The 60,948-nt window shown below is 38.5% G+C and overlaps 9 protein-coding genes across 10 annotated transcripts in view; 4 read left to right on the plus strand and 5 right to left on the minus strand.

The window, feature by feature from the left end:
• The window catches only part of LOC103979624 (nuclear pore complex protein NUP54), an 8,629-nt gene extending 1,919 nt beyond the window's left edge, over window positions 1-6,710 (minus strand). Inside the window, exons 1-4 of the mRNA XM_065100132.1 lie at window positions 6,247-6,710; window positions 6,058-6,111; window positions 5,883-5,942; window positions 5,662-5,772 (exon numbers count right to left, since the gene is read on the minus strand). Of these exons, the coding sequence (XP_064956204.1) occupies window positions 5,662-5,772; window positions 5,883-5,942; window positions 6,058-6,111; window positions 6,247-6,642 (621 nt within the window). The 5' untranslated portion in view covers window positions 6,643-6,710. The remainder of the gene's footprint in view (window positions 1-5,661; window positions 5,773-5,882; window positions 5,943-6,057; window positions 6,112-6,246) is intronic.
• Window positions 6,711-8,866: 2,156 nt separating this feature from the next.
• On the plus strand, window positions 8,867-10,585 carry LOC135606538 (cytochrome P450 94B3-like). Its single transcript, XM_065097568.1, has one exon. It carries the CDS (start codon window positions 8,959-8,961, stop codon window positions 10,489-10,491), a length of 1,533 nt encoding a protein of 510 aa, XP_064953640.1. The 5' UTR covers window positions 8,867-8,958; the 3' UTR covers window positions 10,492-10,585.
• Window positions 10,586-10,919: 334 nt separating this feature from the next.
• LOC135607911 (SNF1-related protein kinase regulatory subunit gamma-1-like) lies at window positions 10,920-18,827 on the minus strand. Its single transcript, XM_065100133.1, has 6 exons — window positions 18,561-18,827; window positions 16,537-16,709; window positions 14,223-14,318; window positions 13,867-14,142; window positions 11,999-12,162; window positions 10,920-11,454 (listed from the first exon to the last, which is right to left on the minus strand). The coding sequence occupies exons 1-6, from the start codon at window positions 18,739-18,741 to the stop codon at window positions 11,157-11,159; spliced, it is 1,188 nt and encodes a 395-aa protein (XP_064956205.1). The 5' UTR covers window positions 18,742-18,827; the 3' UTR covers window positions 10,920-11,156.
• Window positions 18,828-20,395: 1,568 nt separating this feature from the next.
• Window positions 20,396-21,913, minus strand: LOC103979359 (F-box protein At1g67340). The gene is made up of 3 exons (XM_009395477.3): window positions 21,587-21,913; window positions 21,336-21,498; window positions 20,396-21,206 (listed from the first exon to the last, which is right to left on the minus strand). Exons 1-3 carry the CDS (start codon window positions 21,853-21,855, stop codon window positions 20,511-20,513), a joined length of 1,128 nt encoding a protein of 375 aa, XP_009393752.3. The 5' UTR covers window positions 21,856-21,913; the 3' UTR covers window positions 20,396-20,510.
• Window positions 21,914-29,544: 7,631 nt separating this feature from the next.
• Window positions 29,545-30,918, plus strand: LOC135606539 (arabinogalactan O-methyltransferase 2-like). Its single transcript, XM_065097569.1, has one exon. The coding sequence runs from the start codon at window positions 29,755-29,757 to the stop codon at window positions 30,616-30,618; it is 864 nt and encodes a 287-aa protein (XP_064953641.1). The 5' UTR covers window positions 29,545-29,754; the 3' UTR covers window positions 30,619-30,918.
• A 1,258-nt stretch (window positions 30,919-32,176) lies between these two features.
• On the minus strand, window positions 32,177-36,056 carry LOC135607912 (uncharacterized). Its single transcript, XM_065100134.1, has 7 exons — window positions 35,872-36,056; window positions 35,745-35,785; window positions 34,686-34,743; window positions 33,981-34,074; window positions 32,965-33,049; window positions 32,809-32,874; window positions 32,177-32,501 (listed from the first exon to the last, which is right to left on the minus strand). The coding sequence occupies exons 1-7, from the start codon at window positions 35,981-35,983 to the stop codon at window positions 32,388-32,390; spliced, it is 570 nt and encodes a 189-aa protein (XP_064956206.1). The 5' UTR covers window positions 35,984-36,056; the 3' UTR covers window positions 32,177-32,387.
• A 536-nt stretch (window positions 36,057-36,592) lies between these two features.
• Window positions 36,593-42,689, plus strand: LOC135607913 (uncharacterized). Its single transcript, XM_065100135.1, has 2 exons — window positions 36,593-37,128; window positions 41,439-42,689. Exons 1-2 carry the CDS (start codon window positions 36,739-36,741, stop codon window positions 42,369-42,371), a joined length of 1,323 nt encoding a protein of 440 aa, XP_064956207.1. The 5' UTR covers window positions 36,593-36,738; the 3' UTR covers window positions 42,372-42,689.
• Window positions 42,690-44,194: 1,505 nt separating this feature from the next.
• Window positions 44,195-54,355, plus strand: LOC135607914 (cytochrome b-c1 complex subunit Rieske-4, mitochondrial-like). Its single transcript, XM_065100136.1, has 2 exons — window positions 44,195-44,480; window positions 53,478-54,355. The coding sequence occupies exons 1-2, from the start codon at window positions 44,297-44,299 to the stop codon at window positions 54,116-54,118; spliced, it is 825 nt and encodes a 274-aa protein (XP_064956208.1). The 5' UTR covers window positions 44,195-44,296; the 3' UTR covers window positions 54,119-54,355.
• Window positions 54,356-55,471: 1,116 nt separating this feature from the next.
• LOC103979355 (LRR receptor-like serine/threonine-protein kinase RPK2) lies at window positions 55,472-60,233 on the minus strand. Of its 2 annotated transcripts, XM_065100139.1 has the most exons (4): window positions 58,617-60,233; window positions 56,576-58,523; window positions 56,035-56,134; window positions 55,472-55,927 (listed from the first exon to the last, which is right to left on the minus strand). In XM_065100139.1, the coding sequence occupies exons 1-2, from the start codon at window positions 60,079-60,081 to the stop codon at window positions 56,938-56,940; spliced, it is 3,051 nt and encodes a 1,016-aa protein (XP_064956211.1). In that variant the 5' UTR covers window positions 60,082-60,233; the 3' UTR covers window positions 55,472-55,927; window positions 56,035-56,134; window positions 56,576-56,937. The 2 variants fall into 2 exon arrangements, with proteins under 2 accessions (XP_064956211.1, XP_064956209.1); XM_065100137.1 differs by having other exon boundaries at window positions 56,576-60,232.
• Between the last annotated feature and the right edge of the window lie 715 nt (window positions 60,234-60,948).

Raw genomic sequence — 60,948 nt, forward strand, 5'->3', positions numbered from 1 at the left:
CATCGCAAATAGCAAGAAAGCCATAACACAAGGATTTTTTAGCAACATCAACACCCAATAAACTAAGAAACCATGATAGCATTAGCATTGGTATTAACACTAGAACTATAGTGAGCTGTACAAGTAGAATAGTCATTAAACCTTAGTACGACTAAATCATCCTGTAATCAATAGGAATAGGACTCCGTAACTCTTGGGAACAATTATAATCTTGGTATAGTTGATTATCTGCTTGTCATTGACTGCTACATCTGCATTCTTATAACATCCAAACTTCTACCGACATCCATCCACAATGGATCAGCCAAGAAAGTCTTTGGAATCAACCATAGCACTCTCCAATGAAGCCTTTCAGCACTAAAGCATTCAGCACGAGCAAGTCCTCTGACATGATTACGGGGACAACCTCGTTTTGTCAAGCAACTATCCACCATTGAGCAAGGCATACCTCACTCTCAGCTTGGTCGACCAACTGGTCTGATTTGAAGCACAAGAATATCCAGCATGGAGAAGCCAAGGTGTGTCCGAGCACATAACACAAATTTAAGTCATTGTCCTTCCATTTTAATACGAAACACTTAATCACGGAATTTTAACCACAATTTCTGTATGTTTCTTTCTTTTCCTCTTTCTGATTATGACAAAAATACTTCTTATTCATCTTCTGTATATATTCTAATAACTCCGCATATTTATTCTAAAATTAAAATCCTTCGAATTATTAGCAAATTAATTTTGAAAGTCAACATATCATGATCTTAAGCATCCTAGATAAAACTGTCTCATTTTAAGAAAAAAAACCTCATATTTTAGATGCATCATGTAGGACATTCACATAAAAGTGTTGTTAATAGAAGGTGTGTCAAGTGTGGTTCACGCCTATTTGCTCTTTTCAATTTATAGGTGTAGATTTTGAAGAAAATTGTGTCAAAGTACTGGATATGCTCAAGCAAGATATTGTTTTCCAGCAAATACCTTATATATTGATATATGCAGGTATATACTAATAACATACTGAAGAAATATTTCAAACAGGTAACAGTACACTAACCAGCCTCTATAAAGATGAGTAACAATGCCATGGAAGATTTTACATCTCAAACTAATGCTAGATGAACAAAATAATGTGCAATTTTAAAGTCATCAGAACTAGGAATGACATTACAGAGAAGGATTGAAACTTCGTGTAATTTTTCAGAGCAATCATTCACCAAATATAAGAACACTATATCATGAGTTCCTTTCATTAAGCTCAATAAGTATATTCTGACTCATAAGTTAAAAGCGTAGGAAGCTTGTTCATCTAATTGTATCCACTAAAAAATGGTTAGACATTATCTACAAGGAACAAGAATATTCTGTATCTACGTACACCTAAATGAACACACCACAAAACAATACAAATACGGAACCTTGAGGATCTGAAAAAGGAAATCAAGATAAATGGTCCTTATCAAAGCTTATAACATATTTGATATTTGTCAACTAAAATTCCCAATGGACATTCAATGAATTTACTTATAACATATTTTGCAATAATCAAGGAGTTGAACCGTTTGACTAATGAATAAGCCAGTGTTGTCAAAAGGTGCTAGGCCATGTGCTTAGGCACTAAAGCAAAGCAAGGCAAGTCTTAAGCGCCTCAACAAAGTCCAATCAAGGCGCATTCAACTGAGTGCCACCTAAGCAAGAGCCTCAATTGGAGTGCTGTATGTCCCAGTAGCTCACCTGAGCCAACCCAACCCTCGGCCGAACCATACCCGTACTTACCTCGCCAAGTTCGCAAGCTAGGCATGGTTCGAACCAGAACCGAACCAGATCGAAATCAAACAGGCCTGACGGTTTGCCAGTTTCAAACTGAACTGGAACCAGGCCTAGGTGGTTTGATTTTGGTTCCAAGTTCCAACTACGTAGAATTGAAACCTAAACCAGAACCAGCAATTCTGATTTGTTTCCGATTCCGCTTCGAACTGACCAAATAAAAAAAAAACAAAATTAAATAGCCAACGATCAAAATTGATCATTGACCATTGGACAAAAGGTGGGAAATGACTAATTGCCTCAGTCAACAATTAGACAGTATTTTTGGGGCATTTTGGTCATTTCACAACTCAAAATAAATAAATAAATTTGCAAAAATTTTACATATTCATTTTTATGTTATTACATGTATGGAAATACATCCACTTGTCAAAGTGGAACTTTGATCAAAATTTTGAAATAAAATATGAATTTTTTTCTGCTTTAAATTATTTTGTATTAAAATTTAAAATTTAGAAAAAAAAATATAAATGGAACTTGAACCGCCAAAATCAAATCTGAACCGAACCCGGAACTGCTCGGATACAGTTCTAATCCCCAAAAACCTGGACCCGAAACCGTCGGTTCAAGAACAGGGGTCATCCCTATGCACAGCAGGAGCCAAACTCACGTGCGCCCAACTTGGCACCACCCGACCTGGTTTGATGCCTAGTCCAAGTGCATGAATCTGTAAACAACGCCCCCACCATGCAAGAACGAGACATTGTGTTGGCCCAATTCGCATGGCCCCATGCAGCAAGTGCCTAGCTCACGAGAGCCTAACCTCGTGCCCACATGATTGACTCTAGTGTCCGTCCCTGCATGGCCTGAGATTGCACGTGACATTGTCTAATCTACTGTTGTCAATAGACTCAATACATAAAATGCTTATTTTCAACCTATGGCACCTCACATATATCATCAAAGACTATTATATTGGTGCTTAAGTTGATTTTTAGGCAGAAAACATGCCCTAAAATATCTAGGATATGCTCATCTGCATCTTACATAATACATATACAATTACCTAAATAACCATATCCAAACATACGCAATAATGTATATTAATATTTGTAAATGCATATATTCGATGTAGGAAAATATCAAATATTATGCATAATTTTACATAGTGTGGATTGAGATCAAGATTTGAACATGGACCATTACCTACCAACTGATATTTATAGGTCCAATCAATTACCAATAATGGTGTTTTGTCATTTTTTATTTGATTACTTTACTGAATGATAGTGGGTGGCAAAGAATTGTATATCATATAGTAGTCCAGTAGGTTGCCAAAACCAACATCAGAGTGATATTTAAAAACCTTAGTTGACATGACAATGTCATGATATTTCTGTAATCATGTTCTTAGCATATAAATGCTTTGACAAACTGCAGTGCCATAATCAAATTCTTTTCTATCTGAATGATATTAGGGTGCATTAGAAAGTTATTCTAAAATTAGTAGGCAACTCTCATTACTATTTATGTATTAGATAATAAAATGGTAAATTCTTCTTGAGATTGTGGTGTTTTCACTTGATATATGATATGTCCAACCCTGAGGGTCACCTAGGTTATCCAACAACAAAGACTTATTTTATTTAGAAATGTAATACTTAGTAAAATCTTGGTTCTAACTATAAATGCAAAAAAAGCTAGTACAGAATCTGAAAGCTAAGTAACAACAACTAACACAAATGGTATTGAGAAGCTGGTGATAGCCATATATTGATCCACTATAACTTGAAATTTTGGAACTTGTGGGCATAGTTCAGTCAAATATAATAAAAAAAACTCAATTAATCATTATACCTGATTAACCAGAACTTGAATCAGATCCAACTAAAACTGATAACAGCTAAGACCTAACCTAAACAACAGACACACAAGTTAAAGCCAACTGATTATACCTATTGATTTGATTGAAGCTGACATATGTCTCAATTAACTAAATTTTGGAGACCCTTTTGCCACATAAATAGTCTTTTAGGGCTATAACAGCCAAGGATCGCTAAGTTACATTTCAGGGAAGTGCCACCTCATATCAGTTGCAAGCCAGCCTGTTAGCAATAGAAGCAAGGCTATGTTGGCTTGCATCTCTTCTTTTTCCATCCCACATCACAGTGGTATGCTTCACGACTCAACATGATTCATCAGCACATACACATGGTCGCATTATGTTTAGTGTATGTAGCAACATACATCAACAGAATCTTATCAGGTAACCGACAGAATAGAGTACAGGCAAAGTCCAATCTCAATTGGATCTTGATTCTAAGGCCTTTAGGTCAATTTGATTCACATCAAAATGATTTTAAAAGGTTTCAGTCTCTCTATACGTAAGAACTACAATAAACCAGAAGGTGAGAAGAAACTGAAGTCAAATTCAGATTTGATTTAGTCTGGTTTGCTGATGCTAACATAAAGAGAACAGAAAGAAAAACAAAAATTTAACTTAGTCCAATGGTGGCTTTCATACCACCAATGGAGATGTGCTCAATAACCACCTTGAGGCAATGGTGACAAGAAGACACAATTCTCAACAACAACAACAAAAAGGTGATGGGATGCTACGAACGAGAGACAATAGACCACCTCATTGAGAAGTGTAGCAGTGCTATAACCTACAACATGAGGTCAGCCAATGAAATGATGAATTACATCATTAGGGAGCTCTTGTGAGTTGTGACAAGTTCATTGATAAGCTTGACATGATATATGGCCTCCTCAGGCAGAGAGCATTGACCCTAACGTGGAGAGATGAAGGGGGAAAATGAGGAAATAACGAGAGAGTGAGGAAGGAGCTTTAAGTCATCATGATAGAAATGTGTGCAGCAAAGAAATTGATGGTGAGGACTGTTTATCAGAGAAAAGGGAGAATGAGAATGGAAACAAAAGAAGGACTAGAAGAAGAGAAAGTAGGAGAGAAAGGAGAGGAGGGACAAAGGAGTGAATGGAAGGAGAGTGAAATTGATGGTCAGGAATTTGCCAAGGTGGGTCTTTTACGAGTCATCTGAGCCACCCCGACCCTGATAACATCGCTTCAAGGTCAAGGAAAAACTGCCCAAATAGTTGACATCCATGAGTTTGGGGTCCCATTCCCATCCTTGATGCATGCATGAATTTCTGGTTGATCACATTTAAAAATAACCAGACAAGCCTATCAGTTCAACATATCTTGTGATTCCTTGACCTCCTCATGTCAATAAGCCAAACAAGTGTATCACTTGAAAATGTCCAACTATCATTTTATCAATGACATAAAGAAATCCTTGAAGCACCTATCACTGGGCTGCGATTTAAGAAATATGGCAGCTCTATCGTATCATCTCAATAAAGTCAAATTACTGAAATTAACCTAAAACTATAATAGCTTTTCTCACATAGCCACCATAGCATCACCTATTATGATCTGTTCTTCCAAGTAAACAGAGCCTTAAAAAACAAATGATGCTATTAAAGAAATCAATTGTCCAACACCATAAGGAGAACTCCTACCTTGGATATTTTAATGTGTCCTTCACCTAAAAATAAATGTGCACATTTACTTACTCCCAAACCACCACACAATTCTAACACAACAACATCAAGGTTCATACCTATTCATGTAGCGTGTTTCCCAATTTGTTGGGACGCAAAGCAATTAACAATTTACAGTCTCTCAAAGAAATGGGATGTGATCTCAATTTAGTAACAACTTGTCATCAGAATAAAAGAAGAAATGGAAATTAAGACTCAATAATGAAGTGAAATAGTCCTAACTTCGTACAAGTATCACAAATTTCATGTATGAGGTGGATGATGGATCGTATGATAATCAAAAGAAGAAAAAAACAAAAAGTAAGAAAACAGAACCTTGAGTCGATTGGAGAGATCTTTGAAGCCCTGCACAAGCTGAGGCCATAATCGATCTCTGTCTGAACTATCCATTCCCTCCAGCTTTGCCATTGCCTCTGCCCACATGATCTGCAACTCCAAATTGAGCATTTGTATCAATATCAAAATCAACAAACCTAAGGATTTTCCAAGAACTTAAGACAAAAAAATCAAAGAATTGGACAAAAGCAAGAACTTACATCAGATGCGCCGACAGGCTTCACACGTAATGCAGGATCTGTCACGCTTAACAGCAAATGCTGAAAATAATAAATTAAGAAAAAGGAACTCATTAAACACAAAACCCAAAAAATGAAGGGCAAGCCTCATAATTAAATCTTTCAACTGGAAAAAGAAAGGAAAGAAAAATCAGACCCTGAAGGAGTACTTAGGGTTCCCAGGCTCCTCTTTGTAAGCATCAAGAATGGCCTAAATACACCAAAATCCAATCCTTTTAGTAGAATCCCATCACCAACATTCAATATTTATACGCATTTGATAAAGCCCTATTCGCTCTATTAGAAAATAAAGGAGTTCTCGGAGAAAATTCACGAAAGCACTGACATGAATGTCACGATCGGCGAGGGGAAGCTGGAGGGCAGCGACGGGGGCCATCTGGGTGGTGATCTGAGCATTTCCGAAAGGCGATGGGGTCGGCTGGAACCCAAACGGTTGCAACTGCTGCTGCTGCTGCGGCTGCTGTGAGAAGAAAGGCGAAGGGGATGGCATGGCAAACGATGGAGTCAACGAAGGCGCTCCGAATTGCGGCGTCAAGGAAGGGGTGCCGAAGGGCGGAGTGGACGAAGGGGTGCCGAAGGCCGGGGTGGCGGAAGGGGTGCCGAAAGCAGGGGATGAAGAAGGGGTGCCGAAAGCCGGCGTGGGAGAAGGGGTGCCGAAGGCCGGCGTGGAAGACAGGGCGCCGAAGCCCGGAGCGGAGGACGCCGACGGGGTCCCGAACATTCTTGCTGCTCCGAGGAGTAGCCTAGACCTTCCTTCGTGGGGGGTGACGCTTCGCAAGGGGTTGCGACAGCTCGATAGATGGTTTTTGAGCGGGGCTTTTCTTTTTTTAGGGTTATTATTATTATTATTATTATTAACATTATGATAATTTTTTTAGTTATTTAAAATACGATAAAATTTACATTTTTTATTTTTATTTTCTAATATATTAATTTTAAGATTAAAAAAAATATTTTGAGTTTTCCTTATGTAAAAACTGAGTTTTTAGTTCTCATTAAAGTATTTCAATTTAAGCCTCTAACACATTTGATGTTGGAAGTCGACAAAGGTTCCTACGAAAATTACAAGTATATCTAATAAAATTTCATTTGAGTTAATATTGATATTTATAATAAATTATTATAAGCTTAGTGTTGAGGGTTGATTGAGTTCTATAGAAGATTCTACAAAAATTATGTTTAAATTAGTAATTTAAAAATAATAATGATGTATGATTTGTAGGGTCTTTATAGAGACTTTTGGTAATCATCAAAATTAAATTAGGAGTTATTTTACAGAAATAATTTCATTTTTTTATTTTTCATATTTTATCAAAATATTTTTTTAATAGTATCCATGAGTTTTATATCTTTAACCTAACATACAAAATATATATATATATATATATACTTTCATTTTTTATTCCTAAACTTTAATAGGAACTCAGTTGATTTTGATGCACTGAGGTTTTATCCAAATAGCAAACTAATTACAAAACCTAATTATAAAGTAAAATTAAATAAAATATCCAAAGCAAACTTTTTATGACATTGTGGACTTCCACCCTTCATGTACTTAAGCTTATCTTTCTACATCATCTATTCTCTCTCTCTCTCTCTCTCTCCTGGGTGAAATTTGCTTACAGTAAGTATTGAGTATCACAGAATTGGAACCCATATTTTGTGGCTTTAGTGTCAGCCAGAGATGCTGGTGATCTTTCAGCAAACAAAGAGAGTGTGCTATGAATGCATATATTGTAGCCAAAATAAGTTCTCCCAAACATTTGGTTCCTCTTCTGAAAGCAAAGTCCTTCAAATGCCTTCCATGACTGCATTATTTGCACTTCCTTTTCCCTATGCATGAAAGGTGTTTCTGCGTTTGCACTCTCCCATCCCTTTCTCACTCAAGTCACTGATCTGAATCAATCATTGAGCCAAAACAAGAAAGAACATTACATGTTTTAGTCCAAGTTCTCCTTGGTCGCCCAAATCTAACAAGATTGATGGATTGTCTCATCACATTCATTGATCACACTTTTCTTATGTACATATGTATATATATATATATTTTTTAGATGAGACAAATTTCTTCTTTTTCTTCCCTTCCACACATTGAAGTCTAAGAGGAAGGCAAGCTTCCAAATCCTCCTTCTCAGTTCAGACTATCGAATCACTTTAGACAGTGATTGAAGTGATCTTTAAGCTGCTTGCCAGTCTATATACATCATATGTTCGTGGCAATTAAACATTAAAAAAAGGAAGAGAGGATGCAATATTTGCCACTAATTATTTTGAAGGTGACTTAATTAGCAAACCAAAAAATTGTGTATTTTATCACCAAAAGGAATCATGGTTTTCAAAAATATTAAAAGGTAAAAGAAAATGTTTTTGATTTTATTTTTTAGGATCAGATAGAGGTATGTATCCTTCTAATTGAATTGAATTGGCCATTCCAATCATAGATTACAAACATTGTTTTAGTTGATTTAGGATTAATCATGTAAAATTTCAAGGGTTCCATCTTTCTCTTTCTAGCATTTGTTTGTTGATTTTTTGTTTCCTTGATTTATGACCCTGAAGAAACAAAAACATATTGAAAGGCCTGCGTCTCCCCCACTGTAATTATCCAATGCCCGTTGCCTAAGTCGTGTATGGAGTCGGGGTTTCAAGTAGCCGACCTTTGACTGAGGTTGGATTTGGGTACTCATGGATTGTCTTAATCAAGTAGAAATCGTAAGTCTCATACGGTGAGACTTGTCTTAGTCTCACCGTAATTTCGATCTCACACGTCGGCTGCCTTCGTCCCCAAGCAACAGTGAAGCGTCGAGCTTTTCCCACACGTGTGGGCGCCGCAACTCTTGCGCCCTACTCCCACGTGCAGAAAGAGTGCCACTTGGAAATCCCCCCATGTCATATATGGCAAAAAAGTCTTTACCCCGCCGACACAAACCGAGCCATATCAGCCCGCGTGCGATAACAACTCGTTTCCACGTGCCGCGTGTTCGATTGGTACTCGCCTATATAAACCGCGTGTTCGATTGTGTCGACGTGCATCTCGATGGCCGTGATCTCCGTCTCCTTCCTCAACTCTCTTCCTCTGTCATCTCTTCTTCTGCTGCTGTTGTTCTGTGTTGTACTTTGGCTGCGGTCTTTCGCTGGTTCTTCTTCCTCCTATGGCCCCAAGATGCACCCTGTCATCGGATGCTTGGTCCCGTTCTACAGGAACAGGCACCGGCTACTGGATTGGTACACCGAGCTGCTCGCGTCCTCCCCGACGCAGACCATCGTGATCGGGCGCTTCGGGGCTCGCCGCACAGTGGTCACCGCCAACCCCAACAACGTGGAGCACGTGCTCAGGACCAACTTCCCCAACTACCCCAAGGGGGAGGCCTTCACCGACATCCTCGGAGACTTGCTGGGCTGCGGCATCTTCAACGCCGACGGCCAGCTCTGGCACACCCAGCGCAAGCTGGCCAGCCACGAGTTCACCACCAAGTCGCTCCGGGAATTTGTGGTCGAGACTCTTGAGTCGGAGGCTGAGGAAAGGCTGCTTCCGATCCTAGCGTCGGCGTGCGCCGACCGCAGAGCCGTGGACGTCCAAGACTTGCTCCGCAGGTTCGCCTTCGACACCATATGCAAGGTCTCGCTCGGGACGGACCCCTGCTACCTCGACGCGTCGTTGCCCGAGTCGGAGCTAGCGAACGCTTTCGAGGTCGCCTCGGGAATCAGCGCGAGGCGCGGGGCAGCGCCGATGGCCGCGGTTTGGAAGCTCAAGCGGGCGTTCGACGTAGGGTCGGAACGGAGGCTCCGGGGCGCGGTGAAGCTAATCCATGAATCGATAATGGAACTGATCCGGACGAGGAAGACGGAGATGGAGAAAGGCACGGAGCACAACGATCTCCTGACGAGGCTCATATCCGGCGGCCATAGCGAGGAGGTGATCCGCGACATGGTAATCAGCTTCGTGATGGCCGGGAGGGACACGACGTCCGCCGCACTGACATGGTTCTTCTGGCTCATATCCCGCCGTCCGGACGTCGAAGCGGAGATCGTCGACGAAGTGAAGCGATTCAAGGGACGACTGAGCTACCAAGAGCTGAAGGACATGAAGGTGCTCGAAGCATGCCTCTGCGAGAGCATGAGGATGTATCCGCCGGTGGCGTGGGACTCGAAGCACGCGGCCGGCAGCGACGAGCTCCCGGACGGGACCAGGATCAAGAAAGGCGACCGGGTGACCTACTTCCCGTACGGGATGGGGAGGATGGAGAGGCTGTGGGGAAAGAACTGCAGGGAGTTCGATCACAGGCGGTGGTTGTCGGAGCACGGGGAGGTCGTGAGGGCGTCGCCCTACAAGTTCCCGGTGTTCCAAGCGGGTCCGAGGGTGTGCTTGGGGAAGGAGATGGCCTTCGCTCAGATGAAGTATATTGCGGCCGCGGTACTCGGCCGCTTTGAGTTGAGGAGGGATCACAGGCACAGTCGGCCGCCGGTGTTTGTGCCGCTGCTGACCGCTCACATGGCGGGCGGGCTGCAAATGGTGGTGGAGAAGAGGAAGGGTGAAGGTGCGCAAAGCTCTGAGTCATACTGGTTGTAGTACATGATGATATGTGGAGGAAGCGGTGTCTTTTAGCTGCTGCAGTCTATGAAGGATTAGCTAATTTCGTCTTCTCCCTCTCTCTCTCTCTCTCTCTCTCTCTCTCTTTCTCTCTCTCTCTCTCTCTCTCTCTCTCTCTCTCTCTCTCTCTCTAAAGATTGTTTTACAAATAATAAATCATAAAAGTAAAATTCAAGTTCAAGGTTTATGGTTATCTAACAGTAAATTTTAAATATCACTGAATTAGAATCAATTATTAGAGCTGGGAACAGGAAATAACCTGCAACATGAATCAAGGAGTAGCTTTTGGAGATTAATATTGAAGCAGAGCATAGAAGCATTCGACAATTAGGAGCAGTTTTCTGAGATCGATCACCATTGAATCTGTCCATTTGGGCCAATACTCCCAAACTAAGTACAACAAATGATGAGCTAAGCAGAAGAGTGGCTTTTGTACAAGGAGATGGAATTACAAAATAAGGTAAGCGATACAAACAGTAGTGTGCCAAAGTTGCAATAAGACCAACTTACAATCTACAAACAACAGATTCTATTAGGCAATAGAATGAGTTGATACAACATGCATATGCGTGAAACAGAAGAAAGCAGGTTTAAACGACAGAACGACATGGTCAATCTCAGAGTGTCGAGTTCGGAGTTATCTTTCACACCCTACTACTCTCCGGCAGCGGAACCACTCCGTAAAAGAAATCACCGAAATAACCATGTGGTTCATGGACTAGTTTGGAGATTATGTCCCGAAGTGTGATTACTCCCTGCAGATTCTCCTCCTTGTCGACGACATAGATTCGATGAATCTTCTCATGGTCTAATCTCAAAATGATATCTTCTAGTGTATCATCCCTTTTGCATGTAACTAGATCTCGTAACATGGGTGAAGCTTCGTGGTGTTCCTCCAAGTAACTTCGTACAGCAGTTAGGAAGTTTTTAACTGTGATTGACCTGCAGAAGAAGCTTGCAGATGTTAAGTCTCCATTCCCATAGCTTTCATTGAATCAAATAGCAATAATATTTTCTCCACAAAAGAATAGTATTGGAAATGCTAAATAAAAAGATTGATGTAAAATAAGTTCAATAGAAAAGATGAAGACATATTTCATTCTCATTGTGAAGCAAAATAACAAGAGCATAGGGTGACCAGGTAAGTTTACATTTGATTGCGTCGGCTCAAGATGTTTGTTTGGACTCTTCTGAGTTTTTCTGTTTTTGTTCGTTTCCTTTCTGTTTCATCCTTTGTCTGTATGTTTGTTACATAAATCTAACTTTTGAAAAGAATGACATCAATGTTTATTTAAGCAATCGATTTACGTGGTTTCAAGCTTATTCTTTTGGACGGATATAAACCAATTTCAAGAAATGGATTAAACAAGCACAAGTTTAGGGTGAAGATCTGAGACATATTAATGGAAGTAATTAAATTATAAATGTAAAAAAAAAATTAAACCTAACCAATTGCAACAAAAAAAAAAAAAGCTGCTAGGGGCACCTGTAATCTTTGTATATCTCAGGGGCAGTTAAAAGATACTGGACATCTCTGATGCTTATGTTTCCTATAGCCCTCTCCCCACTTTCGTTGACTACTGGGAGCCCGCCGATTCCTTTTTTTCGCATCAATTTGAAAGCCTTTAGAACTGGCTCCTCCTCATTTACCTGCAGATGATCAAAAACGAATTGCAGGAATCATAACAGCAGGTAGGAATAAATTTCACTATGGTTAAACTTCGATACACACCATACAAACAACATTAAGGTCATTATGGATAACTTTCAGTCGCCAGTCATATTTTATCTCTGCTTTTGGACCATGTATGGAGAAACATTTATCCTTAAGTAAACAGAGGATCAAACTATAAACTGCTATTGCCATTTGTAACTTGCAATAGATAAATGAAGATAAAGATCCATGGGAGACAATAAATAAAAATACTAATATTATATAAAATACGAAAGAGTTGTTCCATGAATGCTAGTAAAAGCCTCAACAAGAATACAAACAACTAATTCAATCTCTTTAGAAAATATTTCTAGTAAAGCAAAATCTACAAGGAAAGACGAAGACAGATAATATATAGTCTGCAAGATGTCAGAAACAGCCCAACTATTTAGAAGATCCAGACTCATCATTCTTGCAAACTTGAGAAGACATGACATGAGGAATTTTCAAAATAGATGTCCAACTAATCTAATGCATCACAATCAGTACAAACAATTGGTTCTAAAATGACTAAACCAAGCACTCTTAAGTTCTAAACAACTTTATGAAAAAGAATCTATGAAGTGCAACGAAGGTTTTGACCTCATGGAATAATAGCAGAATGAAAACACCAAGCTTAACAGACAAGGAGACTCCCAAATAAATGACACCACAGGTGCTCCTACTTTGTTAAATGAGCAGACAAGCATGAAAAAGAAGGAATGTCAGTGATAAAGACAAGGCTTGATCAGAAGGGTGGTCAGGACACGATAAATATAGTGCAAACGAGAATGCAGAAAATGTAAAGATGGAAATGATAAGGTAATTAATTGCCCACAAGCAATCATAGAAAGAATTCCAATTTACAGCAAAACCAGAGAAACTGATATCCTAGTCGTGCTCCACAAACTTATGAGAAACCCCTATATGACGCAGAGGATTCTCCTTGACTCAAGTATAATACAAATAATGCTAGAATTTATTAATACAACCTACTTACCACACCTTTTAGGTCGATGTAAACTTCAGAGATATCTAATTCTTGGGACTGCCTCATTGTACCAGACTACAACAATATTTTTTTGTTTTAAAAAATTGGGATTAGCTTAGATTTAAAACCACTAAGCTATATGAAGTGAATGCCATTTAATATTTCCAAGTCCAATAAATTTTAATTAATAACTACCCATGTCTTTTATGGTCTTCATCCCCTGCCTAGAAACTTTAAATAACACTGACTCATCTCCTTATTGTTAGTTATGATAGAGTTCCTCGAGGCAGATTAATCAATACATATATTGGTTAATTAAAGGCATAAATGTGATTAGTTACTGGTGTCAGAATAACAAGCAGTAACACAAGTGAATCTTTGGTCATGATAGGGTTGATCCAAGGGCCACATTCCAATCCTTACCATAGCCAAGAAAATCACCATTATTTATATCCAAATTCTCCAATGATGCATGAATATTGTAAAAATATTTATATATAATCATGTTTGTCCTCAATTCTTCAAGAACTAGTTCTCTCATGATTCTTTCTGACATGTTGGCAGGCACTGGAAGGTTATTTTTCATTCTAGCATGGTTGGATAATCAAAATGTGGTGCAAGAAATATTTTTGAAAAATGATAAATAAATAAATAAATAGCAGATAATCACCTTAAGAAGTCTATTAGGCTTCATGATTGGAAGGCCCAACTCATATAATTTTTTAGATCCCCAGTTCTCGAACCAATGAAGCCCTACACATTCTGCCAACATGTGAACCACGGCAGACTGTGTAATGACATTTTCAATCTTCCCTTCACCAAGATCAACTACAGGAAGGCTCTTCATTCTATACTTCGATAGCAGTAGCAACATGGTTAGGAAAGAGTCAGAATTCTGCAAGGCGAGAAATGGGGCCCAGCGAAAGGACCCTGCAATATCTTCAACCTATGGAGACGTCAAGTATTATATCAACATTAGACAAACATAAGACAAAACACGTTTATCAAGAATCAAGCAAACACAACCTTTGTATTTTTGTAAAATTCTGATGATGTGAGAGTTTCAAAGAAGCAACCGCCCATTGAGGCAGCAGCTTCCGGGTTTGAATTTGCAATTTCAAACTGCAAAACAAATAATACAAAAGGTTAGAACCCTATCGGGTTTCAAAATATTTTGTTACTGTAACTAGAATGTGTTGAGCAAAAAAGTTCTCTTGAACTAAATGTGCTAATGCAATTGTGTTATAAATAACCATATTCTAGCAAGTTCAAACAACAAGCACCAGTGCAGCATCAAGAAACTCATTGAGCACACTTAATGTCAGGTATAAAGGAAGGACCATTTGCAAATTAACTGTAAGGGAATCGCTTGAAAAATTGTCTCACAACAACAACAAGCTATGATGTCCCAATTACTCGAGTTTGGCAGTTCTGTAGCAGATTAGTAAGCATAAAACCATTGAGAAAAAGAGATGGCAAAATACCTGCATAACAAGTTAAATTACACTTATAAAGCTGTTGGATTTATAAGTGTAATTCTTTATTGGCTCAAAAAGCATAGTATCAAGGAGTAGGTAGGTTAAATGTTGAGGAGAAAACCTCAGTTGGTGGAAACTTGATTTGTTTCTTTAAGCACCTGGAAGTCCCAAGGCTCTGACAAGTTTGAAGATGGGATGATTCACAAATTTTCCAACTATACTAGGAGCTGACTTATATCAGAGTATATGACACAATTCTGCAAGAATCACACTTAGTGATATATTTTCTTATATCGAGACAAGACGATGTCATGGAATTATATGGAAGAATTACATAACCTGGTGGGCGGTAGAGGCAGACAGGTGATCAGTGATGAACAAACAACAGTGGTACGAGGCAGAAGGAGCCATAGACTGTGCCTTTAAAAAACCTATACTGTAAGATTGACTGTCTTAGAAAGGGATGGTCCGCAACCCAGTTTATGCCCGAACCAGTATACAATGGCCAGCACAAATCAATCAAGGCAAAATGGCAAACCTTTAGATTCATTTATGTCCTTGTTGTTTGGATAGACGAAGCTGGAGCACTTAATTCCCTCTTAGTATTCCCACGATGGCAATAATGATTATCAGCAGTATTTGATGTGCAATAATAGTTTTCAATATTGAGATAGTATACTGTTGTTCCTCAACTCATGTCTTTCTGTCTTTTTCTATACTTAGTCAAGTCCTATTGAATCAACAAACATGCATTGTGATATCTTATGACTACTATTTATGTTTTTACAGTATGTTGATAATTTGTGATATTTAGGTATCTAGTATGCCTCTGTTTTGGACAAAACCACGCACCATATATGTTTTATTGATTTTACAGTTAACTTCAGCATCAATTATGTTGTTTTATTATATTTTTAATTTTTAGTTTTTGTAATTTTCTGAATTATATTAGTGTTTTATTGATTTTACAGTTATCTTCAGCATCAGTTATGTTGTTTTATTAACTTTTATTTTTTTTAAATTTTTTTCTGAATTCTATTAGTTTCCTATTTCTATTTTCAATTCAGTTTTTGTTGAAACATCAATATGCCAATCTATCACTCACACCAACCCAATTCCACTAAATGATTAACCCAAATCTAAATAATGATCTTTTAAGCCCTAAATCTGGATAACTATAAATAATAAGGCATTTATTATGATAATTTCGCTTCTCTCTCTCCTGAGAGGGCAGGTGTGCCTAATGATGACCTGACGTAGAAACTTGAACTTAATATGGCCAAACTATAATTTAGAAGAGTTGAGGGAATTTTTTAAGAGAAACGTTACCTGTTCCCACCTGTCTATCTCAATTCTTTATCTATTGAGAAAAGTGCCAAGGCCTACTTTATCCTTGAGATAAAAAATATGTTTGCATACCATAACATAACTTAATAAATAAGGAAGCAGACAAGTATGCCTCTGAATATTTAAAGGCTAAATGTTGGTGAAGTTTCATATTCAATCATTAGCCACAATACTCAATGAACTAATTCTCATTAGTAGCACTACTTGGACTATAGGCACTGATTTCTTAAGGAGTTTAAAGAATTTACTCAAAATTCCAGAATAGGAGATAAATTTCAGTACTATTCCTCAACAATTAATATTATTTTTTTATCAAATAGTAAGATTGATATAACAAAATGATGCTCTAAATAGCAATTTTTTTTACTTATTAATATAAAAGCTTGTTTTCTCTTTAGACCAAAAAAAGAAAATTGAGGATTACATTCCAACTAAGTGAGAAGTTTGCACAAAAGAATTTTGGTATTTCAGTATGACCAATAAAGACAGCAGAAAGAAGAGCACTTTATTCAAACCTGATGTAGAAGCCATACAGCAATTCCAGGAAACTCTACAATGCCAATGTACTTATCTATCCAGCTAGCATCTTCCGGTGCATTCACATTCCTGACAGGTGCGCTTAATATCTTGTGTTTGGATAAAGTTTCAACAGCATCAGCTAGACTTGCATCTGAAGGTATATCAATTACTGAAAAGAAAAACCTCCAAGGAAATCAAAATCAATGTTATCCTAACCATCTAATTCCGGACTTGCGCTTAAACCATAACATGCTAGATGATCAATGCTACTTAACATGATGGGTTTTTTCATCAAATGACCAGAAAATTTAGTAAGGCCACTACATCTCTTAACAAGATTTCACATATCAGATGCAAGTAAATTAAGATCTACTGTAAAAAAGATGAAGACAAGTTCCTTTAGCAGAAGTGCCTAATGATATGAAATATGATTTTGGTAGAAAAGCTTCAAAATATTGCTGTCTCATCTTATTCATTTGCAAGAGATGCAAGAGAACCAGAACAGAGAAGAATTGCATGAATCTTCTCTCACCATTGAGTTCCATGTAGCACATTTTACCTAATTAAATTCGAGCAATTAAATTTGCTTTTATTCTTTTTAGTAAAGTCTTATCAGATCTTCCTCTATCTCTCCTTATATCACTAATCCTAATCAACTCAATGAATCTAACGAGTTTCTATAATTCTCCTTTGAACATGTTCATATCATCTTACATGATTTTTCCTCAATTTATCTTGTATCAAGGCTGTACCTACTTGTTTGTCAATGAGAACATTTCTAATTCTACATTATTTTGGTAACTTTACAATTTATGGCAATATTCACATCTTGATGACATTAGCTTGTACATGTTGTTTGATTCATAATTGACTATAATATAATTCAGATCAAGAGATCTGAAGTTGGATTCAGTTAGTAGTAATCATGCAACTACTTGAATAAAACTTACTTTCGCTTCATCTTCTGGAATTAATTATTATATCATTTATTAGTTAAAAAAATATGGCAATGATTTAAACTTAATTTATGTAAAAGTCTTTTAAGATCAATAGAGGCAATTATTATATACTATTTCACAATTATCATATTTACTAAAGCCACCATAATAATTTAACAAACTCCGAAACTTCCAAGTCCATCATAAGCCTATTATAAAGAGTAATTAACAGCTACAGGATGGCCCATGTTCCATTGTAACAAGCTATAACAATTATAATGGGCAATAAAAATAGTAGAACTTGGTGTTAAACACATATATCACCATCTATTTCATGAACACTTGCGAACTTGAAGGAAAATGATTGAACAAAGTGAAATCTGTTAGATATACGAACATGGAAGTAAATAACGAACTTCTGTCAAGAATTCTCCTTTGTTAGAAGTCCCAAACAACTTTCAACAAGTTCAATAGGGTCCTAGCCTACTCCCCAAGTAACTGTTAATGTTACGACCAAGACCATCTAGCCTCACAACCAATTGACTTTACCAGATTAATAATCCAATACAGCGAAGTTATGCATATTTGGGTCAAGAATAGGAAAACAATAACTCCTGATCAAGAGGTTCCAGTTATGCCAAACTTCTGGACACACAAGGATGTATCAGCTCCTCTCACCAATCGCATCAAATTCCCCAATCACACATCGATCAGTAATCTAGAACGTCAGAACAAGTTCAGAAATCACACAGAACTTCAAACACATCCGGGAAAGTTCCGCCCATCTGCGTATTAATAACTGCCACCATTTGTAATCAAATATATGGGTCAAACGCCTGCATCCTAAGCCCAGCTACTCCAAGGAGGCATTTTGATTTCACTCATCAACTAAATCGACCCAGAAATCCAGCATTCTTAGCTAATCTGACGCTTAACTGCAAATTATTGGTACCAAATCAAGCTTGTTAACTAAGAGAAGAAAAACGAATAAGAACGATCGAAAGAGCTGCTGTGGAAACTAAAGAATTAGGACTAGGATAAGACAAGAAGCGAAGATGGAAGAAGGGGGACAAGAAAGGGACCTTGGGAAGGCGGGGCGGCAGGGAAGGAGGAGACGGGGAGGTCCTCGAAGCAAGAGTTGAGCTTCTGGGAGGGACTGAGCTGCGGCTGCTGTACGTCCCATAGATCCTCCAGTCGGTGCCCGATTTCCGCCTCCGGGGTTCGCGGTGATCTCCCCACCGGGCTCTCCATGCCTCCATCCATGGCTTTCGCGCGTCGATCGCGGGCAGATACAGAGAACCAACCGGCAGCGCCCTGGCCGGCGATCGCGACGCTCTTATCCGATATCGACCAAGACAACAATAATTTTCGTACCCATGCACCTATCACCCGTCGGACGTACCTGATAATGGACCCCAGCGATGGACACACGGGCTGGGCCCTCCCTGCACGGGACAGATTCTCGATCAGAGGCAACTGTTTCTGCCCACTACTTACGGTTGTTAGGCGACCAAAACCTTTACATCATAATAATAACAATAATTTCTCTATGATTAATTTTGATCGTCAATTACATATTAATTTTAAAAATAATAATAAATAGTGAAAATATAACTATCAGAGCCAGGTTTCGATCCTGGGACCTGTGGGTTATGGGCCCACCACGCTTCCGCTGCGCCACTCTGATGGTTGTGATAGTTAACCAAATTTAATATATAAATATAAGACATTTATGAAATCGGATTCATTTTCATGGCAACTATTGGATCAAATCATGAATCGGGTCAACCCGAAGACTATCCATTCGAAACCTACTTTGCTTGACTAATATACGTACGTAGGTCAACAGATCCCAGGACTACGGATCGCTGTTTGCTTCACGTCGTCTGCTTCTCATGCACGTAAGCCTCCCCGCTTGCCTCCCTCCCCAAGCAATATGCATGCACGTGCCATCACGCAGCTCTCGAAGAAGCAAGCAGGCGAAGTCCGTCAAGCAACATCCAAATCTGAGACCGAGACAGCTTCTCCCTCTACTTGATTCCCACATCTCCCCATGCATACTACTGCTGCTACGTCAAGCAACTGCACCGCTCAAAGCTTCAGCAACTCTACGAGTTAATTTGGGCACGAATGTCTTATGAATCACAGCGATCACTAAATTGCTATTCACCGAAACGTCAACAGTAGAAAATTGTCCACTTGCGTTCGACTTCGAACGCTTTCGGTCCGTCCCATCTGCCACCTTTCGAGAACAAACAAATCGACCAATTAAGTCCCGGCCATTCTCCCTGAGATGTCCACACGTGTGTCTCGGCACGGCACGTGTAGCGACGCAGGGAGGACACCCCAACCTGAGTCGACGACGCCGGCGTTCTTCTTCACAGGAAGCCAACACGAGAACAAAAAGCCAGACGGACAATAATACTGACGTGAGTTCATCCAACGCTCAGGATTCTTCATGGCGCTCATCGCTTACGTAGAACACCAGTCCTTGACGTCCTTCAAGTGTGGGTGCAGCTGCCTTGTCCAGTTGGTATATGGCAAGAGTGCGTCAAAGTTCGAAATGGTTTGATCATCTTCGCTACCCTCTGGTAAATTATGGAGAGGGAGAGAGAGAGGAGAGCACTTTATTCTAGCCAGCCGCAGAGTACCACAAGCTTAACCCCAACGCAAAGGTGACTTAATCTGGTCCACCGCGTGTGACCATAAAAGGGTTGGTCACGGGAAACATTACACGAAGCATCATCATCAATAATACCAAAACAAAAGCTGCTCTCGAGTCACGCACGCACGCGTCCTTCTCTCGACACGCATATTTTACGTGTGCATTCATACCTAACCACATCCCATTAAACTTTAATTGAATATGATCGATATTGCATTATGTTATTTTTCTCTTTTTAATAAAGAATTGTGTATTTTGAAAATTATTATTATTATTTTGTTTTGGCCTAATGTACAAAAACGGAGAGGAAAACAGTAACGAGAGACCCAACAAAAAAAGACCGGACCTTTGAAGCGCCGGATGGCACTCAATCCATCACGACCGCCTCCCCAGCACCGCCAGCGTCAAGCCACCGCTCCGTGGGAGCGCACTCCGCCTTGTGGGCCAGCTTCCAGTGGAGCGCCTGGCACGCCCTGGAGCAGTAGTTGACCGCGCCGCATACGGAGCAGCGGCGGAACTCCTGCCGTCGCGTCTCCGGTCGGCCGCATCCGCGGTGGGAACAGAGCCTCAGCCCTTCGTCCCCCGAGCCGCCCCCTGTCCCATTTGAGGCGAACCACTGCACCATGAACCGGTTGGCCGGGTGCGCCTCCGGGGCCGGTAAGCTGCAGCCGAAGTCGCTGAGGAGGGAGCAGCCCGACGCCAGCAAGTGGCGGTGGTGGTGGTGCCACGCGGAGGGTGGGGCGGAGGAGGCGCTGAGGACGGCGGCGAGCTCTCGCGCGTTGGCCTGGACGAGGAAGCGGCGGCCCTCGGCGACGTTGCGGCGGACGCCGTAGCCGTCCTGGAGGCAGTGGCCGAGCTCCCGCAGCGCGTCGATGTGGCCGAGGAAGGCCGCCCGGGCGCACAGGGCGACCCCCGCGCGCAGGTCCTTGTCCCCCTTGGATCCGCCGCTGCCATTGAACTGGATCACTGCAAGGGAGTACAGAGCCGCCGCGTGGGAGCCCATCGCCGCTTGCGCCATCAGTGACGCACCGCTCGCGCGGTCCTGCAGGCAGTAGAAACGGATCTGCACGAAACCAAGTACCCACAAATCAAAACAAAGATCGAATCTTTACACTCGGATCTGTTCAAAATCTCTCCTTTAGCCCCCCGCCCCCCCCAAAACAAAAGATGAAACAGGGGAGACGAGGCTTACCATGCCCAGGATATAGCGAGCTTCAAGGTTTCCGGCGTCGGCGCACCGCTTGAAGAACCTGTCCGTGGATTCCGACCAGTTCTTGGCTCTGATTGCAAGCGATTTCGCCGAGGCCTTGGACAGAACCAGCGGATTCGTTCCCAATCCGTGCAGTCTCTTGCATCTATCACATCCAATTCGACTTTATCACGAAAGCCGAAGTAAATGAGTGGAAGATCTAGCCGACACAGGAAAAAGAGGAGGAGTAGTACGTTATGAGCACGCTGACGAGATCGGAAGGGGAGGCGGCCGAAGCGCTTAGTTTACAGAGGATGGAAACGACGAGGTCGTCGGGGAGGCCGTCGAAGAAGTCGGTCCTGTCTCCGGCGGGGTTCTCCGCCGCCATCCCCGGCACGGAGTCGTCTCCTCCGACCGGGAGCCACCGCCTCCTCTTCCTACTCCTGCCCTCCTCCTCCTCCTCCTCCTCCTCCTCTACCGCCCACTGCGGCCTGGGGTAGCAGAGGCCTCTCCTCGTCCGCATGCCTCTCTCTCTCTCCCCCTCCAATCAAGCAGCCTTCCACGCGAAGGCCAAGTATGCGTCTCAGGGCAAAGCGAGGTAGACGCACTTGCCATTCACATTTATAGCAATAGGGAGCCGAAATGACGGTTCGACCATCACGTAATTACGGAAATGTCCGCGTAACGCACGGTCAACGATGCGTTGACCGGTCGCTTCCCGCGGGAGCACGCTTCAACCAAAAGGCTTCAAAGCTCCCAAAGCCTCACGTCACATGTAACCACAATATCATATGCCTTTGGCATCCCACCACCACTGTTCTCCCTCTCCTTTTTCCTTCATTTAGTCTCTCCACATCATAATCATAGTTATTGTAAGCTTGAGAGAGAGAGAGAGGCTTCGTTTTAGGAGGAAGAGGTTGTTAGACATCAGGTTTTGGGCTACAACAGCGGTAGGACTTCCAAACTGGGGTGGTTCTGTAGCTGTTCGATCTAAAATAGAAGGAAAAATAGAAGAAAAGGAAGGCATGCATGCATGCAGGAGGGAATGGTTGCGACGTGGAGTTTGTGAGCACAGATCATTAATGGCAGTCTAATTTGGGCTCAGGTGCATTGCTACCTCCTACCAAGTGCACTTTTATTAGGGTGTCTCTCTCTCTATCTGTGGCTGCTCTATTTTGTAGACCATGACAGCTCCATTGTAGCAGGAGAATTGCAGAAGAAAACCATGGAAGGAATAGACAATGGCTTCTCATAAGCTGGCTAAGTTTGTGTTGTGCTTTTAGGGTTTCATAGCTTCACGAGATTGGCAAGTGTGGAAACTCTTCATCATGTTTTCCCAACACAAGATATAGCAACAAGCATGTCTAGTTGTTCTTACTGATCTTGATTTTGTTCTATAGATCGATTATATCAAGAAATCCTTTCAAGTAAAATCTTCATTCATAGACACTTCCATATCATTAATATTTACTTATTATATCGAAGAGATACGATTATCTTTTGTGTCAAAGCAAATCAAAACATCCTATTTATGATATCACGTCATATGAATTTAATATTTTACTATGTGGTAAGATAAAACTTATAATCCAAAAAAATTTAAACTCTCAATCCGTAGAAATACGACTGATTGATCGAATATTAACTTAAATTTTACGATAAGTAAAATCCATATACTCGATCACATTTGGTTTATCTTCTTCGAATGAGAAGAGGTAATTTGAGCATAGGAAGTCATCTAACACACGTCAATCACATCAGATGTGATGACCTCCATTTTTGACCCCAAAAAAATAATGATAACGTGCACGTCACATCAAAAAAACAATGTTTAATTCGTATACGTCTTCCATGGTAGGAAGATTTCACCCAATATGTGTTCATTCCACCCCCTACTAGCTAATAAAAACCTCAAATTAATTACTATTGTTGGTGTTGCATGTCATATAGCCTCTCTCTCTCTCTCTCTCTCTCTCTCTCTCTCTCTCTCTCTCTCTCTCTCTCTTCTTACATGACGGCTAGTTTTCGTGTCACCTCAAGCTTCCTATGAACACTAGAAGAGATACATGGTCGAGAAACAACATTAAATAATCAAGGATTAGATTGCATTATTACATCCTCTAGAAAGTGTGTCGTAGATGAAGAGACGTGGAATCCTTCATGAGCGTTAGTGGGAAGAACTAAGCAAGAGAACGTAAGAAACATTATTATAGGGGACATCAATTCTAGTGAGATGTGGATGGTGGGTAGTGTCCTAATGAACCAAGTTATCGCCATCTATATGTTATTGCAAGGCAGATAGAACAATCTCGTGTATTGACATGTCGTTAGGCGCCGGCATTGTGTCACGTCGGCCTAAACAAACAAAAGGGTCATGTCATGATGTGATATAATGTATGGAGTTCGTCAAACATGTCACATCGAGGGAATAATTCAGCCAAAACAAGTAATCTTGTGAGAATAATATCGTGATTGGTACGTAAAATTCTCCTCGCATAAATCTAGAATCTGTATAAAATAATATTTTAAAAGTATAATACTTTTTGTAAATATAATTTATATTTAAAAACATTTGTTTGATGCCGATACACTATTATCAAATTACATATTAGTAACATATAGGTTGTGTAACTTAAAATTTAAATTATTAGTAATTATATGCCTATAAAATGTGAATATATAACTCTAGAAAACCTAAAGAAACAAATGTCGGATAAGTATGGATTAGATAGAGGACCGAGTAAAGGTTTAGATGTCTCATAAGATAGGGATTATGGGGTGGCAATTTAGATGGCTGAATAGTACCCACCACGTAGGCTATACTCCTCTTGGTTTGTCACGGGACTCTTTATGACCATAGCCATGTCATCATTTTTGTAATATCTAACTACTCCATGGTGTTTGATAATCAATTATAATTTTTTCAAAAAACAAAAAAATAATGGATAAAGATCTAACGATACAAGTGTTAATCACTGACATGTTTTAATAGTGAAAATAGACTCTCTACTTATTGATCGTTCTTAGATCTTACGACCAACATAAGTTATATTTGGACTTGTTCTCGTGTGGGGATATAAGGTATGCTTTCTTGGATAATTTTAATGTTAGTAGCTAATACATTTAACTTTGATCCAATTTAATAAGATTAACTTTACCTAACCTATTTTTCAAGTATTATCATATCTGAATGAGAAAAATTTCCTTTTGAGACAACTCTATATGAGAATCACTTTCTCTCTACGACAAAGGATACTCATATACCATATCTTCTATTTTATTTTAGCTTATTCCTATAAAAAAGTCAAGATTGCATTTGAAAAGATGATCTTATTAATTTTAGTTATTTGTGATCTATAAGAAGTTCGAGAATTTCGATTTAACTCGATGAGTTTATAGTGAAAATATGCCTGGAAGAGCCATTTTATATAGTGTTTGTTTTCTAAGATTGATTGTGTTAACAAATACCTAAACGTATTATCATATTCGGACCGATTAGATTTTACGTGTCGAACTCCAACTGATCAAAAATATCGATGGTATCAATAACATAGTTACTCGATTGGCATTGACATTAATCATGATTAGAGCTCCATTTTACCATCATCTCTCTTGAAGTTGATTTCTTGATACCTTCAATGATGCCTGTCCTCTTATGCATCCACACTGTGAATGCTAAAGTTCTCGAGCAACCCAAATGCAAATCTTAGGGATGGGGATAAAATTGTCGCATCTCATTATAGTCAATAATAGATAACACATGTTTTGAGGAGAGTCATAATCTAATACAATACACTTTCCCTATTGTAGGCAAACCATATATTTTAACATGCTATGGGATCTCGTGGCACCTTATCACCACTTTGCTGTCTTCCTTGACAACTACATGCTACTAATTCAATCATACATATAGAAACCATTTGCCATTACATCAAACCAAGGTTGACCAAGCTATCCTATCTCTTAGTTGAAACACCTCTTTCAATTGGGAGATTGGAGTAGTTGGCCTCTTTAATTACAAGTGGTTTAATCCCATCTCAGTGACATTAAACAAATGCTATCATTAATGCTTAATTGAGTCAAATGTTCTCCATCTGTCCAAGATATACCCAAGATTTTGTCCCACCTTTCTTCTCACCTTGATTGAGACTTGCATGTATAGGCCTTGCCTATTCTCTCAGTTCATCTTTATTTTTCTCAGCTATGGGACAAGAAAGCCAATCCCACTTACACTTTTATAAGTCCATTCCATGTACATGGAAATATATAGACATCTTTTGGATAGTGGGGTTAGGATAATTTTCCTTTTATTATATTTGTAAGTGGAAGAGTTTTCATTCCACCATGGCATGAGTATCTCTTGCATTATTCAATATTAAGTTGGTTTTAATATTATTTATTATAATTCAATCCAGTGCGAGAAATGATTCATTAAATCTAAATCATCGATCAAAAATATTTAGGTCATAGTTAATGATATATTATGTTCACCGAGTGTTCGTAAATCAATTCAAATCTTTTTCTAATATTCGATGTCGGATTAAACATGTGTTACATTAAAAGAAATCTTTATATTTTCGCATCTTAAAAATGATGTCTTGGGATGGAATATTCCTGTAATGGCTTGTTTGAACTCGATGTAAGATAAGTAATATTTCTTTATACTGTTGTGCATGTCAACTTCATCTATGTTAGGTCATTTGAATTCAAGCATTACACATTTCTTATCAGCATGATAACAATGACTTATATTAGATGTTCTTTTAGTAATGCTAAGTAACAAAATAAAGTTGTAGATAAGATGAATAAATAATAAATTCTAGTAAGCAAAAGTTTTATAATCAATTATTTAGTATAATGAAGAGATTGATGACTACATCATTGATAGAGAGAGGCATCCAATGTTTTTATGTGATCATTAGGTAACTTTTTTACTTTTAGAGATTATTATAGGATAGTTGTCAATTTATGAATCTTAATTTAGGCACCTAAAAGGCAAAATGTATATAAAAAAAAATCTTAGTTAGATATTCCAGTGGATATGTGAAGTTAACTGAGAAACATAAAAAAAAAATATTTTTATTCGGGAACAATCATAATAAAAGAAGTGAGAATCAACTAAAATGGTATTAATATATTTTGAGGAGATATATAATCCTTGTAATTAAGATGAGGTGAAATTACTAATGAATCAAGAATTCATGTAACTAAAACCCATTTAATGCCACACAAACTATACAAGATGGAAGAACATATTGTTGCTTTTTGTTAACCACTTGAAGGTTTATTATGGTCCTAATCCAAAATTACAAGATGAAGGAACAAAATATTGTTTTGATTAACATCTTTGAAGTTCTTTTATTTTCTTAACACAGGCTAGCTTGGTGATGGTGTACCAAATACACTTATCAAATATTTAAGATTCAAAACCTCATCCGATAAACTTTTACAAGATGCTAACCAATTTAACCGATAAAGACGATAAAATCACTACATGATACTAAGATCAAGACTTGCTTTTCGTACTATTTGGAGGAAAAGAAAGAAAAGTTCACGATCAAAGATCAAGCGATTAATCTCTATTGAGACATTTGGCCTTAGGTTCGAGTTCATATGTGAGCATCAACATTATTTGATGTAATATAATTTGTTTTTAGATTACCTACAAGGGGTCAAAAAAGAACTATTGCAAATACGATTATTTCTTCTAGTTAAGTAATATCGAAAAAATTCTTGATCCCTCTTCATCCTAATATGAATGAGGCTCGATATGATCATCAATCGATTGTTTTATGCACGTAACAAAATGAAACAATTCTAACATGTCATTATTTTTACTTAATAAGATGAATTAAGTGAAACTAAATGGTGACAACAGCTTCGATGTACATTGATTTTGATGCCATTAAGAAATCAATGCATGCATGCAAACTTGTAATCTCGTCATCATGCACGCGAGAGTGCAAGTTAAGTAAAGGTTCGCCTCGAGATTCCACATCAGTAGCAGTAGTAATGGTAATCCTTATTCCTTCATTCCTTCAATCTCATTCTACATTCTACCTACTGACAAGATTCAATAGTTAAACATGTTCATGAAGACTTTTACTCTCTCTCTCTCTCTCTCTCTCTTTCGATGCATGTTGCTTAACGCATTTGGCCTGTCAATACTTTGCATGGGAGTGAGTGCATGCACGTGATTTCATGTACTTCTCGGTGCCTTCGATTCCAAGCCACCATTCATTCTCTTCTTATACAGTCGTCGTGTTTCTAAGTAGCCAACAAAAGAATGAGAAGAAAAGAAGACTGCATCGATCGAGTCAACCCTTTTCTATTTGGTACGCTTCAGGAGTTCGTATTTCTTCGAGAAAACGCTTCACTAATTTGTTGCGTAAAGATTTGAACTACATTTAGTTTTTATGTTTCGCTAATATTTTGTTGGGATATCTCATTAGAACCAATAAAGGTAAACAATATATAACATGATACAATAAAAAATTAAGGAGCAAAAAAGAAGGAGAATAATGTAAGCATAAAAATCATAATATATTATTATTATTATACAAAAAAAAATTAATATCAAAACTAAAATCAAATAATAATATATCTTTAATTTATAATCTGTACCTTTTTGATGTTTCTTAGAAAGTGTCTATACGATTTGTAAGCATATCGTCGTCGAATCCGAGATCTATAGTAAACTGATTTGTAAGCTTGAGCCCCCCCCTCCCCCTCGAAATGAGACATTCTTCGCCTTCCACCTAAGTTACACAAGAAAGGCCCAAAGCCAATCCTAGGGAATAGTAAAGCTTCGTAGGATCTTTTTATCCAAGTGCGGGAAGTATGAATCTTCACATATATGTCTATTTCACTAAGTCTTTCTTCGAGATAGTACTTAGATCGTTACATCTTTTGTATAGGTCAAAACTTACCAAACAAAGAATTTCGTTACCATAGGACCATTATAATTACGATCGCTATTCATCGAGGCTTCCGTCATTAGTTCTCCAATCATCAAGTCACTAACTTCCTGAACCTTTCGACACTTGGTAGGCGTCAACCCCCATACATGGTCTTATAACTTTGCGAAGACATATGTTTTTGGTAACCAGTCGCCTGGCCCTTGTCATTACGACCCCCTTTGTGAGGAAGCACCCCTTCTCCCAAAGTTACAAGGCTATTTTGTCGAGTTCCTTAGAGAGAGTCATCTCATGCCCTTATATATTCTCTACCTACTCACCTGTGTGTCGATTTTGAGTATAGGTACCATTTTGCTAAAGGTCATTCGAGCTTTTCCTAACCGTATCTGCAAGGAGAACTAAACTTATATTCTCCTTTTATTTCTTATCATTTACATATATGTAATATCTCATTGATTGGTTCACGTGACTCATAAATAAGATGATAGAATATGTTATCACTCAATTATTAATTATTTCACTAATATTTTGATGGGATATCCCATTTGAACCAATAGAGATAAATAATATATAATATGATATAATAAAAAATAAGAAAAAAAGGACTATCATGTTGGACAAAAGAAAAAAATATTATCTCTACATCTTTATTCTTTAAAAAGACTAAACACGATTCCAATTCAAAATCTTACGATAAATTATTACAGACTTGATATATTTGATTATTTTTTACTTAAATAAATATTATTATTTTAGAGAATATTCTGTCAAATGTCATACATGACAACTTCTCTAATATTTCTACTTCAATTTCCTATATTATCCAAGGAGGAAAAAAAGAAAATCAATAAAAAAAGATAAATTAAAGCTTTTCTCTATCTCTAACACTATCCCGATTATATACAAAATTACGATGATGATGTCACATCAGCATCAATGACGATCCGACCATTAATGATCTCGTAGCCACCTAAATCCCTATCTATTAATAACGTATCCCAATTGACCCACCCATATGAGATGCCAAGCCACATTTCCTTTGCTAATCCATCCGTATGCTGTTCGTATGGCATCTTATCATTGTACATTTGGTCATATTGACCGAGAGGAATTTGGCTACGAAATATATCCAATTTAATGAGATCATAAGAAGCGGTATTATTACTAATATGCAATGCATCGATTTTTTTTTCCTTATTAGCGGACGTTAAAATCGGTAGGGAATTATGGGGACCGGTGATTGGCATCAATCACGAGATCGAAGGGAACCACGTGTCCTGATCTCACTCGTCCGTTCAAGGCCCCACCGGCTTTTCGCATCCAGGCGCGGTGACCCGATCCTCCCGGTGAACGAGGTGCGTTCTCCGTTTGCGGCCGGGAAAAGCTGATCTCGTAGACTTGACTTCCGCTGCAGTAGATGAGCACATAAAAGGGCGTAGCAGCGGCAGCAGAAGAAGAAGAAGAAGAAGAAGAGGAAGCATATCCCTCTTCGTTGTTGTAGTTGCATGGGTAAAAGATCGATCAGGGAGGCGATGCGGGCGTTGCCGGAGAAGCCACTGTTCGCCGCGGCCGCGGGGGCTACCCTCGTCGCCAGCGCGCTCCTCGTCTCCAGCTTCCTCGACCGCGGCCTCCACTGCTCGCTCAATCCCGGGTTCTCCCGCTCGGCCGACGCCACGTCCGAGCTCGCCAAGGCCCTCCTCTACTACGCCACCACCACGGTGGTGCCGCAGCAGTCCAGAGACGAGATCCGGCTGTCCTTCGACGTGCTCCGACGGCGCTCCCCCTGCAACTTCCTGGTATTCGGCCTGGGACGGGACTCCCAGATGTGGGCGGCCCTGAACCCCGGAGGCACCACCATCTTCCTCGAGGAGGATCCGCAGTGGTACGCGGCGGTAAAGAAGGACTCGCCCGAGCTGCGGGCGCACCACGTCAAGTATCGCACCCAGCTGTCGCAAGCGGAGCAGCTTCTGCGGGGTTACCGCAAGAACGCGGAGTGCCGGCCGGGCCGGGTGGACGGGGTGGAGGGCCTGCAACACAACGGCGGGTGCCCGCTGGCGCTGGTGGGGCTGCCGGGGGAGGTGTACGAGCGGGAATGGGACGTGCTGATGATCGACGCGCCCAAGGGGTACTTCCCTGAGGCACCGGGGCGGATGGCGGCGATCTACTCGGCGGCTGTTATGGCACGGGGGCGGCGCGGGGAGGGGGAGACGGACGTGTTCCTCCACGACGTGGACCGTCGGGTGGAGAAGTCGTTCGCCATGGAGTTCCTCTGCGAGAAGTACCGGGTGGGCGGCACGGGGCGGCTGTGGCACTTCAAGATCCCGCCGGCCAACGACACGTCCGCCATTGCTGCCGACACCTTCTGTTGATCTCTCTTTCTCCTCATCTTTCGCCTTCTTCTATATTAATGTTGCCGTTGTAGTAGTAGTACCGCGTGCGCCTTTCTTGAAGCCGGAAGGGGATGATTGCTTGCTTTAAGATTCACAAACTTTCTCCGATCGGACGGACGGGTATCGTTGGCAGGCGACTTCTTACAGTGTTGGATGATGAATTAGGAGGTTGAATAGGTCATTTAGTGGCATTATTTTTCTTTATTTTTTCCCCTTAATTTGTCTTGAACATGGTTTAATCTGATGAATAATATATTTATAAATTTAATTTAGTAAACAACATTAATTAAACTTTGGATTCTTAATGTCTTTATGGTTACATACACTCACGGAGACGTATTTTTACATAAAAATGTATAATAATATGTATTTATAAAACAATGTAATTGATAAAATCTATATCAATTCTCAAAAATTTATGAATGAGCCGAATTTATAAAATAAACAAATTTTAAATTTTAAATTAAAATCCTATTTTGTATCTTAATTATAAAAGTTACAAGCATTATATATTAAGGGAAAATAAAATAAAATCACTTTACATTATTTATTAGCCCTTTTCAGTCAACTCATTAAGTTTGAGATACTAAAGATCATTAAAAATCATTACAAAGGTAAATAAACTATTTTTTTAAAAAGTAAATAACTAGTCAACGCATAAAAAAAGCCAAATGGAAGTTGTCCGCATAAAATCTCCCAATTGTGATGCATTTGAGTATCATTTTGAAAAACTTACACTTTTCCATAAGATTAAGCATGAAAACCTAATATGTCAATATATATGATTCAAAGTTGTTGAAACTTTAAGGATTGCTACTGTATATCAACTAAGATCACCTCAGTAAATTTTAGATTCTAAAGGTCATTCATTATACTCGAAGGATCCTCAAAATAGTGATGCTCTTTGGTCCAAAGCCAAAACCTATGATTTTTTTAGGTAATTAGCCTAAAAAGTAATATGGATAAAACTAATTACTTTATTAAATTCTTTCATAATATTAATAATATAAAAAATGCCAGAGCCAAGTCTAAGTTAGATACTTTGAAGAGACCTAATATAAGATTCCTACCTAACTCTATTACAGGCAACCAACATCTCAATACGACTCACCACAAAATAAAATAGATCATCATTATTATTTTTTTTTTCAAAGGATAAATATGAAGACGAGATTCGATTCTAAGGCCTCTAATACACTATCATCAAACCAATGTTTAAGATGTAAAAATATATTGTACGATCTACCCTAAGGAAAATGTTGGAAAGGTTATCAATCATGAGACATGCAGTTAGGATAACACCTTAGCTGCGTTTGGTCCAATTGTCTTGGCTAGTCATACATTGTACCCGTACACACACTTCAATTAACACAATCTAACAAATGTTTTTTTAAAATATTATGATATCTAAAATATTGATTCGATGTGGCATCCAAAACTCACTTCTCAAAGATTGAAAGTTCAACATGATAATGACATTGTTAGAATGTCGCAAAGTCCTGGATCAATTCTCGCTTCCCATTTATAAAAAAAAAAAAAAACATAAACATGAAGATATTATTATTTTCTGCAGTTTAGTCATCGTCATGCTATAACATAAATTTTAATAAAGACACAAGTAAATTCTGTATTCAATCTTCAAGCAGCAAATAACAAGTATGGGATTGACCAACAGATTTCTAAGAAATAAACATGATTTTGGTACTTCACAAAACCATAAAGGCTAGAAAATATAAAAGCTGGAAGACCTACGTGGATGTCTTGGCAGCCATTTGTCTTCTGCTAACAATCTCTTCAATTTGATCCGATGTCAGAATTGCAGCACTGCTGTCAAAGTTAGCCTTATCCAACTGTTCATGGAGCTGCACCAAAACGAAATACATGAAATATACAAAAAATGACCAATATATTGAGTGGCAGCATATTAGATGCACAAACTTCCTGTAATATGTTGGTATGAAGTTGACATGTTCAATATCAACATGCGAGTAGTGAAGCAGGCAACCAGTGCAGTCCAACTGGCCTTATGAAAGTATGATTGCAGAGAATCGTCTGACTGTCCAAACATCTATCACTACATACGTATTTGCAGATGTGCACACAGGCATACTAACATGCACATGAATACTGCAGAGAGAGAGAAAGAGAGAGAGATCAGTATTCACATACAGCTTCAAGAAGTGCAGATTGAGCATCTGGATGATACTTCCTCATTTGTTTCAGCATGTCGAGTTGCTGAGAAGGAATCATTAGCATGCTGTCAGTATGCTAATGATATGCATACTTTAATTGATATACATAGATGAACAGAATTGATATACGTACCTGCTCTTGCATTGACTGCTGAGTCAGCATTTTTTCTTCAAACTCACTACACTCAAGTTCAGCCTCATCATTGGCTATCTCTTCCCTGTTGTATTTTGGTTACACCAAATATTACTAATCAGCAAGTTATTAAAATTATTATCCGATGTCTGCTGCATAAATCAAGTTATCATGCTTGCATGTCCATCATTGAGTTTCCAACAATTATTTCAATAATTACATATCCGATTTGACGATGGACAAATATGCAAATATACTTTTCGTGCTTGTTTGAGTTATAGCAAATCAGAGATACTCGAACCAATTAATGAAAAATTCAACCAGAGGAACAGGATGTTTGAAACAAATTGACCATAGGCTCGCAATGTAATCTAGCATTGTGTATGGAAAGAATTAATTTATGACAAAATGTGGAAGCTTATTTGTTGAATTACTTTTACCTATGGAGTCTATTTGTTGACAAAATGAGGATTAATTTACTTTTGCTTTTTGTAAGAAGGAAAGATGATGTGACATGGGTGGTTGAAACCCTACACCTTTCACTAACCACACCACTTTCCAATTATGAACAAAAATGATATGTAATATGTAAGATATATGATGCTGCCAAATTATTCATGCCTCAAGCTTGCATAAAGGTTACTGAGAAATATACTTCTTAAGCCTTATCTCAATTAAATCAGAGCCATATGCAGCATTAAACCTTTGTTTACTTAGTTTTCTAGACACCAATGTAGAAAGCCAGGAAAATAAGAGCAGAAAAAAGTTGATGATTTTCCTGCAATATGACATGATGTATCTAAAAGCCTCTGTTGTAGAAGTGATATGAGCTTTCTCTAACATGTCAGTTGCAACATTTTAGTGCTTAATTGTTGCCAATGTCAACTAAGTAAAACAAGTGAAGCAAAAAAAAATACCATTTCACCAAATGAATACTTGGAACCAAAGAATCTAAAATTCATGAAGAGAAATCTGGCTTTCAAATAGTAAGAGAATGTATTTATGAGAATTCATACTTTGCAACAAATCGATAAAATTGAATCATCAAATCCATGTCATTCTCATACATGGCATTCACCTTCCCTAAGCAAGTGATTCCAAATCGTGGATCTGCATCATGTTAAGCTGGTATGTCAAAACCTTGTGGTTGTGGAAGAATTAATTGTGCAAAACATGGAAGTAACAACTACGAAAAAAAACCACAAACCAGATAAACTCATTTCTTCATAACAAAAGATATAGGCTAAACTTTTACATAAATGAAAACATTACGACAAATAATTCTAGCTAAACACCAAATTCTGGGAAGACAATGTATTGCAGAGAATCCATATCAACTACTGCACCTTCTCATAACTCATTGGTTTAACTGAAGTTGGATCAGAAAATGTACAAAATTATAGGACTGGTATGCATGACAGCAGACTATATGATCGAGTTAGTTATACGAAGTACTAGCTATTGGAGAAGTATATGCAATCAGTACTATTTCAAAGACTAATGTGCATATAGCCTAAAAGGACAATGAAGCATGAACAACATACATACACAAGTGCATTTGCAGAAGTGAAAAATGACAAAAAGAAGAAAAAATCATACATGTGCTATGAATTAATTTTCCATGGACCCAAAATTAGATACCTATGAAGGTTCCAGTCCATCATACTATAATAATAACTTTTCAAAGGTTGCCATACTGATATAAAAGGGCAGTATCTAACCAATTCCCATTTCAAGAAGTATTTCCTCTTGGATTGCGGTCGTCACAGCAACTGCCTCCTGAGAAAATAATCATGCTTGTTATTTCCTAGTTCTGCCTAAGTGATGAGATACGTCGGACAATAAAGATAAAGTCACTACATTATTCAAACTCATAAAGAGCATAATAAGAAAAAACCATACATGATCCTCTATCTTAGAGAGTGTGCACAGGCTAATAGTATGAATTGCATGTTGATGTCTAATTAAGTATAAGAAAGAAAATCTTGTGCAATATAGTTTTCCCAAAATGACACAACTTCAAACATAAAGAGGTTAATCAAACATTGTTCTAATATAGCGATTTAACTTGGCCATCATAAGGTTCACTAGATCTAAATTACTTAGCTTACAATATGAAAGTCCATAGGTCTAGCACATTCTCATGGACTGTTTCCACTGATGGACCATAAGCAGTTCATCCATCGGAAACAAAGGGAGAAAAGGGATGTCAATGCGAGGGTAAAACAACAAGATTTGGAGACAAATAAGCTATTTCTCTTCAGTAATGTGAAAAAATCTACAATTATTAATACCTTTTAAACTGCATATTTCCAGAAGTTCAATGTGCTACTTCAAAAAATGACAATTAGTAGCTTTTTTTTTTTGCAAGGGAAAAAGTAGTCGTGAGCAATTAGGAATTCCATTCTCTCCACAAACGAAAATACTATTAGTCCTAAACATAACATATGATCTCTGATGCCCTCAAGCACATCAATAAGCTTTCACATATGATTGGGCACCAAATAGACCGAGAGTACGAAACTGCAGATGTTAATGACGTGCAGGAAAAGAGAAAGAAATTGGTCCTCGAATCAATGATGATGGGATCAATCTAAAACAAGAGAGAGAAAAATATATACATAATTTTGGCATCCACCATGACGAGTTTTAGCTTAGAATAGCAATTGGATCAGTGTTGGAAGAAATAGGTTTCTATTCTGAACAAAATGGTACAGAATTTAAAAGATGGGTCGAAAAATTAACAGGGAAGGAAGCAAATGGCTGCGACAAATTAGCACCTGCTTGTCCTTCACGGCATCTGCGATCCGTCTCTTGACATCTGAAGAGCCAAATCGAACAGGAAAAAGAAATTAAACGGGCGATGGGAAGGGCACGAAAGCGGTACGAGTAAGAGGCGAGACGCACCAGGTTGGGAGGTGAGGGAGTCAAAGCGGGCGAAGAGGTGGAGAAGCTGATCTCTCGAGAGCATTTCTGAGCTCTGCAGCGCCATCGCTGGAGGGCCGGAAGCGCTCGCCATGGCGACGAGCCCACAGCAGACCCGGCAGAAGAAATCGCAGGATTCTGGTTGTACAAAATTAGAGGGAGAAATGAGCCCAAGCGAGATAATATTATTTATTTTCGGTGTATTTTTCTTGTTTTCAAAAATTGTTTTAAGTGTGTTGCACTTTCCTGACCAATAAATCATATTTATTGACATTTTAAATAGCTCAAAATTTTCCATTTGCCGCATTATATGAGATAATGTAAATATTAAATAGGATGAGATGCAAAATAATTCTTTAGATTAATTTAATATTTTTAAGACTTAAAGACGTCAGGCTAACTTCGAAGATATTCCTGACAATTATGAATGTTATTTTCTAGGTCAATTTTATATGAATATAGAAAATATTATATTTTGGGCAATCGAGGGGTGTGAGAAATAAAGAGTATGAGTAATAATTAAGGATTTATATTTAATAAATTATAAAAAGTGCCCACAGTAATCTCCTAAAAATATTCATTATGATTTTACTAAGATAGGTTGTGAGCCCTCCAAAGCCCAACCCAAGCCATGGGCCGACACGCTCTGTCTGAACCGGGCTCCGGTTCATGGCACATTAAAGACCGGCGTTTTCCCACCACATCCTCGAACCGAGCCGACCCGGGACGACCAATCTCTCGATGTGAACGAAGCATCGGACGAGGTCGTAGACGCAATAGATAGGGAACAAGACGGCGGTGCCCGTCTTCGTGTAACACCGCCGATAGTGGATCGTTGGGGGTCTCGCCATGGACGACAGCTTCGACGCCCGGGTGAAGCGGCTCTTTGGGTCTCGCCTCTTCGAGACCGTGCCGGATAGCAACTTCCCGGAGTCGTCTTGGTCGGTGGTCGGCGGGGAGGTCGAGCGGCAGCGCTGGAACAGGGAGAGCGGCGATGGCCGCGACCGAGAGGGCGATCCCTGCGCCTCCGCCTTCGAGGAAGGCGGGTGCTTCGCCAAGAAGATGAAGAGCGCCAGGAGGGACCGCGAGAGGAGGTTCGAGGACGATCTCGACGAGGTCGATGATGACGAGGAGGACGAAGAAGGTGGCGGTGGAGAATACGATCTTGAGGATGATGGAGATCGAGAGGAACGGGAGATTAGGGCTTCCGTTGGGCTCGATCCAACCCTAGACTACGAGGTATCCTCTCTTTTCACTTATCCCCCCCCCTTTTTTTGTCCCGTTTCGTGTTTACCGCCCAACTCAGCTTGCTTCTGTTGGTAATCATTCTGGAGTTTCTATAGCTATGCTGCTGGTTAATCTTAAACTATTACTGTAGTTTAAGGTTAATTGTCATATCCATATTTTGTTTTGGTTAGGAAGATATACGATTAAGGTTATGTTGGATGTTTTGCTTCCTTCTTGCTTCGAGCATTTCTTTTCCCCACTGCTGTTTGGATTTTAGCTGGTTAGTTAATGGTAACTGTAAGAGATTATTCCATTTTGACGCTCAGGTTTGAAGTGGTACCATCACGCAGAGCATTTATATATTGCCTGTTAATATTTTCTATATTCAAAACCTTTTTTACCCCATGTTAAATTTTCATGCACATTAATTCGAGTATGCGATGGACAATGATGCAATGATCCTTAGCGGACATCCTTACTTGAAAATCCTTGCACCTGATGCTCCTACTATATCACCCCATGCCAAATTTTCATTGTTGAAACCAATCTATCTTCTGCATTTGACATGTTAGCAACCATTTGTCTCAACACTCATTCATTTAAATCATTGATATCATCGAAGTCAATGGGATCAATGTTATCCCGCAAAATACAGTGATCCTTGATTGAACCAAACCAACTGGGCTCAGTCAGATTGGCTTGTCAGATCAGGCTCGATTCACCTGAGCCGACCAGTAGCAGGCCCAAGCGCATGCCTAAATAAATAAAACTCTAGCTTTGCACATGCAAGAAAGAGGATTGAAAAGATATGGAGCTAGATTCATAACAATTAAAGCCTAAGTGACCCATTAGAACAGAAACGTTGAATTATATAAGTTTAGCTAAGTATGAAGTTGCCTTGGCAAATTTGTTCATATAGTTGACAACAAAGAAAGGTGTAATGCATGCTTGTGTAAAAATAGCACTCGCAAGAAGATATATAACAAAAGCAAAGAAGTCCAAGTAATGTTATAAAAACAGATTAAAGCAGCTACAATTGATCCAGGTCTTACCAATCTTAGTTAACAACTGATGATGTATCACATATTTATAAGTTCTAACTGTCTACTTAATACATAGTACCATTTTATGTTTTGGCAACCAGCTTTAGTAGGGTGACTCCAGAAATTTCATGTGGGCCCAAAAACATATTATTTAAAAATGTTGTGTATAGAGATAAAAAATTGAATTTTTTCGATAATGAAGCATTGTAAACCATGATAACCATCATATATCTGTAACTGACAGAGAATTTTGAACTGAGCTTGACTTCATAATTTGTGATTACGTAAAAAGAAATGATCCTTTTTCAGTAACCAAAAAAGTCATGACAAATGAAGATAAGATAAAGAGGGACTAAGGAGATATTGTAATTATGAAACCAATCCAACATTGCGAAGGGAGCTTATCCTTAAAGATGACAAACAAGGAGCAGTCTTTAGATTTAAATGAGCTGCACATGATGATGTGAATTTTGTGGAGGATTAAAATGCCCTAATGTTGGGTTACTTATTATGTTTTGAATACATTATTGTTGATATCTCAAAGAGCTTGATAACTGGTGATGATTCACCACACATTTATAAGAAGGCTTGAAATAAAAAATATGTATGAATCAAGTCAGAGGGGGTCATTAGTCAAACATCATGTTTGTGCCAAGCAAACATACTAGGACTGAAAAAAGCAAGATAGAGAGGATAAATACACACATTTGGTGAATTATTGCGATTGTCTAACAAGCTTATGTGCATTCACTTCAACAGATTTATTTGTGTTATTTCCCGAGTCTGGTGTACCATATAAAATGCTTTGTGCTTATTGACACTTGATACCTGTTTAGGTGTCTTACCTGCTAGTTTGATGAGCTCTTAATGCATTTAACCTTTACAGAAACAAGTGAATGTTAACAATGCCAGCAACCTTGTCATACTTCTCATGGTGCAATGATGTGCTATAAATTTTTATTTAAGACAAGTATCGGCTCTAATGATGATTGAAGATTTGAAGTTTGAGAACATGGTCCTTTAACTAACATCTAATTTGTTGATTGTTGAGCATTGTCATTGAGACTATGAACATGAAGTACCATTGCAAAACTATTTCCTCCACAAAATTCAAGTGCAATTAGAGAACTTTGTGTTCTGCATGAGAATCATCTTTGTTATAATATTTATACTTAAGTTATCAGACTGATAATTGACAAATTCCGACTTTGATTATATTTTTATATATTTTCATATTATTTCAGGCAATTTTGGAGGTTCTGTAGAGTTTAGCTTAGAATTTTTCTTAAAAAACTGAATATATATAGTATGCATTAGAATGGCTATCTTCCTAACAGGATGTGTATTCTGAGGGTTATAGAATTTTATAGTAGATGCATTTTGTGGTGTGACAAGATCAGATTTTCCTCAACAATTCTTTCAAGTGTATGAGTATGTAAAACCTAAATCATATAGTTAGAATTAATTTTCCGCTTCAGCTCTCTCTGTCTATGTGCTCTACTTATCTATCTGATCTCTCTTTTTTTTCTCACTTGTTTTATTCTCTATTGGAGGTTACTACTTTCTTCAAAGTAAGATGACACCCAAAGGTGACACACATACTGTTAATTTATGAACTTCATTAAGACCTGATGTGAGAGTTTACCACTGGCTTAACCTAGACCCACTAGTTCAACATCATCACAATTGTAAGTGGCATCACAAGTAAACACAGATTAATGTTATTGGTGATAGTAGCTTTGCTCTGAAGTCTTTCATGTCTTGGACCTTATAACTTTTAGCTGACTATGCTACCTAACAAACTGTTTATGATCAAACTTGGAGAAATGGATAAATATGGGCTTTATATTGATTTTGTAGAGTCTTCTCTGTATGAATACTGTTGTTTTGGCATAAGCACTTTTAAAGGTCCTAAGATATTATTATCCTGTTCAACATGAAACATTTTTTTGTTCTTCCTATTAAGCATGTGAACTCTCTGTAAGAAGAATAGGGGAGAGTCTATAAGAGGGTTAATCTATTGTTTCTTAATGATTAAGAATTTGCATGTGCTTAAAACATGAGAAGGCAGAGGGAAGTACAAAGAGGTATGTCTCACAAAGGAAGTAAATAAGAAAAAAGAGATTGGTTTCAAAGATGACCTGGGCCATGCATGGTTTCAGCAACAGAAACATTTGATATAGTCTCCATATCCTGTTTTTTTCCCCTGTAGCTAATTGGTTTTTTTGGGTTGCTTTTAAACTTCTAGATGAATGTCACCTTTTTCTCTTTCCCTCTCGTTTGAGTCGTTTCTCAGGAAGTACTTTAAGTGGTCATTTGGTTGTAGAGTGATGGAATAAGGATTGGACCCATAATAACTTGCCAAACAATCTTATTCTATTGGATTCCCCTTGACAAGTCAATGACAATAAGGATTTGTCCCTTAATAACCTGCCAAACAACTTATTTTATTGGACTCATCTAGACTAGTTAAATGCATATAATTATTGGTCTAGTAGGATAACAGACAAAAGAGTATATTCAAACATATGATAGATAGTGGCTATCGATTTATTTGTTCTGCTTGCCTTGTCAGAGACAAAAAAGGTAATACTTTCTTGTACGTTATTCTTGTTAAAATTTTGATCATTTATCATTATTTTTGACTAAAACCAAATAAGAAGACTACTGCTAATTACCTTGCACTATATTATGGAGTAATATTCTCTTATCTGTTGTTATTTAACCAAAATATACTCCAGCCGAAATATCATCTTTTAGAGTAGCTATAAACCAAAATATAACTGGTGCTTTTCTAAGAACACTATTGGCTCTATGAGAGTAACATACGAATGGGTGACAAGTAATGTCTAGAAGTCCTTATCCTTCAGATAGATAATGCTCATGTTAATTTATTGTTTATGCTATTTAAATTCAGTTGCATAATACATGCATATTCATCGAATGGTGGCTTTTCTTCACTTGCGCTTTACATGCTTTGCTATGTCACTGACTCAGTGACGAAGCTGTTCGATGTGGTTGTATTTGTCCATATGGACCTGTGAGATAGATCAGTAAGGTTGATCTATTTAGTCTTAATATTTCAGCACTTTCAACTTCTGAGATTGTATTTTCTTTTTGAGAAGCTTTGAGAGGCTTAAAGCCTTTTCTTTCTGAGATAGTTTGATGTTCTAATATCTTATTTCTGAATGCTCTGTTAATGGCAGCATGAATTTTGAAACCAGTACTGTTCTTTGCTTAGTTGCCGGGTAGTCTCTGACTAGACAATTTTTCTTTCAGGAGGAGGAGGATGAATATGACAGGAGAGCACTAAACCATGACAACATGGGGGATCGTGTGTATATGAGAGATGTCAAGGATCATGGCCCTCACTTGAACTTCCACACTGTGGTTCCCGATTTTATTGATGCTTCATCTGAAGAGACCCATGATTTTAGTAGAGATCCACGTGCTGACCACTTTGCAGCTGGTGTAAGGCTTAAAGAAGACAAAAAGGCAGTAGAAAATGGTCATTCTTCTTTGACTTGTATTGATGAAGAACATCCAGAACAACTGCCTATCAAAATAGCTGATGCTATCAATTTGAAGCCTATTTTGAAAAGGAAAGAGAGTCAGGTTGACCCAAAACCGAAGAAACGTGTTAGGTTCAATCCTGGATGCGAAGGTGATCAGTTAAAGACTATTGAGGAACACAAAGATTCTCACATGGTTCCACAGGTTGTGGAGAGAGGTTATGGTCCTGCAGTAACAAGGGAAACCAATTCCGACTTGTCCGAAATCTCACAGGGGATTCCTGATTATTTGAGGAACCCTTCCAAATATACTTGCTATACTCTTGACTGGTCGGATAAGGATGATGATGAAACTAACAAACAGGCATTTGAAGACTTCAGTAATTTGGTAAAGAGATCAAACCTTGATCAGATGTCACTTGAAATTCCAGTGGAGATTCCAAAGTCTATCACTTTTACACCTCAGAGGAAGCCACGTGATGCTATGTCAATCGATACTGGCTCCAGAGATATTCACGAAGACTCTGTCAGTGAACCTGATTTGTCGGCTTGCTCGACAGGCATAGCAGCAGGTTATTCTCCTGAAAATGATGTGCATGAAATGGAGGAAGATGGAACTTCTGTAGCAGAAGTTAGCATTCGCCCTAGAAGAGCTGGTCGCAACTACCGATCGAAGTCATCATCAGATGATTGTTCATAACTGTTATGACATGATGCAATGCTATTGGCTCACGTGTTCGAACTTTGTGAATCTGGTTAGTATTTGCTTGTCGCCTATAAATCTATAGTAGTATGATACCAGTCGTATGTTGAAAGATAGTTTCTGTACGCTAATCAAACTGTTATTTGGGTGCATGTTGCATTGCATGTGGGACTCCTATTTCTCATGCAAAACCCATTCTACTCGGGATTCGGAGCTGTTTTGAATGTACTTTATAAGTTGTACGATTAGAAAGAATGTTCACTTTTTTTCTATAATGATGCGATTATAAATCTCCAAGGAAACACCTTTTCTCTACATGCTGCATTTTCCGAAGTAATTCTGGTGAGGGTAGCTAAAATGCATCATGCCAAGGTAATATTCAATCAGCGAAGATGTGTTTTCTTTCAACTTTTGGTTAAAAACTGCTGTTTATTCATTAATCCAGGATGATGATCAAAATATAGTGAGAAGCATTCGAACAAATACCCATAAGGAAATCATTTCCCCAGGTACATGCAAATATTTGATGAGTAGCATGATTTGGATAAGGTCAGGCTCGATATAAACTAATATATTCTTTTCATGTAGATTATTTGGTTTGCAAGATTGTCGATCCTGAAATGATATGTAAATCAAACTGACGCAAATTTATCTGGAAGACCAGCCTTTTTTCCTGACCTTAGCTATCAACAGATGAACATTACAAGAACAAAACATGTTTATTTCTTGATTCAAAAGAAAATTTCGTATAATCTACATTACTTAATTAACTCTAGTTTATCTGTCGTCAGAATAATTTTTCTTTTCCAAGTTGTTATGTCTTAATATCATATAGAGCAGATGTATAACAAAATTCAAAATATATGCATACTTCACATTGATTAATCAAGTGTTAATTTTTTAAAGAAGATATGGAGTGAGGTAATTATAATTAAATTTTGAATGCCAAACTTTTCTCAGTTTTTGCCTTGGCAAAGATATGTTATCACCTATCCAATGTTTCCTTTTTTCAAAGTAACTTACAATGAAGTAAAATAAAAGAGATCCAAAAAGAAGTGATGGAAAAGAAAAGTGATCAAGAATCTAAGAGATAGTATAATTCAAATCATATAATTTTCATTGATAATTTTTCATTGTGTATTTCGAATTTAATTAAATAATTTTTTTTTATTTTTTTTAATTATAATCAAAATAAAATTCAAACATCGGAATCGAATGGATGATCACATGGTTAAAAAGCTAGGCTCTACAGGCAAGCTAATTATATATTAACTATGTAATTAATTATATTTAATATCTTAATTTATATATTTTAAAATTTTATATTGATACCTTATACTTACAAAAGTGAAACAATCTAAATCCATTTACCCTAATGATGTTAGTTTTACTAACAGAAATATAAAAATTCATATATTATCATCGCTCTTCTTATTCACAATAGTCACCCGTGACACTGCATCATCATCATTCACCACCATCATCATCAGTTGTATCAACTAAAATATTAAAATTATTTTTATATTTTTTTATTTGGTAAAATCGACAGCAGGAGAAATAAACTTATGTGTTTCGTTTTTATAAATATAAAGATATTAATATTTTTTTTTATAATCATAAACATGTAAATATTTTTTTAAAATATAATAATTAAATATTAAATATAACTAGGAGTAATATATAATTACGAATCTTTAATCAGTGCACAGTTGCGTAGAGCGAAACAATTTGATGTTCACTTCTGAGCCACTCGTTGTAGCCGTCCATATCGGTGGCATCAGCGGCCAGCTCGATCAACCACGTTAAATATGCCACATCCCTCGAAGCGGTGATTGCTTGGTCTTACTCCTCGCGTCTTCGTCTTACCCTCGTGCGAATCGTATCCCTACCGAAATCAGACGAGAAGAGAGGAGATTGATTCGATGCTGAGGGTCGCCGGAAGAAGACTCGCTGCTTCGCTCTCTTGGAGGCCCAGCTGCGCCTCCTCCACCTTCCTCTCCCGGACTCCGATCCCCGGTGCCGCCTCTTCCGATGACGATTCCAGATCTCACGTCGTGCCTTCCGCCGGCTTCCACTTTGAATCGGTTCTTCTCCGGTCTATCAGAGGTTTAGTATTCCTCCTTTCTATGAGATCCTTTTTCATATTTGCTTCAAAAGATTCAAGACCCGTAGCTAATGAATAGATGGCGTTATTTCTTCGTTTTTGTTGTTGGAAGAGGGAGATATGTATGATCGACGGATTTATGTGTGTATTTTGGAAAACAGAAAATTTTTTAGGCTCCTAATTAACTTTTCGATTAAGGATTGGCTGATTTGTGTGAATAACACAATGATTAACACAGATTAATAAATGAATCCTAAAAAGCCGATTGATGTGCACATTTATTTTGGCTTATGGCGTTCCGTGAATGGACCAAGGACTTGAAAAGGGCTGCTGTTCTTCTCATGAAACTGTTCCTTTCTTGCACTTTGGTGATGCTCTGATGTCCTGATGGCAGAGTCTCTTGGTTTCTCTGTGATAAGCTCTCTTATGTGGTTTAGAAACTTTGGCCCATCATTTATTATTCTGTGTCAGCCCACCTTCTGTCTTATCGTGCAGCCAATTATTGTTTGAGATCACTTCTGTAGGCTTTTGTGGAAGGGGGAAATAGCAATTCTTAGAAATAGGAAGTAGTAATTTTGTCATATATATAAGCAAGCATTGTTTGATTGATGATAATTTAGTCTTTGGTTGAGGCAACTGTTGGAGCCGTAGGTTGGTATTTGTAGATGGGGTAAGATAGGGGGAGGGGGGGACATATTGTTGTCTGGAGATGTGATGAAAAGAGTAAAATGTAAGTTGTGAAGATTTTTCTAGAAATAAAAGGAAGATTTATGTAGTTGGTCTTTCTTCTTTTATAAAGTTTTTATGTTAAGGTTTGTGTTTTATCTTGGGGTTAGGTGTTAGGCGACGGTAAATTTTGGGCTGTGATAGTCATTTAAGGTGGTAAAGAGAACGCTGAGATACATGGAAGAAGAAAAGGGAGCCCAATGCCATGCCAGGATTGGCCCTTATTAAGAATAGCATTGTTTATATAGTAAACACGAAGATATGATCTTCTACATGATCATAACAATTATATTTGAACTTTTGAGGTGATGCTCTTCTCGATAAGATAGACTTGTTACTTTTATGTAAATAGCTAAATGGAGGAAGATCCCAGTACACGAGACTTCCCTAAATGCAGGGACTTTAGGTTGGAAAGGACTGGTGTTAAAGTAGACAACATTTTCTTTCCAATCAAAAATGTTGTTTCCATGACTTGCATATGGAAGTCTTGCCATGTTCATGCTAATGCTAAGGTCAATAGATCATGACCTCCAGTATGGGACAAGTTGACAATTGTCTTGGTGGCTTTCTTAGGACTTTTGTTCCTTTTATCACATGTTGGTTCCCTCATTTTCTGTTGTCATAAAAAAATTTAACAACATTAACTGATTCTCTATTAAGTATTAGTATATTCTTTAATTGCCACTATACACCATTAGCTATATAGTAATCCTTAATAATCTGCTTAGATTGAGAGAATTTGAGGGTTGACGACATACAAGGAGAAAAGAACTACAACTTTTTTAGTGACAAGTTTGGGCTAAAGGATGGAAACAAAATTGTGATTTTAAACCCATCCTACTTTCGACTTCCTTCCCCTCCGGTTATGTTATTGTTCCGGACGGCATTCCCAGTAGTGGTGTTGGTGGCGCACGAAGTCGGCGGTGTACCAGAGGAGATCTGGGCACCACCTCCGCTGTGAAGCTCTTCCCCTCTAGCTTTCCTCCCCTCCAATTATGCTATTGTTCTGGACAACATACCCAGTGGTGGCGGCGTCGGTGGCGTTCCAAAGGAGATCCGGGCGTTGCCTTCGACCTCTTTGAAGCGCTATGTATCCCTTTGTTTAATCCAATGTTCCTGTGCACTTATTAAGCTTTACTTGATGATATCTTAGAGCAGCATAACATTGCAGGTCAAGAAGAAGCTTTTAGCACTTCTTAAGCTTTACCGACCTCTGCAAAGCGCTATCCTCCCGGACGGCCTATCCGACGATGGTGTTAGTGGCGCGCGCAAGGCTGGTGACTCTTCTGCTTCTAATTTACGATTCGAGAGAGTTAGGGTCTACGATTGATGGTATAGATGAGAACTAGGCGTCAAGGCAAAGATGCTATTATTGAGTTGTCGAATGATGAAGACTTCAGTAAGTGTTTAAATTTTTTTTATTTTGAATCACTATGTTGAATGCAGATTTGTTGAATCATAGTTTTCAACTCCTGTTTTATTTGAATCACTATTTTGAAAGAGTGATTGTTTAATAAGATAAGAAAAGACAAATTCAAGTCAAAAATCAACTAATTAAAGGTCCAACAAAAGAATCAAACATTTTAAATAAGGAGCAAAATTACACATACCAGAATGTTTCAATAGATAACATATATGTTTTGATGGCATATCTAGCCTTTTACTATATTTTGAACATAAAAGCTAGGAAAATGCACCCCACGTACTTGTATTTGAAACACAACCAACAAGCTTATATTGTATGATTAAATAAGGGTAACATGTGTTGCATTTTATCTTAATAATGTAAATTAATAACTTTTTTAAAATACTAGAACAAAGTATATAATTTGTCGAAGATCCTAAAACATTGTCAAAGTATTGATAGGTAATGCAATTCAAAAAATGAATTAACTCTTTTCTTTATGTCGAATATGTCAAGGACTACTTGATCTGTCACTATCGAGAAATACACTTGATATGAGCCATTGTATGTAATAAAAAGGCTACTTATAGAGCATCAATAATGAAGCTCAATGCATTTTGATCAAGTTTGTGCCAATGAGAAAAAAAGGCCTTCTAGACAAGTGGTATATTTAATGATTAGATGTATAAATGATAGATATTGTGATTAGAATTTTATAATTTATAGCTATATCTTTCTTATAGAATGTATAGAATTTTTATTTAATGTCAGTTGAGTTATCTGTACTTTTGTTACGTTGATAGTATTTTTTCTTCTTATTGTAAATGGTTTTTTTGTTGACTATGATAGTGGTTTCAATGAGAGAGAGAATGAAGGGGATGAAATAGAAAAATGGTTGACAGATGCAATAGTACAAGGGGAGGTCGAGAAAACTGATTAAGAACATATGATTCATGAGGCAAATCTTACTCGAGTTATATATACATTGGACTAGCTTAAGCAATCTGCTGCCATACTATCAAAAGAATAATAGTGATGGTGAAGATATAGCAGTTGGTGTCAAAGTGGATGACAAAAACAGAAATAAAATACAATATCCATGTTTTGATATTAAAGGTGACAAGAATAATCATGATTTTTAATTTGGAATATGTTTTGCTGATGCTGAAGAGTTTCGTGTTGCGATCAAACAACCTGCCATTTTTATGGGTAAACAACTCAGATATGTAAAAAATGATAATGATAAGATTATGGTGGTATGCTAAGCTGGATGTAACTGGATGATATATGCATCGAAAATATAAGGACAGACAACTTTGCAAGTAAAATCTTTGAATGCAGAACATTTATGTGGGAGATCATTTGACAATCCTCTAGTTACAGTGAAGTGGTTGGCCGATAAATATTGTGATAGGATTAGAGTGAATCCCACTTGGCCAGCTAAGTCTTCGAAGGCAACAATCCAACAAGAGTATGTTTTGAATATTCATATACACAGTGTATAAAGTGAAGAATGAAGTATTGTCAATGATCACAGGTACTGAAAGGGAGGAATATGGTTTGTTATGGAATTATTGCCAAGAGATATATAACAAAAATTCGACGAGCATATGTGTCATCAAATATAGATCTGACAGGAAAAATGATATATTTTGTAGAATTTACATTTGATTTGCTGCACTGAAGGAAGGATTCTTACAGTGTAGGCACATTATAGGCATTGATGGATATCATTTGAGTTCTACATCGAAAGGTGTATTATTGATTACTGTTGGGATTTACCTAAATAATCGAATGTATCTATTTGCATATGCAGTTATTGAGAAGGAGAACAATGATACATTGGAATTGGTTCATCAGTTTCTTGGTCAGGGATTTAAATTTCTTAGTTAGCAGTGCAGATGAGTGGACATTCATCACTGACAAATAAAAAGGTATATTGGAGGTCATTGCACATTTGCTTCCTGGCGCTGAGCACAGATTCTGTTTGAAACATTTCTACAATAATTTTAAGAAGAAGCATAAGGGATTAGCACTGGAGAAATTATTTTATAGAGCTGCGAGAGCTACAAGGTGCATGAATTTAAGCAAGCAACTTTATACACTTTGTGTATATGAACATTCAAAGCATACTCTTGTTGGATTGTTGTCTTCAAAGACTTAACTGTAGCTAGAAGATTGTCAAATGATCTCCTACATGAATGTTCTGCATTCAAAGTTTTTACTTGCAAAGTTACCTATCATTGTATTTTCGATGCATATATCATCCAGTTACATCCAGTTTGGCTGACCACCATAATCCTATCCTTATCATTTTTTACATATATGAGTTGTTTGCCAATAGAAATGGCATGTTGTTTAATCGCATCATGAAACTCTTCAGCATCAACAAAATATATTCCAAGTTGAAAATCATGGTTATTCTTGTTACCTCCAACATCAAAGTATGGATATTGTATTTTATTTTTGTTTTTGTCATCCACTTTGACACCAACTGCTGCATCTTCACCATCACTATTATCCTTTTCATCTTTTGATAATATGACGGCAGATTGCCTAAGCTGGTACAATGTATATATAACTCGAGTAAGGTTTACCTTATGAATCATAGGCTGTTGATCAGTTTACTCGATCTTTCCTTGTATTGTTGTATCTGCTAACCATTTTTCTATTTCATCCCCTTCATTCTCACTCTTAGTGAAATCACTTTTACAGTCAACAAAAAAACCATCTACAATAAGAGGCAAAAACACCATCAACGTAACAAAAGTAAAGATAACTCAGCTGATATATTAAATAAAAATTTTATACATTTTATAAGAAAGATATAGCTATAAATTATAAAATTTTCATCACAATATCTGTCATTCTATACATCTAATTATTAAGTGGACCACTTTTCTAGAGAAGGCTTAGTTTAGGCCTTTTTTCTCATGCCCTGGCATAAACTTGACCAAAATGCATTCAGCTTCATTAGTGATGCTTTATCAGTAGCCTTTTTATCGCATATGGTGGCTCTTATCAAGTGTGTTTCTTGATAGTGGTAAATCAAGTAGTCCTTGACATAAAGGAAAGAGTTAATTCATTTTTTGAATTGCATTACCTATCAGCACTTTGGTAGTGTTTTTAGGATCTTTGACAAATTTTATACTTTGTTCTAGTATTTTAAAAAAGTTCTTAATATACGTTATTAAGATAGAATGCAACACATGTTACCCTTATTTGATCATACAATATAATCTTGTTAGTTGTGTTTCAAATACAAGTACGTGGGAGACATTTTCTTAGCTTTTTTGTTCAAAATATAGTAAAAGGCTGGATATGCCATCAAAACATATATATTGTATATTGAAACATTATGATACATGTAATTTTACTCCCTATTTGAAATGCTTGATTCATTTGCTAGACCTTTAATTAGTTGATTTTTGACTTGAATTTGACTCTTCTTATCTTATTAAACAATCACTTTTTTAGCACAATGATTGAAATTAAACAGGTGTTGAAAACCATGATTTAAACTATGATCCAACAAATCTGCATTCAACATAGTGATTCAAAATAAAAAAATTTAGACACTTACTGAAGTCTTCATCATTTGACAACTCAATAATAGGATCTTTGTCTTGACACCTCATCCTCATTTATACCATTAATTATATACCCTAACTTGAATCGTAGATCAGAAGTTGGAGAGCCACCAGCCTTGTGTGCACCACTGACACCACCGTTGGATAGACCGCCTAGGAGGATAGTGAAGCCGGAGGAGAGGATAGCGCTTCACAGAGGTCGGTAAAGCTTAAGAAGTGCTAAAAGCTTCTTCTTGACCTGTAATGTTATGTTGCTCTAAGATATCAAGTAGAACTTAAGAAGTGCACAAGATCATTGGATTAAACCAAGGGATATATAGCACTTCACAGAGGTCGGAGGCGGTGCATAGAACGCCACCGGCCTCGTGTGCCACCGACATCGCCGCTGGGTTTGCTGTCCAGAACAATAGCATAGTCGGAGGGGAGAAGTTTATGTGAAAACCCTTTTTATCGACGCCGTTGAAGTATATGTGAAATTAATAATTTGAAACAGATGAGGATAGTGAAATTATTTTTTTACTCCTTTTATTCGTGCTCTTTTTTCACATGATAGCATGTGAAAGCTTTTTCATCGATAGTGTTGATGATGTAAGGAGAATTAAGGTTAAATGTTTCAGTTTCGTAAGTATAGGAATCTCAACTTTACATTTTAAAGTATAGGAATCGAGATGCTAAACATAGTTAATACATGAGGTAATCTGTAATTAGCTCGGCTTTAGATGATACAAGCTCTTATTTTTGCATATGTAAGGTTTAAAGTATATGTCAAACCAGTCTGTACCAAGCAGTATTTATTATGCGAAAAAGCAATTTCATTTAGTAATGGTTCACTGCTGGACATTTGCTTGATATGCTTACCATCCATTGTCTACTGCTCAATGCAAACTAGTATTCATCTTGTACCCACACCCTATTAGCTCTTTTCTCCCCCCTTCCCACCAAATTTCATATCATCTTTTTGCCCAATTTCATATTAGTCTAGAGATTGATATCCATACTCAAAATAGATAAGGTCGGTATTCTGAGGGATTGTTCGAACTTCGAACAATTATGATTTAGATGATTAAGTTGAGTGAGCACCAGTTCACGATTGGTTGTTATAAAACTATGCTTTAAGGCACTAATCCTTTGGGTATGTCGTCCGGAACAATAGTGCAGCCGGAGGGGAGGAAAGTTGGAGGGGAAGATAGCGCTTCACAGAGGAGGCAGTGCTCGAATCTCCTTCGGAACGCCACTGGCCTCGTGTGCCACTGACGCCGTCGCTGGGTATGTCGTCGGAACAATAACGTAGCTGGAGGGGAAGATAGCTCTTCACAGAGGAGGTGGCGCCCGGATCTCCTCTGGAATGCCATCGGCCTCGTGCACCATCGCCACCGTCGCTCGGTATGTCGTTTGGAACAATAACACAACCGGAGGGGAGGAGAAGATAGCGGTGCTTCACAGAGGAGGCGGTGCTCGGATCTCCTTTGGAATGCCACTGGCATTACACACCACTGATGCCACCGTTGGGTTTGCTATCCAAAACGATAGCGCAGTTGGAGGGGAAAAGTTTATGTGAAAACCCTTTTTACCAACTCCACTGATGTTCATGTGAAATTAATAATTTATAACGGATGAGGATAGTGAAATTATTTTTTTACCCCTTTTATTCGTGTCCTTTTTGCACGTGACAACATGTGTGATTTTTTTCGTTGATAAAATTGATGACAGAAGGAGAATTGAGGTTAAATGTTTCACTTTTGTAAGTATAGAAATCCTAATGTAACTTTTTAAAGTGTAGGGATCGAGATATTAAATGGAACTAACTACAAAAAATAATCTGTAATTAGCCCGGCTTTAGATGATACGAGCTCTTATATATGGTTATATAAGGTTTAAAGTTTGTGTCAAACCAGTCTGTACCAAGCAGTATTTATTATGCAAAATAGCAATTTCATTTAGTAATGGTTCTCCACTGGACATTTGCTTGATATGCTTACCATCCATTGTCTACTGCTGAACGCAAATTAGTATTCAGCCTATACCCACATCCCATTAGCTCTTTTCTCCCCCCTTGCCACCCAATTCCATATCATCTTTTTGCCCAATTTCATATCAGTCTGGAGACTGATATCCAGACTCCAAATAGATCAGGCTGGTATACTGAGGGATTGTTCGGACAATTATGATTTAGATGATTAAGTTGAGTGAGCACCAGTTCAGGATTGGTTGTTATAAAACTATGCTTTAAGGCACTAATCTTGGTTCATCTAGGGGGACCGTTGGCCAGAGACCTTGACTATCTTTTAGTCTCTAGTCAGTACTTTCTAGCTTATGTACAAGTGAGCTGTTGGGATTTCCTATGCAGCTAAAATTTCTGAATGCAGCTATAACTAATTCGTTTGGGCTCCTCAAATCTTATTTTTAAGCCAACATCCAGCTCTTGGCATTTCATCTCTGTGCTACGCATTTAAATTGTGATTATGTTTGCACATGGATCTAGTCATTTGATGGACCATATCTGTGTGCTTTGTGCCCCTTGTGATGATGTATTTTATTTCAACCGATATTTCTTCAGCTCAGTATTGAAGTTTCTTTTATAACTACATTATATTGTGGCCCAGAAAATATATGACATGGAAAAGTAGGCAATGTGCAGTATTTTAATTCTGACTAAATGTACGAGCAGCCTCTTTTTTGTTCTGTGATTTTGTTCATGAGGCTTTGAGTTGCTTAAATCCTTAAGCAAGTTATACATTGGCTTGTATACACTTAGAGTTAGCTGTCAGAGATGAATTTCTTTGCCCTCTTTTTTCGTTTACTTTCGATGCTTATCAAGGATAAAAGACACTCATCTAGGGCTTTGTAATATGTCCGATTTGATCAACAATGGCATCTGATGAGTGTGTGGGACTGAGCAACTGTGGTGCACTTGTTTGATGGTTGAGCTATGCGAAAAGCGTGTTTATTTTCTGCATCATTTCACTGGATCATGAACTACTTGCTATATTAGAAGCAGAAAGATTAATTGTAATTTGAGAATTGGCTGACAGCTGGTGAAATAAATTACAATAACACTTCTCACATATGTTCTTGTAATGTTCGATGAGCATCATAATACTTGTATTCTTTCCTTACTGGGTAGTAAATGTCCTCTTTTTCGAAGCTTGTAGTAAAATAGTAATATTAGTCACTGTTGCATGACACTTGAGTAATCTTTTTAGGAGCTGCAGTGTCTTCACTTTTTGCTTATAATCATAAAGAATTGCCTAGATTTATCTGATCCTTTTATCATCCAGGTCTTGCTACTCAATCACTTACTCAAAATCAAGATCTGGGGTTAGTGGATCTTCCAGCCACCGTAGCAGCTGCAAAGAACCCAACCTCTAAGATTGTCTATGACGAGTACAATCATGAGCGCTTCCCACCAGGCGATCCTAGCAAACGAGCATTTGCATATTTTGTTTTGACTGGTGGGAGATTTGTTTATGCCTCTTTGCTTCGCCTCCTGATTCTTAAGTTTGTTTTGAGCATGTCTGCCAGCAAGGATGTACTTGCCCTAGCATCATTGGAGGTTGATCTCTCTAACATTGAGCCTGGGAACACAGTGACTGTTAAGTGGCGTGGCAAGCCAGTTTTTATTAGGCGACGAACTGAATCTGATATAAAGATGGCAAACAGCGTGGATGTGTCATCCCTTCGTGATCCACAGGAGGATTCGGCCAGGGTGAAGAACCCTGAGTGGCTTATCGTCGTTGGTGTTTGTACTCATCTTGGTTGCATTCCTCTGCCCAATGCCGGAGACTTTGGAGGCTGGTTTTGCCCTTGCCATGGCTCTCACTACGATGTCTCTGGCAGGATCCGCAAAGGCCCAGCACCTTTTAATCTAGAGGTTCCAACATACACCTTCTTGGAAGAGAACAAATTACTCGTCGGATGAGAGTAGATGATGTGGTTCTCTAACTTTTCATCCTTCAAATAAATTTTTACTTGTTCAATGTCCTATTAAATAAATTGGATGCCTGTCGGCCAGTTTTATTCTGGCTTTGAACTGTCAATAATTGTTTGTTGCTACTACGTAAAATCATGTTATGTTACCGTATGAAATGAATTGGTATCATGAGCAAGAGTTTGGTATTGTTTAAATTACATTTATAATAATTTCATGTTTCAGGAAGTGGACCATAGAATTCTGAGTCATTGTGCTGGTAAATCTACTGTGTTCTTTGTGGATTGTTGGGCGTTTGTTTACTGCACCATAAAGAACTCCAAACTCCTCGAATGCTTAAGGTATGAAACTTACTATGCATTTGAAGAGAACTCAATAAGCTCAATCAGGACATCCATCTGTTCTGGAATCCAAATGCAACATCGAGGACTAAAACCTATGAATCACTCAGCTCTCTATAATTTAGCTTTGAACGAGTCTCTTGATTTCTGTGCTAATCTTTTCTCGATCAACTCACTACTACCTTTTAAATTCACAATAACCTCATGGTAATGAAACCACAATTATAGCAACAAAAATTGATGACACTATATAATTTTTTTGAAGATAATATATCGTCATGGAAGATGTTTTTTTTGGGGGGGTTAAAAAATGAATGATGAAGATGAGATTCAAGTTAGAAACTTATCGGATGATGATCTGATCTATCAAAGTTTTTATCTCATTTAAACACGACACTTGTGTCATCACTAAACCAATGTTTTAGGTGTGGAAAAAAATAAATGAACTTGAGTCCACATTCTTTGGTTGATGATTTTAATGAGCAGTAAGATTCTTAAAAGAGAAACCACACATGCTTAAAAGATTCTCAAAATGAGTATTAGAGTAGAGTTGGAATTGGACTTTCTTTGACTTCACAGCAAAAGATAGTTGCAAGTAATGCTAATTTATTTTGAGATCTCCCTGTTTTCCCCAACTTTCTTTGTAACAACAATGAAATTAATGTCAACTGTTGGCATTTTGATCACACACAATCTGTAGATTTATAGTTGCACAATACAGAAAAAAAATATGGATGGATGATGCTAAAAAGGGCCTGTATGGCAAGTTGCAAGGACAAAAGTATTTACAACATAGGCTTAGCAAAATAGAAGCTAACTTCCACCAAAAGTATTTCCTCAGAAAAAAAAAAGGCAGGAAAAAATATACAATTCTGCTGAAATATCCTATATATCTCTATTCCACCGAAATCGATTAAGTAGAGATCAATTTCAGATCTTCCATATGACAAATGAGCAAACATAAGACAACACAGAAAGACAACCAAAAAAATTATGGCAGGCACCTTGTACTTCAAGAAATTATAGAAATTTCATGATTTCAAATTTTACAAAACATAATCCTTCCCTTCAATTGTGATTAAGATATACTGTTTCAGAAAAATACTTAACCAGAAGGCAAATAAATTGCCTGACTCTAGTATTGTTTGGGTCAACAGTTGCAACTCAAGCAAAGAGCTAAGATTTCGATTTGGACATTTTTTGACCAACTCATAGGATCCCATATAAGAGAACAAAATTTTGATATCATATAGGGAAGATGGAGAAACTATCTATCATGAATAATCGGCAGACTTGGGAACTTCTGATAATCAGTTAGCCCTCCGGTTATACACACCGCATTGTGCATCTCAGCTGTTGTGCATTATTTGTTATTTTATACACACTGCAATATGTCTCTGCTCATGTCTGTGATTTGTAATTGCCAACAAGAACTTGTTGTCAAATCAGTTCATTCCTCCTGTAAAACAAAATGGAAATTCAGTGATAAAAGATGACACTGGCATATTAAACTTAGAGAGGATGAAATATGAATGCAAAAGAGATCCAGCAATTTGATGGCATTACCTAAGGTATAGGGAAATCTCGAAAGATGTGCATTGGATCCTCAACGTTTTCTCTTGAGGCTTGTGCCTACAAAGTTTAAGTTTTCTCTCGAGGCTTGTGCCTACAATGTTTAAGTACTAATAAATATCGAAGCAAAGAAAGATCAATCTTGTATCTCATTCACTGAGTAAAGAATGCAGCACTATTACACGGACCTATCTAAAAGAGTACCTGAAACATAAGCATGTTTTCTACACACAAAATTCTATTTAAGATGAGGTATAGATAAATCCAGACAAATGAGCCCTAGTGCACCATAATATTCAGTGTCTCACATCAGAACTGTTCTCATGAATGCCGTTCCATTTTCAAAGGCAACATCCATATGAGTTATTTGGCTCATCATGTTCTTGACACATAAAAACATCACTAATGAGTGTTTTATTTAGAAAAAAATTTTGCATCCAAGATATATATAGTAATAAATTGAGTTCAAATCCAATCACCATGGTCCACAAAAGAAAAATACTAAACAAATATGAACTTATGATTGAAAAGTCACCTTTGATGGCCCCAGCAGTTCACAACCTCACTGCCTACTCAGCATTTTCATTGAAGATGGAAGATCAGCAAGGACAACTGTTAAATAACTTGGAATTCATCTAATTATCATGCTGCAAATCAATGCATTTGAAATAGCAACTAGCAAACGGCGCTAATGCTGGTCCCAAGCCCCGATGAGAAAGATGGATGATTGCATTAGGTCACTGACAGCCAGCAAGCATAAGACCATGCCAACCATTTTCAGTATAGGACTGGGTCATCACTCAGAAATAACACGAGGCACCTTAATTGGCTGACTCTGATTGGTTGAGCCATTATGATTTTTTGTTTTCTAGTTGTTGTAACTTGTAATAATAGCAACTAGCTCTTCAGTTGTTTTAGTGTCAAAACCACCTGCTTCATTGATGGTCGAACAGAAAGAGACTCCACTGTACAGGACAACGCAAGCTTCAACATCGATACCAACTTATCTTTTGGTCCATTCTCCCAAAGTCCTTGAGAGAACAGCTCACCAGCACGGTCCTCCTGAATCAATAATCTTCCCCAAGCAACGATGGTAAAGCCATTCCCATATTCTGAGAATGATGGATCCAAAGATCTCTTTCCAGACATCAACTCAAGAAGCACAACACCAAAGCTGTAAACATCAGCCTTATCTGAAACCCTACAAGTAGTTGCATATTCAGGTGCAACATAACCAAAGGTACCTGCAACATCAGTCGTTGCATGTGTCTGTGAAACTTCTAGAAGCCTTGCTAAACCAAAATCAGAAAGATAAGCATTTAGCTTCTCATCAAGTAGGATGTTACTTGGTTTGATGTCCCTGTGAACTATCCTGGGGACACAGGAGTAGTGGAGGTAAGACAGGGCCTGTGCGACATCTAAAGCTATCTTATGAACCTCATACCAAGTTACATTTCTGTTGGACATATGGCGGATGAATGTCTCGAGGTTCCCACCAGAGAGGTAGTTATAAATTAGAAATGTGTTGATTTCTCCCATATGATACCCAATGAGAGTTACGAGGTTCTTATGTCGAACCCGACCAAGTGTTCTGATCTCAGCATCAAACTGTTGGAGACCTTGGAACCTGCCAATGGAAAGCCTCTTTACGGCTACTAAAAAACCTGGAACCAGTTCTCCCTTATAAGTGGCCCCAAATCCACCGGTACCAATCAAGTTCTGGATGCTGAAATTACCAGTAGCTCGGACAACATTCTCATAAGTCAGCTCAGCTGGAACATCTGTAAAGGTCACGACCAACTTCTTTCTTAAACTGGTGATTCTGACAAATTTCCTTCTTCCAGAAACCAATACAAAAGTTAGCACCAAAAGAACAGAGACTAAGACAGAGGCTGAAGCTACTGCTGCTATTGTGAAGTACTTTAACCTACTCTTTCGACGACCCTGATCAGGTATTTCAGTCTTAAAAGGAATTCCGGATGGTGCGCTCATACTTGGATCTTGACATGGTTTAAGAAATGAATTGCCTAAGAAGAACTTACAGTCAGTAGAATGTTCCAGATGTGGAATATCTCCCGAGAGGTTGTTGAAAGAGACATCGAGCTCAATAAGTCGGTGAAGTGCCGAGAAAGATGGAGGAATAGTGCCTGAGAGTTGATTATTATTGAGCAACAGCACTTCAAGGTTAGTAGCATTTGCCAAACTTGGAGGGATACTGCCTGTAAAAGAATTTCTTGACAAGTCCAGCACAGTTAGAGAAGACAGTCCATCAAACTGAGTTGGAATTCCCCCAGAAAAGTTGTTCCCACCAAGCAGAACTTGTTCCAGAGCCTTCAGTCCCCTCAGTTTATCTGGAGTAGAGCCATTAAAGTAGTTATTTCTCAAATCAAGATGTCTGAGTAAATTTAAGTTTCTGATTTCAGAAGGTATGGAACCATGAAGCCGGTTGTTAGCTGCCTCAAAGCTCTTCAGCAGCCAACAATCTGTAAGAATATCATTGACACCACCAGACATCTGATTAACAGTGAGATTAACTGCAAAGCCGCTGCCTACTTGACATGATCCAAAGAGCTTACCAGAAATTGATCCATTGAACCCATTGTTGTTCAAAGACAACCCATAGGGAAAGCTATCATCAAGCGGCATAACAAAAGATGGCAATGGCCCAATAAAGTGGTTCTGGCTAAAGTCATGAAGAACAACAAAACTATCGTCAAGAACTAACGCAAAGGGGTTGTCTCTTTGAGTACTCTGAAGAAGATCAGCAGAGTATGCAATCAGAAGATTGTCCTCATCCAGCGGGTCGCCGCTCTTACTCAATGATGCCAAATTATATGAACAATCCATGTCAAAGAATCCTGGCAGAGAACCAGTCACAGAGTTCTGGCTGATGTTGAAGTAAGCCATGCAGGGAATTCCTAATGAAGCAGGAAGCAAACCCTGCAAATAGTTTGAGCTCAAATCTAAGAATGACAGGTTTCTACACGTTTCAAGCCATTCTGGTATCACACCAGCAATGTAATTCTGTCCAAGATTAAGAATCCCTAGACTACATGAACCGTTCCGGCTATCTGGCAAACTCCCATCAAGATTAGCTCTTGGAGCCCAAAGAATCTCAAGACTTGGAATCGAGAATATCTCTGCTGGCATTGATCCAATGAATGCATTAAACTCCTCGACATTGCTTGAACCACCAGTGGAATCGAAGTCCATCAAGTTGGTGAGCCTAAGAACAGAGAGCTTCTGGCAAAGGGCGAGCTCCCTTGGTATTCTGTCAGTGAGACTGTTCCTTGAAACATCAAGAACCCGAAGATCCAATAACTGACCAATTGCAGCCGGAATCCGACCTTCTAATATGTTCCGATCCAGCAACAAAGTTTGGATTTTGGTACATCTTCCGATCGCCGGGGGGATTCTGCCCACCAAGAGATTGCTAGAGAGCCTAAGATGCGTTAGACACGAGCAAGAACCGAGGGGGTCAACAGTAATCTTCCCGGAGAGCTGATTGAACGACAAGTCTACGGATTGAAGGTTGGAGGATCCAATGAGGCTCTCCGGGATCGCGCCGGAGAGCGAGTTATGACTAAGATCAAGGACACTGAGGGACGGAAGACGGCTTATCTCATCAGGAATCTTGCCGGAAAAGTTGTTGCGACGGAGGTCGAGCACCTCGAGGCGGCAGAGGCTCCCGATCGCCGCGGCCGGAATGTCGCCGGAAAAGGCGTTGTGGGGGAGGGAGAGAACGCGGAGCTCGGTTAGATTCCCGAGGGCGGCCGCCAGCCTCCCGGAGAGCGGCGACGACGGGGTGCCGGTGAGGTTGAGGGCGGTGACGCGGCCGGAGACGGCGTCACAGGTGACGCCGCGCCAGGTGCAGTGGCGGCGGGCGACGGGGCTCCAGCCGGAGAGGAGAGAGGCGGGGTCGAGGGCGACGGAGCTTTTAAAAGCCAGAAGGGCGGCCTGGTCGGTCCAGGCGGGGCCGGGCGAGGGGGACGAGGGGGCGAGGAGAGAGAACGAGAGCGCGAGGACGATGAGGAACGCCATTGTGGCCAAGGGAGAGGTAGAAAGAAGCAGCGCGGCCGAGGTGGCCACCGGGGCGGTGGTGGCGGAGGTGGCGAGGCTCCGCAAACGCTTACTACAGAGAGAGCGAGCGAGCGAGAGAGAGAGAGAGAGAGAGAGAGAGAGAGAGAGAGATGTCATTTGAAGGTATAGCTGGTTTGATTTCAAGGTGCCATACCGAGATCGGACGGCTGAGACGAAGGGGTGGGATAGATCGGACGACTGAGGAGAAGGGTTGGGATAGATCGGACGGTGAGATGTATGGTTAGGCCATTGAAGACCTGCAATAAGAGGGAAGGGCCTAACAAGGGGGACCCGACGATGATGATGATGATAGGAGTAGTCAAAGATAGATGAGACTTGAGGAGGAGAAGGACAGTAGGAAAGGTGGTGTTTGTGATTGCGTGGTGTATTGGCTTTTCATGACCGAAGGGAAAAGAGGAACGAGAAGAAGATTGACGGATGGATGCACGACTTACTACACTAAGGTATTTTATTTGCACTACAAATTCCCCTCTCGTATTATTTTTATATGTTTTCAGTGTTCCTCCATAGGTTGAGCGGACCATGAGTTAGCTCACGAATTATTTTCTTTCCATTTTTATTATTTTTATGTAATAAAAAAATTAGATTAACATATTTAATATTTTGTTTTAATTAATTTTCTATATTATGTTTTAGTATTAAAGTCTTTTTTCTAAAAAAAATATTATCAAGATATGGAAAGGCTTTTAATTTTAAAAAACCTTGTTAAATATGAGGGTAAAAGAGTTCCTTTCTCTTTATTTATTAGATATAGAGATGACAGAAAAAAAAAAATGAATCTTCAAGTGAAATGATATACAAGAATTT

The sequence above is a fragment of the Musa acuminata genome, chromosome BXJ2-3 (genome assembly GCF_036884655.1).
Source record: "Musa acuminata AAA Group cultivar baxijiao chromosome BXJ2-3, Cavendish_Baxijiao_AAA, whole genome shotgun sequence".
NCBI lineage: Eukaryota > Viridiplantae > Streptophyta > Magnoliopsida > Zingiberales > Musaceae > Musa > Musa acuminata.

Coding starts and splice junctions, on each gene's coding strand:
- LOC135606538 (XM_065097568.1), top strand. CDS start 8,959: ATGGCCGTGATCTCCGTCTCCTTCCTCAACTCTCTTCCTCTGTCATCT.
- LOC135607911 (XM_065100133.1), bottom strand. CDS start 18,741: ATGGATGGAGGCATGGAGAGCCCGGTGGGGAGATCACCGCGAACCCCG. Junction 16,710..18,560: donor TGCCGCCCCGCCTTCCCAAG/GTCCCTTTCTTG, acceptor TTTTCTTTTCAG/TAATTGATATACCTTCAGAT. Junction 11,455..11,998: donor GAGATATACAAAGATTACAG/GTGCCCCTAGCA, acceptor CTTCTTCTGCAG/GTCAATCACAGTTAAAAACT.
- LOC103979359 (XM_009395477.3), bottom strand. CDS start 21,855: ATGCGGACGAGGAGAGGCCTCTGCTACCCCAGGCCGCAGTGGGCGGTA. Junction 21,499..21,586: donor CTCGTCAGCGTGCTCATAAC/GTACTACTCCTC, acceptor TGGATGTGATAG/ATGCAAGAGACTGCACGGAT. Junction 21,207..21,335: donor CTCGCTATATCCTGGGCATG/GTAAGCCTCGTC, acceptor GGTTTCGTGCAG/ATCCGTTTCTACTGCCTGCA.
- LOC135606539 (XM_065097569.1), top strand. CDS start 29,755: ATGGGTAAAAGATCGATCAGGGAGGCGATGCGGGCGTTGCCGGAGAAG.
- LOC135607912 (XM_065100134.1), bottom strand. CDS start 35,983: ATGGCGAGCGCTTCCGGCCCTCCAGCGATGGCGCTGCAGAGCTCAGAA. Junction 32,875..32,964: donor AGCAGTCAATGCAAGAGCAG/GTACGTATATCA, acceptor ATTCCTTCTCAG/CAACTCGACATGCTGAAACA. Junction 32,502..32,808: donor AATCTGCACTTCTTGAAGCT/GTATGTGAATAC, acceptor GTTTTGGTGCAG/CTCCATGAACAGTTGGATAA.
- LOC135607913 (XM_065100135.1), top strand. CDS start 36,739: ATGGACGACAGCTTCGACGCCCGGGTGAAGCGGCTCTTTGGGTCTCGC. Junction 37,129..41,438: donor ATCCAACCCTAGACTACGAG/GTATCCTCTCTT, acceptor TTTTTCTTTCAG/GAGGAGGAGGATGAATATGA.
- LOC135607914 (XM_065100136.1), top strand. CDS start 44,297: ATGCTGAGGGTCGCCGGAAGAAGACTCGCTGCTTCGCTCTCTTGGAGG. Junction 44,481..53,477: donor TCTTCTCCGGTCTATCAGAG/GTTTAGTATTCC, acceptor TTTATCATCCAG/GTCTTGCTACTCAATCACTT.
- LOC103979355 (XM_065100137.1), bottom strand. CDS start 60,081: ATGGCGTTCCTCATCGTCCTCGCGCTCTCGTTCTCTCTCCTCGCCCCC.